The 72,089-nt window shown below is 37.5% G+C and overlaps 3 protein-coding genes across 5 annotated transcripts in view; 1 reads left to right on the forward strand and 2 right to left on the reverse strand.

Annotated features, from left to right (window-relative positions):
• The first annotated feature begins 23,326 nt into the window (after window positions 1-23,326).
• Window positions 23,327-45,076, forward strand: LOC107832138 (histone acetyltransferase HAC1). Of its 3 annotated transcripts, none has more exons than XM_075233433.1 (18): window positions 23,327-23,648; window positions 24,997-25,309; window positions 26,346-26,457; window positions 26,578-26,857; window positions 26,959-27,471; window positions 27,571-28,101; window positions 28,251-29,371; window positions 30,371-30,667; window positions 30,865-31,143; window positions 34,394-34,522; window positions 37,197-37,397; window positions 37,473-37,615; window positions 37,718-38,030; window positions 39,640-39,779; window positions 41,300-41,378; window positions 41,470-41,862; window positions 43,644-43,861; window positions 44,344-45,076. In XM_075233433.1, the coding sequence occupies exons 2-18, from the start codon at window positions 25,119-25,121 to the stop codon at window positions 44,456-44,458; spliced, it is 5,055 nt and encodes a 1,684-aa protein (XP_075089534.1). In that variant the 5' UTR covers window positions 23,327-23,648; window positions 24,997-25,118; the 3' UTR covers window positions 44,459-45,076. The 3 variants fall into 3 exon arrangements, with proteins under 3 accessions (XP_075089534.1, XP_075089535.1, XP_075089536.1); XM_075233434.1 differs by having other exon boundaries at window positions 23,342-23,644; XM_075233435.1 differs by having other exon boundaries at window positions 23,342-23,484.
• A 7,993-nt stretch (window positions 45,077-53,069) lies between these two features.
• Window positions 53,070-60,694, reverse strand: LOC107808347 (uncharacterized). The gene is made up of 3 exons (XM_075233436.1): window positions 60,506-60,694; window positions 59,103-59,163; window positions 53,070-58,506 (listed from the first exon to the last, which is right to left on the reverse strand). Exon 3 carries the CDS (start codon window positions 58,251-58,253, stop codon window positions 57,834-57,836), a length of 420 nt encoding a protein of 139 aa, XP_075089537.1. The 5' UTR covers window positions 58,254-58,506; window positions 59,103-59,163; window positions 60,506-60,694; the 3' UTR covers window positions 53,070-57,833.
• A 5,690-nt stretch (window positions 60,695-66,384) lies between these two features.
• LOC107808350 (tricalbin-1) overlaps window positions 66,385-72,089 on the reverse strand; it is a 7,639-nt gene continuing 1,934 nt past the window's right edge. Inside the window, exons 2-9 of the mRNA XM_016632861.2 lie at window positions 71,651-71,892; window positions 70,642-70,660; window positions 69,818-70,044; window positions 68,828-68,937; window positions 68,608-68,706; window positions 67,736-68,180; window positions 67,373-67,619; window positions 66,385-66,616 (exon numbers count right to left, since the gene is read on the reverse strand). Of these exons, the coding sequence (XP_016488347.1) occupies window positions 67,531-67,619; window positions 67,736-68,180; window positions 68,608-68,706; window positions 68,828-68,937; window positions 69,818-70,044; window positions 70,642-70,660; window positions 71,651-71,892 (1,231 nt within the window). The 3' untranslated portion in view covers window positions 66,385-66,616; window positions 67,373-67,530. The remainder of the gene's footprint in view (window positions 66,617-67,372; window positions 67,620-67,735; window positions 68,181-68,607; window positions 68,707-68,827; window positions 68,938-69,817; window positions 70,045-70,641; window positions 70,661-71,650; window positions 71,893-72,089) is intronic.

Genomic DNA, 72,089 nt, shown 5'->3' on the forward strand with positions numbered 1-72,089 from the left:
CTGTTATCTGGGCGTGCTCCCAACTTCAATGCTTGGAATAAAAAGATTTAAATGTATGCCTCTGTTATCTGGGCGGGCTCACAACTTCAACGCTTGAAATGAAAAGACTGAAATGTATTCCTCTGTTCTATGGGCGGGCTCCCAACTTCAACTCTTGAAATGTAAAGACTGAAATGTATGCCTCTGTTCTCCAGGCGGACTCCTGATTGTTAAATTTGAAATTGAATGTCTCTATTCTCCAGGCGGACTCCTGACTTTAAAATTTAAACTGTATGTCTCCGTTCTTCAGGCGGACTCCTGACGTCAAACTTGAAAAGTACGTCTCTGTTCTTCAGGCGGACTCCTGACTGCTAAATTTGAAATTGAATGTCTCTATTCTCCAAGCGTACTCCTGACTTTTAAAATTTAAGTTGTATGTCTCCGTTCTTCAGGCGGACTCCTGATGTCAAACTTGAAAAGTACGTCTCTGTTCTCCAGGCGGACTCTTGACAACTTGCATTTATCCTGATTAGTGCTTGTTTTTCCTTCCTGGAGAATTCCTCTTCAACAACTAACTTTTCTCCCCCTGCTCAATCAAAGAAAATTTCATCAGTTTAAAACGGTGGTTAGTTGATGGCATTCTTGCTGAAAAATCCTTCCACTGCCTTGTTTTGTGTTGACTAATTTCCACGCACTGACCCTGAACCGCTTGACTTTCTGACCAACTTTTAAATTTCCCAACCTCTGGCGACCTAAATGCTTTATCCCCTGCTGTTATTTCACTTTTCTGACCTTTTTGTTTGAGCTTTCGCTTTTCCCATGACATTCCCCAATCATATCACCGATGAAACTTCAGTTAATTCCCTGTATTCCACTGGACATCAAGTTGTTTTTGACATGCTCTGACCACGTTGTGCTTTACAATTCTAGAAGCTGGTAGTGAACTTTGAAGTCCTTTCTGCTTCCATTGAACAAAACTGGCACTGAAACATCTCAGCTAGATAAAACCCTAAAAATAAAATGAAATGCAATGATTCTTGAGTTAAGGATAAGAAGAATCCAAAACCAGATGACTGTTTGAAAAGAGAAGGAAAAGAAACTTATCTGAGCGAGACAACTAGTACCAATGGTCATGACATGCATTTTGGATTAATCAGCCCAATCTGTCCAACCAAACAAACTCTCAATTGTCGTACCTCATTGCCCAGAACTTCCATCACTTGTTTGATTTATCCAGACCTTAACCTTGTTTCCCTGCGGTACCGCGAAACGGTTTCTATCAACAGACCTTTCTCAGTTTTCCATTTCTTATCTCACCTTCGCCTTGAGGTGCCCATAAAGGTTTTCACCAACAAGACTCTCTCATTTATTTTTCTCTCAGCTCCCGTCGCCTTACGGTGCCCGTGAGGGTTTTCACCCATAAGACTCTCTCATTTATTTTTGTTCTTCTTGCTCGAACCAGAGTGTTGCCCCTGTCGTGGGTTATTCCTACCTGTTCATCTTGGCATTTCTCAAAACTGATCATAAGGTCTTTCTTTGGTCCGTAATGTAGGCTTTTGGATTGAGTTAGAAAGAAAGGTATAAAAGGCTCAAAACAATTCAAATGGGTTCAAATTACAACTTTCGGAATCCAACTTTCATAACAATCACCACTTCTGCCCCAATTTCTTGCTTGGGGATTTTTGGATTTCTATTTGGTATGACTGAACCTCGGAGTAAGGCTGCCTACGTACCCTTTCGGGATCAAGTCAAACGTAGTTCACTTCATAGAGACTACGTTGTTATGTTTCTCTTCTTTCCCTTTTTTTTTCTTCACTTTTCTTTCCTTTCTTTTTCTTCTTTTCTTTTTCTTTTTCTTTTCTTCTTTTTTTTTCTTTTCTTTATGTTCGGCACTTGTGTTCTCTGATAGTGCCGCTGATTCCGAAAGAGGTGTATGAAAAATAAGTAAGGCTCGAAGGGGATAACAAGGGATAGGAGTGTTTGAATAGCAGAACAAAATGCCTTCATCATTTCAATCTTTAAGATATGCCAAATACGAACAGATACATTCAGAAAATAAAGAAATCATACATAATATCTCTTGACCGCATCGGAATTGATGGTCATTTCTACACATTTTCCTTCCACATCTGTCAAATACAATGCTCCATTAGACAACACTCTGGTTACTACAAATGGTCCCTGCCAGTTTGGGGCAAATTTTCCTTTTGCCTCAACCCAATGAGGCAAGATCCGCCTTAGTACTAATTGCCCGACTTCAAATTTCCTTGGACGTACTTTTTTGTTGTATTCTCTTGCCATTCTTAGTTGGTACAGTTGGTCATGACACACTGATGCCAATCTTTTCTCATCGATCAAACTCAACTGCTCAAGACGGCTTTTCACCCATTCATCATCATCGATCTCAGCCTCTACAATGATTCGCAGAGATGGGATTTCCACTTTTGCGGGTATTACTGCCTCGGTACCGTATACCAATGAGTAAGGAGTCGCCCCTACCGAGGTACGCACGGTGGTGCGATATCCTAACAATGCAAAAGGCAATTTCTCATGCCATTGTCTAGATCCTTCAACCATCTTTCGGAGTATTTTCTTTATGTTCTTATTGGCCGCTTCAACCGCACCATTTGCCTTGGGACGGTACGGAGTAGAGTGCCTGTGAGCAATCTTAAACTGCTCACATGTCTCCTTCATCAAATGACTATTAAGATTAGCCCCATTATCTGTGATGATTACCTTTGGGATCCCAAACTGACAAATGATATTTGCATGCACGAAGTCAACTACAGCCTTCTTGGTCACAGACTTGAATGTCTTTGCTTCCACCCATTTGGTAAAATAATCTATAGCTACCAAGATAAACTTGTGCCCATTTGATGCTGCTGGATCAATTGGCCCAATAACATCCATGCCCCATGCAACAAAAGGCCATGGCGCGGATATCGTATGTAATTCTGATGGTGGAGCATGAATCAAATCTCCATGTACTTGGCATTGATGACACTTACGCACAAAACTGATACAATCTCGCTCCATCGTGAGCCAATAATAACCTGCTCGGAGAATCTTCTTTGCTAGAACATACCCACTCATATGCGGTCCGCAAACTCCGGAATGCACCTCAGTCATGATAGTTGTGGCCTGCTGTGCATCTATACATCTCAACAAACCGAGCTCTGGCGTTCTTTTGTACAGTACTCCTCCACTAAGGAAAAACCCACTTGCCAACCGTCGAATTGTTCTTTTCTGATCACCGGTGGCCTGCGTTAGATATACTCCCGCTTTGATGTACTCTTTGATATCATGGAACCACGGCTCTCCATCGATTTCCTCTTCTAACACGTTACAGTAAGCATGCTGATCACGGACTTGAATCTGCAATGGATCAACATAGGCCTTATCTGGATGGTGCAACATTGACGCCAAAGTAGTCAAAGCGTCAGCAACCTCATTATGAATCCTTGGAATGTGTCTGAATTCTATGGCCTGAAAACGCTGGCAAAGCTCATGCAGACACTGCCGATACGGTATAAGCTTCAAGTCCCGTGTTTCCCATTCCCCTTGAATCTGGTGTACCAGTAAGTCCGAGTCACCCATGACCAAGACTTCCCGTACACCCATATCCACAGCTAATCTCAATCCCAATATACACGCCTCATATTCTGCCATGTTGTTTGTACAGTAGAAACGAAGCCGAGCTGTAACGGGGTAATGCTGACCTGTTTCCGAAATAAGTACCGCACCTATTCCTACGCCTTTCATATTGGCGGCCCCATCAAAGAAAAGTTTCCATCCCGACTTCTCAGCTTGTTCTAATTCTTCAATATGCATTACCTCTTCATTAGGGAAATAAGTTTTCAAAGGCTCATAATCTTCATCAACGGGGTTCTCAGCCAAGTGATCGGCTAATGCCTGTGCATTCATGGCAGTCCGTGTCACATAGACAATGTCGAACTCTGTAAGTAAGATCTGCCACTTTGCAAGCCTTCCTGTGGGCATGGGTTTCTGAAAAATATACTTCAACGGGTCCAAGCGAGATATAAGGTAAGTGGTGTAAGATGACAAGTAATGTTTCAATTTCTGTGCCACCCAAGTTAGGGCACAACATGTCCTTTCCAGATGAGTATACTTGACCTCGTAAGATGTGAACTTCTTACTGAGATAGTAGATAGCCTGCTCCTTTCTGCCTGTAACATCATGCTGCCCCAGTACACAGTCGAATGAACTATTCACAACTGTCAGATATAGAATCAAAGGCCTCTCTGGTTCTGGTGGGACCAACACGGGTGGGTTTGACAAATACCCCTTTATCTTATCAAAAGCCTCCTGGCATTCATCAGTCCATTTGACCGCGGCATCTTTCTTTAACAATTTGAAAATTGGTTCACACGTTGCCGTGAGCTGAGCAATGAACCTGCTGATATAGTTCAGTCTTCCCAACAAACTCATCACCTCGGTTTTGTTTCTTGGAGGTGGCAACTCCTGAATAGCTTTGATCTTTGACGGGTCTAATTCAATACCCCTCCGGCTAACTATAAATCCCAACAACTTCCCAGATGGCACCCCGAAAGCACATTTCGCAGGATTGAGCTTAAGATTGTACATGCGAAGCCTTTGAAAGAATTTTCTCAAATCTCTAACATGGTCGGATTGCTGTCTAGACTTCACGATCACATCATCCACGTATACCTCGATTTCTTTATGTATCATATCATGGAAGATAGTTGTCATGGCCCTCATATAAGTTGCCCCAGTATTTTTCAAACCAAACGGCATGACCCGATAACAATACGTTCCCCACGGCGTGATGAATGCAGTCTTTTCTGCATCTTCCTTGTCCATTAGAATCTGATGATAACCCGCATAACAATCCACAAAAGAGCCAATATCATGTTTGGCACAATTGTCGATCAGTATATGGATGTTGGGCAGTGGAAAATTATCTTTTGGGCTTGCCTTGTTAAGGTCTCGATAATCGACGCACACCCTAGTCTTGCCATCTTTCTTTGGCACAGGCATGACATTGGCTAACCAAGTGGGGTACCGTGTAACCTGAATGACCCTTGCCTCAAACTGCTTGGTGATCTCTTCTTTGATCTTCACACTTATGTCTGTTTTGAACTTTCTCAACTTCTGCTTGACAGGGAGGAGTACTGGATCAGTGGGCAATTTATGAACCACCAAATCGGTGCTTATATCCGGCATATCATCATATGACCATGCAAAAATGTCTTTGTACTCATGCAATACTTTAATTATCTCCTCCTTGAGTTGTGACTCCAAATGAACACTTATTTTAGTTTCCCGTACATTGTCTTGGTCCCCTAGATTAACTGTTTCTGTGTCATTTAGGTTAGGTTTGGGTTTTTCTTCAAAGTGACTTAATTTTTTACTAATTTCCTCATAAGCTTCATCATTATTACAATCCACCCCATCATCACACTCGATCTCTTGTATTATTACTTCTGAACTAGATTGACTTTTAAAACTGGGCCGAAGATTCCTCATGCATGTCATGTCATTGATATCAGCATAAAAAGAACTGTACAAAGAAAAGAAAAGAAAATGGAAAGAGAATTAGGGACGAAGAAAATTGCATTTCATTAAACGTAAAGACAACAAGGTTTTAACTCATCCAAACGGACGGAACATAACAACTGGATTACAAACCCTGGAATAATCCAGGTGACAAAAAGGAAAACAAAACCCACTACCATGACTCCCTCCGAACTGGAAGAGGAGTAGCTTCCCAATTGTTGATGTTAGCACGTGGTCTGATGTACTGTATGTCTGCTCTGCTTAACCCTTCCCCGGCCTCAACCATGTTTACTTCAGTAAATACTTTCTCAAACACCTTATCCAAATTCCCATCCGCCTTAATTAACGAACCTGACATCTTTGCCAATGATTATTTCTTAATACTCGGTCTGACGAAGGACCTGGACAATCGAGGAATTGGTTTAGGGAGCACCCAAGCTTTCTTCTTCAATTTACGGGCCTTTCTGACATCTGCCGTTGTTGGTTTGAACCCTAACCCGAAGGTGTCCAGATTTTTGGGCAAAGACACAGGTTGAGTAATGCCCTGCAGTTCAACCCCCAAACCCTTCCCGGGCACGAACCCGTTATTCAGCATTTCTGACACTACCATGACGGTCGCAGCTGACATCCTGGGACATGGCATGCTTTTACCCTCAGGCACCCTGCTCACCGGAACCGTGTCGAGGATCTGATACACCCATGGCCCCTTATCATCTTCGGTCTCTATAAAGGGTACAATGGCATCATTCATGGCGCATGTGGGATCTTCCCCATGTAACACAATTTCTTGTCTGTCCCACTCGAATTTGATCATTTGGTGCAGTGTGGAGGGCACGGCTTTTGCCGCGTGAATCCACGGTCGACCCAACAAAAGATTATAGGATACTGCAGCATCCAACACCTGAAATTCCATCGTGAACTCGACTGGGCCAATAGTCAATTTGAGTACAATATCCCCTACTGTGTTTGTTCCCCCTCCATCGAACCCTCGAACACAAATGCTATTTTTGCGGATTCTATCCTCATCAATCTTTAACTTGTTCAATGTGGATAACGTGCAAATATTAGCGCTCGACCCGTTATCGATTAGTGCCCGAGTAACCATTGAACATTCACATTTGACCGTCAAATAGAGAGCCTTGTTGTGTTCTGTGCCTTCCATAGGCAATTCATCATCAGAAAATGCTACCCTGTTCACTTCAAAGATCTTGTTGGCAATTGTCTCTAAATGGTTTACTGAAATTTTGTCAGGCACATGAGCCTCATTCAATATCTTCATTAAAGCTCGGCAATGCTCATCAGAGTGAATTAATAATGACAACAACGAGATTTGGGCTGGTGTTTTTCTCAGTTGTTCAACAATGGAATAATCTTGTACCTTCATCCTTTTCAGAAACTCTTCTGCCTCTTCTTCCGTTACAGCTTTTTTAACTGGCACTGGATTGTCTTTTGCGCCCTGAGCCTTTCTCAACTCCTCGGGAGCGAAACAACGTCCCGACCGGGTTAGTACTTGTGCTTCACAACTCTCTTCCTCAATTTCCTTTCCTTTGTATGTCACCACTACCTTGTCATATTTCCAGGGTACGACTTTGCTATCAACCATGGGTAACTAGACTACTGGTTTTATGACAACCGATTCTACATAGACTCCCTTCACAACCACCACGGGCGCGGATACTGACCTTGGTCCCACTATCTTGACTGGCTCCTACTTTTTCTCGGCCGCAAACGGTCCCTTTCCCATTACTAGCACTGGCTTGTCTTTTATTGCTTTTAACTGAACCCCTGACCTTGCACTCAACGTCCTTTCTTTGGTTTCCGTAGAACGAATCACCATAACCACCTGCGAAGGTTTCTTAGGCTCTGCCCCCTTATGTATCAGTTCGATCATGTTGGCCTCATAATGCGCTGGTAACGGATTTTGATTGATGTTCGGGGCCTCGGGAGCCTGTACCTCAATACGGCGATTATCAATGAGCTCTTGGATTGCGTTTTTTAACTTCCAACATTTTTCAGTATCGTGCCCCGGCATCCCTGAGCAATACTCGCAGCTAACAGAGTGGTCCAGGTTTCTGGGAAGAGGATTTGGTGCTTTGGATTCAACTGGGGTCAGCATCCCCAACTGTTTCAATCTGTGGAATAGAGAAGTGTAAGATTCTCCCAGCGGAGTAAATATTTTTCTGTTTGGGGCCTTCTCATTTCTAAAAGCTTGGTTTGGGCGGAAGTTGGTTCCTGGTCTGTTAGCCCTGGGAGGTGGATAGGTGTTTTGTGGGTGTGGCTGTGTATTTTGGGGACTTGGTGTACGCCATTGCAAGTGCACTAGGGTTGAGTGTAGGTTTGGGCGTGATGAATAGAAAAGTGTGGTTCTGGTGGTGTGTAATAGTGTTGCGGTGGACCATATGGGGTATATTGATAGTTTGGTTGGTGGGGTCTGGGTTGGTTGTAGTAGAGTGGACGGTTATTGTGCATGGACCAAATATTAGCTTCAACTGTAGCAACTTCTTCTTTCTTCTTCTTCCCCAGCACACCACCAGTACCGCTTTGGATGGCCTGGGTGGTTGCTTTCAATGCCGAGTAGCTCAAGATCTTGTTAGATTTCAATCCTTCTTCAATCATGGCTCCCATCTTTACCACTTCATTAAACGACTTCCCGACAGATGTCACTAGATGACCAAAATAGGTAGGTTCCAATGTTTGCAAGAAGTAATCTACCATCTCACTCTCCCGCATGGGAGGATCAACCCTTGCAGCTTGTTCCCTCCAGCGGAAACCAAACTCTCTAAAACCTTCCCCAGGCTTCTTTTCTAGTTTCAACAATGACAGACGATTAGGGACTATCTCGAGGTTATATTGAAAATGGCCAATGAATGCCTGGGCCAAATCATCCCATGTATACCATCGGCCGGGGTCTTGCCTCGTGTACCATTCTAGCGCTGACCCGCTCTGGCTTTGCCCGAAATATGCTATCAACAACTCATCTTTTCCCCCGGCCCCTCTCATTTTGCTACAGAAACCACGCAGATGGGCTACTGGGTCACCGTGCCCCTCATATAAGTCAAACTTCGGCATTTTAAACCCCGCAGGCAACTGTACATCAGGAAAAGGGCACAAATCTTTGTATGCGACACTAACTTGGTTTCCTAAACCATGCATGTTCCTGAAGGATTGCTCCAGGCTTTTGACTTTACGAATCACCTCCTCTTGTTCTGCATTCTTAACCAGTTTCTCAACTTCTCCCGGGATTTCAAAATGGGGAGAGGAGGTATATGGCTCAGGCGCTTTGAAAGTGGGTTCGGGAGGGTAATATTGGGTGTCGTGAGCTTGGAATAGCGGTTCACTGGATAATCTATGTAGTGGAGCTGGGGGAGGTGCCACAAAGACGGGAACCATGGGTGGTGGAGGGTTTTGTTTGGAGGGTGGAGCTGGGGGAGCGTATGACGTGGTACCATAACCCTGGGCCTGATAAGGGAAAGCTGAAGATGCGTGGGGAGTGATAGGCTCCTGAGCTTGAGCCAAGGGTGGGATGTAAGATGGGTTGGCAGGATATAGTGGTGTTGGGTGTCCCTGCGACCATGCCTGATGCATTTCAGCCATTTGTGCTTTTAATTTCCTCATCTCTTCTTTCATAGCACCCACATCTGTTACCTCAACCTCATTCGAAGGGTCTACGATGCTAATTTCCGAATCCTGCCCTGCCATTTTTACTTGATCTTTCGACCGGGTGTTGTATGGATGAGTTGCCAGAATTGCCAATCAATTAACCACCTGTCTGGTATCACACATTTAGACAACCACTTTGTTAGCGATTAGGTCTTAACAGATTTAACAACCACACGTTGGCATGAATGCACTTATACAGTTATTCCTTTCTATTATGCGTTTGCCCGATTGCATGCGTCATCCCGGCATTTCATTCCTTGTTTCATTTTTCTTCTCCTCGCCTTATCCCTCTCTTGTGCTTTTTCTTTTCTCTCTCTTGTTTTTCCTCTCTTTTCTTTCTTTCTATTTTTCTTGGTTTTCCTTATATTTTCCTTTTCATTCTTTTTGTATTCTTTTCGGTTATGGTCGAATCTTATGGAGATTGCCTACGTATCGTGACCCCGCACGAATCAAACCAAGCGTAGTTCATAAAGATAAATGTAAAAATAAGGGTGGAAATAAAATGCTCAACTTTCATTAATAAACAGACTCTTACAAACTCGACATCTTTTGTTTTGGAAAGAAACTAACAAACGCAATCTGAAAGCAAACAAAAACTCTAAGCTTGCAAACATACTCAATCCAGAAAGATAACGGACGTACAAAAGACTGACTCAAAATGGTAGACACTCACAGACACGGACTATGCATATTCTAGTGCTTCAAACTTAGGTATCCGCGGGGCGTCGTTCGGCCTCGCCACGGGTCTGGGATCCAAATCCCTTTCAAGCTGCTCTAACTCATTCATGGTTCGCTTCACATAGATCATCACTGCTGAGATAAAAGTAGTACGGGTCATGTCTTCACAAACCCGGCATCTCCTGACAATAGCATGAGCAATGGCTCTAATCCTGTCTTTTGTTTGCTTCTTTTCTATGAGCAAGCGTCTTATCTGACCACTGCACGTCTTTAAAGCTCGGGAGTCTTGCAAGTGCTGGTCTTGCAGCTGTTGCACTTCTGCCTTCATTTGGGCTAACAAGTTGTAACAATGTCCGCTTTCAGTTTCGAAGTCTCTAGCCTGCCTAACCGCTCTACCTTCAAGGGCAACTACTTTTCTCTTTAAATTGGCAACAATTTTCTCATGGCCCCTTTTCAACTAATTCAAGTATTGGCGACGCTCTTCGGTTCTTGTCGCCCACTGTGTTTTAAGTTCTGCCATGACATTTTCAGCTTTTCCTAGCTCATCCCGCCATTCTCTGACTTCGCTTTCCAATCTTTTTACCAATTGTTCATCGGATCGGCTCCTCGGTTGCTTATCGATGGTTATCTTCAACTGTCGAACTTGGGCCTTAAGAGCGTCATTTTCTCTGGCTAGTCTATTCTTTTCACCTTGATCCTCGACAACCTGTACACTATTCTCGAATTTCAGACTCTCGACTTGTTGCTTTAATTTACCAATCTCAACTCGATAGCTTTCTTCCTTTGCTAACCAATCCCACTGCTCTTGGGACGACTTGGCGAAATCTTCGAGATGAGGTCTTTTAGCCGGTCTCCCATATGCCACGTCACCTCTGAACCATTCGTGATACCCTGGAGCAATTTCCCCTCTGACCCTATCGGACACACAAGTGTTTGCCATCAGATATTGACACTCACTCCAAATTTGACGAACCTTTTCCTCGGGGAATCGACCGTCAGGACTAATTTCGACCACTTGGGTACTCAAATCTTCATCTCTTGGTATTACTTGATATCTACCGAGTTGCCTCAGAACCCGATACGGTGCTTAAGGTTGTATGCTTTTGAGTCCCATTAACAAAAAATGCGGTCGGGCTGCTGGCATATATATGACTTCCTCGACAGACAACCATCCAAGCACCCACTGTATCTGGCTAGCCTCGAGGTTCCGAAATAATAATGCCCAAGCCGTGACTCCTTCAGGTAGACCAGCCCCTTTGATTCTCGTACAAAATTCCCCTATACAAGTTTTCTCAGCCGAGCCATAACTCAATAACTGAGAGCGCGGGCACAAATGCTCAATCATCCACATTTGTAACAATAAGTTACATCCCTCAAAAAATTTGCCCCCAGCTTTGCACGCAGTGAGAGCTCTGAAGATATCAGCCACAATCATAGGTGCTAAAGTGCTTTTCCCCATGGTTTGCAAAGTACTGACGACGCCTGCTACTTTCAAATCAATATTACCATCTTTCCTTGGAAATATTACGAGACCCAAAAAAGCTACCATAAATGCCACTCGCCTGTGTTCCTCCCATTTTTGTCGGCTATTTCTGCTGCAAAGCTTAAAGTCTGGATTATTGAACCCGCCCACATGGCCATATCTATCATACACGAAGCGGAAACTACAGAAACCCTTTGCAAAATCTGAGTGATGAACTGTCCGGGGTACTTTCAAGGAATCCAGGAATCGATGTATGGTAATGGCCCTAGGAGCAATCAAGTATTTGAATCTCAATGGAGCTTGGTCACTTCCAATGTACCCCGCTATTTCCTCTATTGTTGGGGTGAGTTCAAAGTCTGAAAAATGAAACACATTATGTGCCGAATCCCAATGGGCGACCAATGCCCTGATGATATCCCCCCGAGGCTGAATGTCTAATAAATCTGGAAGGTCTTTCAAGTATTTTCTCACTTCGTCTTGCCCTTCTTTGCCCAAATCATTCCACCACAATTGCAACTCAAAAGGGATTTTGGTCATTATTGAAAAAGGCTCATTTATTGTCGTGCTCATCTTGCACATTTATTAAAGCGTTTAAGCAAAAGAAAACTTTTATTTAACTCCAAAAACTACTATCTATATTATCGACTCAAAATTAACCCTATATTTCAAATGAAGAACTCAATTCTTAATTCTAATATTTTTAGATAAAAGACCCGATATTGCGACACGGCCTTCCTGCGCCTCAGGGGCGAAAATTTTAAGGCTGTGAGGGTCAAAAATCAAAATACGACCAAAGGTGGCTGTTTATGCAAAGTCAGCCCTCCGGTGCCCCGTTTGGGAATATTTGGCTACTTATGACATAACAACATCACCTGACTTATTTATGACTCTTTTTTTATTGTTTTTCAAATTAGGAAACTCAATATTGCAAACACGACCTTTCAACGTCTCGGGGACGAAGATTTTTAAGGCTGTGTGGGTCAACTGGACCAAATCTTAAATATGACCCAAAAGTGGCTGTTTATGCAAAGTCAGCCTTCCGGCGTCCCCTTCGGAAACATTCAGCTATGTCTTGATAAAACAACGTCACCCGACTTCTTTATGACAAAATTAAAATTTGACATATTTTTTTTGGCTATTTTTTAGCAAAAGGGGAGGCTGGACACCGTCCGACTTATTTATGACAAAATTAAAATTTTGACACGTTTTTTTATTTATTTATTGGTTTTTGGCTATTTTAGCAAAAATGGGGGTTGGATCCGATGAGGGTTGCCTACGTATCTCACATCCGGTGAGAATCAAACCCGCGTAGTTCGGGCAGATTAACCGAAATATTTTAAAACATGACTCTTTTCCATTTTTATTTTTTCCTGGCAAGACAATCTATTTTCCTTTTCTATTTTTGAAAAAGACAAAATAACGATTTTTTTTCCATTTTCAACAAACAATAAAACAATCTATTTTTCCAAAAAAAATAAAAGACTCTTTTTTTATATATTTTTTAGTAAAACAAAATAAAATATTTTCCTCTTTTTTTTTTTCAAAATTTCGGCAGAGTTTCGCCAGTAATTGGTCATTGATTTTTTTCTAAAATAATCAATTAACTCCCTAACTGATATATTCTTTTTCCCTTTTTTTCTTTTTTTTCTTCAATTTTCCAACATTCCCGAGATTCAGAAACCGGTCAACATGCAAGTTCGAAACAAATATATGTACAGAGCAAGTAGGATGCATCAGAATGGTCTTTTCATTTCAGGTTGCTAGTCCTAGACGGACTCAACCCCTGTGTTGAGTCCCCTAAGTCAAATGCAACGTGATGCAAATAAGCGTTCCTACTAGGGATCCGGCATGAAGTCACGTTATTCTATATTCAAAACCTGGGTCAGTGTACTAGACTGTGTACCCGAGCGGACAACTCGAGTCGAGGAGGGGGCAACTTACCGGGAACCAAAAGGTCATCCGGCTTCGTAACTTGTCTGACCTCTTTCTTATTTCAGGGTATAACACTAACAGAATAGGGAGTCTCAACCAGTAAGCACATCCCCGGAGGTGAAGAGAGAAGGGTTCGGCACAGTTTATATATACAGTCAAATAATATCAAGGCGGTAAAAGCAGCATTTAGCACATTAGGCTCAAACATGTAAAAATCAGATAAAGTCAAATATAACAATTTATCTAAGCTCGAATCTCTAACCCCGAACCAGTGGTTCTGGGTTACCATAAAAAAGTCCCCAGCAGAGTCGCCAGAGCTGTCACACCTCCTTTTTCCGCCCCGCGTGGGTACAAGGGAGTTTTTTCCAATTAAAGGACAGTCGAAACGGGATTTGTTTATTTATTTCAGAGTCGCCACTTGGGAGATTTAGGGTGTCCCAAGTCACCAGTTTAATCCCGAATCGAGGAAAAGAATGACTCTATATTACAGTCCGCGAACCAGAAATCCGGATAAGGAATTCTGTTAACCCGGGAGAAGGTGTTAGGCATTCCCGAGTTCCGTGGTTCTAGCACGGTCGCTCAACTGTTATATTTGGCTTGACTATCTGATATAATACATATTATAAACTTATGTGCAAATTTAACTTTTAAAAACCGCTTTTATCATTATTTATTTTATACAAAATTGCAACGTCGTGAAAACGCATCTCGAGCCACGCCACAACCAGTGCACACGTGATTTGTTGATGCATTTTGACTTCGTCAAGATCGTGATTTGGGTTACATAAATGTACACCCGTATTCAAGAAAATAACCTTATTAAATATGCGCCAAAATACTACGCGTTATGATATTATTATGTAAGACCGTGAATTTTACTAAATCGCCCATCTTGAAATCTAGGTATTTTCTTATATAAAAAAAAAATAAGATTGGAGGACTGCAATTTTTTGTATTATTTATATTTGTTTATTTGTTAGCGAGATCCTCCCTTATTTTATGAATACCCTTTAATGACTACATCTTTATTATCACTAAGTTTGTCCATAATTATAAAGTCAATCTCTACATACTTAAAAATAACATATTAATTACTAATTCAAAACAAATATTAATGGAAAATAATATTACTAAAATGATAATTACGAACAACATGGAATTGCCCAAAAAGTAAAAAAAAAAACTATCCCATAGTTGGATTAAAACATATTGTTAGTATGACTTAAGCTTATTGAAATTAATTATTTACAAATACTGAAAATTAAAAAAAAAACTTGATTACTAAACCATATTTCTAAAAGTTAAACAATTTAAATTTAACTAACTTTGTTTTAATTCACATCATGTCCTAATACTTGATTCGCAAACTAATTCATGTTTTAACTGAAATTAACTACATGATTCCAATTAACTTAATGTTGGCAAAAAAAACTTATGAATAAGGAATTAATCAATTTTTGCCAAACTGATTCAATAACGCCATTTTTTACGTTATTTCTTCTATTTTGATTATTAAACAGTTTTAATTTGTAATCCGTCTTGAATATATTTCCTAATAATCCGGTTAAGGCGTTATTTAATATATCGCTATAACATGTCTAATTATGTCAAATGACAGTGATTGACAGAATAATAATACATGAATAATCTAAATACAATACAAAAAAAGAATTAAAACTAAATTAAAAATTTAACATTCCGTTCTTCATTTCAGCTTACAAAATACCAAAATTACAGTTGTGTACCTGGTATTGCCAATATAAGAAGAAGAAAGTCAGCCACGCAGTAATAACAATACAGCACAACAACAAAAGTCCAATAGCAGTAACAACCCAGGAACAGAGTTTGCTAACCGGTGGAGTATTAATCTCAAAACAAAAGCTCCAAGCTTTGATGAAAAACAATTAATTCTGATTTCAAACAATGAAAGAAAGCAAAAGATTTTTTTTTTTAGTTTTTTTTTTGAAAGTTTAAATATTTTTTCGGAATTTTCTTTCTCTTAAATGTTCAGCCTTTTTTTTCTCTCTCTTATTTTCTTTCTGTTCAGATTCGTTCTTTCTCTTCTGTATTCTCTCGTATCTCTCCGTGTCTTGTGTTCAAGACTTCCTATATATAATCCCAACCCTTTAATCAATTAAAATCAATCCATTTTCTCTACCAAACCCATTATCTTCCCACTTATCCCCATTACATTAAATAAATATATCATACCACCCCATTATTTTTTGTCCCCCATGCCTAACATAAATAAATACAAGATTCCTCCCCACTAAATTTTGTCTTGTCCCCCCTTTATATTAAACAACTATATCACAACCCACCCCATTACATTTTGTCCCCCATGCTTCATATAAACAATTACAAAATATACAATTCCTAAACTACCCCTCCGACCTTACTGAAATTACCAAACTACCCCTGAACGTACTGCAAATTACCAAACTACCCCATCAGCTATAACAAATCAATTAATCACACTCAACCAAAATATAGCCAATATGACCAATTTCTACACAAATTTAAACAACAAATCACATGAACATGATTTCTTCAACACTTCAACAACAAATCACATGAACACAAATTGAACAACAAAGAACAACTAAAATTTGATTGAACAATATTTTTTAGCAACAAACAATCCTATTTTCAGATTCAACAACAACAATCAAACAAGTATATTTAGATTTCCAAATTCAATAATATTGAACTTAAAATCAACTCTAACAACATCATAACAAACAATTCCTATATTAAACTTAAACAAGATTATGAGACAAATTCAAGAAATAATCATAAGTGATAAACAAGAAATCAAACTATACAAATTTCGGATTCAAGATCAACCAAACAAAGTATGAACATGAATGAAAATATTTTAAACAACAAACATGATGGATTCAAACGATTAAATCAATATATTTTCCTTAACACAACTAAATTCTTTTAGACAAATAACAAGACCGACGAAGAAACAATTATGAACTTAAGCTTGAACTTAACAATATTAACAATTTCTAAAAATACATAAACACATGAAACAAATTGAAGAAACAATTAATTAAATTTCATTTTGAGTCTAACAAACATTAAACTAACAAATTTTTACCTAAACAATAAAACAAGCATGAAATAAACATGAAAAACCACTAATTAACTTTCCATTTGAAATCTGAAAATTAATTCAATCAAAACACATGAACAAACTAAAAATTAATTCAACGATGAACAACGAACAAAACAAGAATTGAATCATTTAACTATTTTGGATCCGGAAAATATCAAACAAAAATATGAACAAAAATAAAACTTAGAACAACTAACCGGAGATGAACAACGACGAACTCGAACCATGTATGGACTGTTTTGACAAATATCAACCAAAGATCGAACAAAAGCTTGAACTCGACTTTATTGAGTAACGTCGAAACAGTAGCAATAGTTTACGCGAAACAGAAGCAACGTTTGGTTGTTTGATCGGAGAAGATGAAGCAGCCACAGCATCGTGGCCATGGCGGAAACGTGAGCAGCATTAACGAGCAGCTCGACGTGAAGATGGAGGGGAAGAAGCAGCGTCGCGGCAGCATCGGCGGCGATAGGCAGCAACGGCGGCGCAGCAACGACAGCATCAGTAGCGGCTTGTTTGGACGACGCAGCAGTAGGGGAAGCCATGGACGACGCAACATCAAGGTGACGATGAAGCTCGTCCATGGCTGGACGTAACAGAAGGAGCAAAAGCTAGCTGAAATGCAGCGGGGAAGGCAGCAGCGCGCACAACGGAGGTTTGACGAAGAAGATGAAGCAACGGAGAAAACATGGACGACGTCGACGGAGAAGATGAAGATGTGAAGATGGGGGGGGGGGAAGCCATGGTTGGGTGTAAGGGGGCAGCCATGGCTGGAAGCTTATGTTATCTTTGGGGAAGATGAAGAAAAGAAGAAGAAGAATGATAGGGGGGCGGGTAGTTTAGTGTAATTTTAGGGTTTTCTTCTTCTTCTTTTTTTTTTTTGTTTTTTTTTTGTTTTGTAAAAAATAAAAGACAAAAGGGGGTTTGGGTCTTTTGGGTTATGGACTGAGTCGACCCAGTTCGAAATGGACTGGGTCGTTTGGGAAGATTGGGCCATTTTTTGGGCCCGTGGCTTGAAATCGAAGAAGAGGCCCAATTCCGACTTTCTTTATATTTTCGCTCTCTTTTCTTCTTTTATTTTTCTAAAACTAAATTATAAAAATACTTAAACTATTATTAAGAACTAAATTAAGTTATAAAAGCGCAAATTAACTCCCAATAACAATTAACGCATAATTAAGTAATAATTAAGCATAAAATTGTATATTTGGACATTAAATGCTAAAAATGCAAAAGATGCCTATTTTTGTAATTTTCATTTTTTGTAAACAAATTTAATTAGTAACAATTATAGAATTAAATCCTACATGCAAATGCGATATATTTTTGTATTTTTTATTAATTTAACAAATAAACATGCACAGACAAATACAAATAATTATTCAAAATATCACAAAATTGCACACCAAGAAAAATTACTTTATTTTTGAATTTTTTGGGAGTAATTCTCATATAGGGAAAAAATCACGTGCTTACAATCACTACGTCCGCTAACTAGTCATGATAATTTACCTTATGAACTGAACCTATATTTAATAACCAGGTTGCCTACTATTTAACAAACATGTTCCTAACCTTGGCTATCAGCCGCTTATTTTACTTGACCGGTGGAAAATTGGGGTCCAAACTTAACTTATGGACATCCACATCTAATGGGATACCTATCGTATTAGAATGAGACCACACAAAGAAATCAAAATTAGCTTTTAAAAACTCAATAATTTTAAGCCTGAGTTCGAGATTTAATCTTGTTCCCAAGTAAACCTTTTTATCCAGAAACTCCGCAAATAAAGCAATTTGTTCCAGTTCCTATGCGGTAGACTTTGTAGCATCTGCTTGCTCTAGTACCTAGAAAGTTCTTGGCACCTGATAAAAATATGATGACTCATCTTCCTCACCGCCTTCAACTGGAATAGAAGAGTACATCGGTTCCTGTAGTTACTATTTATTGCTCTTTCCGCCTTGCTGCTGGATAAAGTTACTACATTCATTTATCTTGTTGCAGGTTGATCACCTCTGATTTGCTTGATTCCCTCCAGTGTTGGGAACTTCAAAAATTGATGATAAGTTGATGATAGAGCCTTCATTTCATGAATCTAAGGCCTGCCAAAGATGACATTATATCACATATCACAATCTACCACCTCAAACAAAGTGGTATTTGTCACACCTTCGACATGTATGGGCAATAAGATCTCTCCTCGGGTTGTTACACTCGTTAGATTGAACCTGGCCATATGCTTTATTGCCGAAACTATGTTTCCGTTTAACTTTGCTTGTTCCAAAACACTTAAACTGAATGACATTGGCTGAACTGTCTGGATCAACCAACACACGTTTAACTTTAAAATCTAAAATATTATGTGAAATTACCATAGCATCGTTGTGTGGTAAAAGAAGGCCATCAAAATCTTTTTCGTGAAGGTAATTTCATCATCTTCTCATGCTTCTCGGATTCTCTTTCCATGGGTTACCGATATCATTATTTTTTTTTTGCTGCTGAAAATGTCATTCCATTTGCCTCAACACCACTAAAGATCATGTTTATCATTAGGTGAGGTGACTCTGCAGCCGGTTTAACTGGTTCCATAGCATCTCGATTCCTCCCATAATTACTTTTGTCCCGATCACTTAAAAATTCTCTAAAGTGACCATTCTTCAATAACGCTGCAACTAGGGCTGGGCATATATCGGGTAAAACCGATAGCCCGAACCAAAAAAAGCTTACTGGGTTATTGGTATCGAGTTATTGGATTAATGGCTTGGTAACTGTTTAGTGTTATTTTACAATTGGGTTATCGGTTTAGGTCTCGGTTTGCCCATTTTTTATTAACGGTTTAACCGGTAACCCAATAAACTTTATAAAAATATGAGTTTACCCTTATGTATATAAATTTTTCAGTTATCCCAATTCTCTATTTACTGTTGTAATCCTCCCAATTTTGTCATTCAATACATAGAGAAATAAATGTTGTACTCCCTCTATCCCAGTTTATGTGAACATATTTCTTTTTTAGTCCGTTCCAAAAAGAATGACCCCTTTCTAAATTTAGTAACAATTTAGCTTAAACTTACAATTCTACTCCTAATTAGAAGCTTTTATAACCATACAAATACTCTGGGTTCATTTTTAACTTGTTTAGGACCACAAATTTTAAAAATCTTCATTTTTTCTTAAACTCCGTACTTAGTCAAACAGGTTCACATAAATTGGAACGAAGGGAGTAAGGTTTATCATATTCTTTGAAAGGGTTACAACAGTCGAGAAAGTTTATCATATTCTTTATATAGTACACATTATCCTTCATTACTTCTTCCTTCTAGAATCTAGATTGAGTTATCTTATCGGGTAAACCGATAATCGAACGATAATAATCGATTACCAATTAACTGATAATCGATAACCGATATCTTATCGGTTTGGTTATCGGGTTAGCATATTTATAAATCAATAACAGATATGCCAAACCGATAACATTCACAACCGAACTGAACCGAACCGACCGATGCCCACCCCTAGCTACAACTTTTTGCAGAAGGTGTCGGCAGTCTCGAGTCATATGGCCACGTGTTCCATGAAATTCACACCATAAATTAGGATCTCTTTACTAGGATCCGATCGAATTGGTTTTGAAAATCGTGCCTCCTTAATGTTTCTCATAGCCAAAACTAGCTCTTCTAAGCTAAAATTAAAATTGTAATCAGATAATCGGGGGTATGCTGAATCTGGGGACCCCGATGGTTCCTTATCCTGTAAAGATTTGCTATTCCGACGATTATCCGTCCTTCTATCGAAAATAACCCTACAATGACTAAATCCTTTACTTCCACGCCATAAACTCTTTCATAAAGCTGAAAACGGCTCTTGAAAGATTTTCGGCCTGCATCGAAATTAGTTTTGAATTTTTCCTAAATCCTATCACGACTGTGCCCCTTGGATGAAACCGAAGAGTTCAGGTGATCATTTTCAATTCTGATTGTTTATTCATACCGACTGTGGATATCTGCCCATGTGGTTGCCTGTAATTCCAACAGGTTTTACTTCAATTTTCTAGAGGCATCAGAACTCAATAGATTGAGACCTTTAGTGAATGCTTCAGCTGTCAACTCATCTGGTACTGCCAGCAACAACATCCTTTTCTTTTGGAATCGGATTACGAACTCTCGTAACAGTTCAGACTCTCCTTGAACGATTCTAAATATGTTTGCTTTCCTAGTTTGGACTTTCCTTGCCCCAATATGAGCTTTAATGAAAAAGTCTGAAAATATTTCAAAAGAGTCAATTGAATGCTCAGGTAAAAGAGAATACCATGTTAAATCACCTTCGTTAGGGGTTCGCCAAATTTCTTTAATAAGACATATTCAATCTCGTGTGGTGCCAAGTCATTTTCCTTTACAACAGTAGTGCAAGTTGTGATACACTCTTGTAGATCTGAAGTCCTATCATACTTCGGAATATCGGGCATCTTGAATTTTTTCGGAATCAATTCCGCGGCCGCACTTGGTTTGAACGACAATTGTGTATACTTTTTTGAATCCAGTCCCTTCAACATCGGTGGTGCTCCCGAGATCTGATAGATCCGAGCATGGAATTCGTTATCATTTTGGTCCATTCATTAATTTCCCTTATGAATTGCATGAGCTCGGTTTTGAAAGGGTCATTAGTGTTGTTGTCATTCCCGAATCCGCTACCTGCACCACCTGTGTCATTTTCATTAAAACCAAACTCTTCCCTTGGAGCAATGTTATCAGTTTCTTGAACTGTTTGATTTGCAGGCACACTGGGAGGAGCTTGAACTCCTCCATTGGAGTTATTGGAAGCAACCAAAAGCGCATGCTTCAACTCTGTCATTACCTGATCTTGTCTTGAGAGATGATTCATAATTTTCCTTTGTTGCTCCCTCAAAATTTTGACCATTTCAACAACACGTCCATCGTCCATATCATCAGGATTTGGACTTCTCACATGCCGAGGATTTAGCTCTTCGTATCCCGGAGTTTTTTCATCTCCCTCATTGAGAGTTTCACTAGTTGAATCCTCACGGTGGAATACATCCTCACGCTCGTTGTTTATTCCAATATTATATTTATATCGTTAGCTGCCATATCTAATTTTTCTTTTTCTAATAAAAAGTGTCAAACTGTGTTAGTAACATATGAATTGATCAAAATAATAACACAATTGTCTATGCCCTACGGTGAGTGCCAAATTGTTTACCTGTAAAATGATGCAGATGAATTTGTAACGTGATTTATAGACACGTACATTAATTTGATCCAAGAATATAAAATAAACAAGAACAATAATAAGATAATGAAAATAAATTATAAGGAAACACAGGCCTAATTGTGGGCTAAACTTCTGTGAGAGCAACAACAAGAAAAATATGAAGAACAAAGTAAAGGAAATTATTTAGAATAAGAGCTTGTTTTTCCTTTTTTGTATACCAAATGTTTCGTGTCCAATAATGAAACAAATTCTCCTATTTATAACTCTATTCAGAGAGATAAGATCCCAAAATAAAGCTCTTATTTAATACGAATAAAACCTCTCTTGATGGTTGCATAATGATTGAACATTAATACATAGATTCTTTGTAACGACTGCACATTAAATGCTGTCTTTTCCAACTGATATCTTCCTTTCAAATCTTCGTTCTCGATTTCAATGCCTTTGGAACTTATTCTACACAACGTCACATGTTTGTATCCGGTACCAACTATATGTTGACTTATACCTTACATGTCCTTACTTTCATATGTCAACTCGTCGAGCATCCATCTGTCATTTATCAATTTTACCCCATAGAGAATAACTCTTCTAATAATGATCAAGCTATTGTTTGACGAATTTAAGTTGAGTTGTTTTTCAAATATAATTCCATCACAATTCAAGATATTAACAATAAAGAAAATACTCATCTATGCCTTAAGGAGCTGAGCCTCGCCAACTTGATAGTCTTGAGTATCCTCAAGGGCCAGCTTGGACTACTCAAATAATTGTTTGAGCTCCTCGTACAATTCATTGAATTCAATAATAATTCACTAGCCATTGGTATTGGATGCTCAAAGGTGTCAAATGCTTGACATAAGTGATGATTGTACTCTATATATTTGGGAAGGATAAAGACCTTTTTACCAATTGAATAATCGAGTTGCCTCTTCCGAGCTTTGTGTGTTAGACCTGTGAGCACACTGTGATTACTTACGCATACATATGCACGTAACATAAGCCAAGGAATTAGGAGTTGCTTTAATCGAGCAACACAATGTCGCATTTGCCATGTGTAGGCACACTGCAAGTGTTAAAATTTGAGATTTGGATTGTGCTCCCGCGAGTGATGCTCAGTGTCAGGTGAGAGACAAGCATGTAGACAACCTCGAGTATGCATCTACACGAGACACAACATATGACATGCACATCAGGAGTAAGATAGCTAATTAAGTTTTAAGCTCTAACATATAAGAGATGGCACAATTGAAATTCAAGCCTTCGTGTCACTGGGGAAAAGACCTAAACGAGATAAGTGTTACCATAGATACAGGTCATACCAAGAGACTTGGGATAAGAGAAGGCTTGTTTTCTATTGAGCAAGACCGAGAGAAGTTGACCTGTGACATTCATTACTCATGTTATAAAAAGTATAGTATAAAATTAGTAATTCTATAATGACATAAATACATTCTTTCATTTCTCATTTTATGGGTATTTGTCATCAATTTCTATACTACTTTTAGTTGAAAGAATTTTTTTTTATTGAATAAATTCTATAATAAAATTTATATTCTTACTAATTGAATCTAACATCCATAATTCAAGTGTATCCTATAAGAACCGGAAAAAACCTTGTATTAGTAAAAAAGTTAAAAACATGCATCTAAAATAATTCCAAAAAAGTTATTTACTAACAAATTAAATTACACACACAGGAGTCTTCCAAACAGAAACTTTTCCCGATTCCCGTACAAAATCCCTTCCCCTGTTTCTGTATATCGTTTCGCGAACTTTCAATTTCTCTTTCTCCCCAACCTCTCACCGCCGATCACCACCGTATATCTCCACTACCCACCCTATCGGTCTCACAAGGTTCGACGTTAACTCTTGCTTCAATCTCCCCCCAAAAAAAGAAAAACCTTTTATTTCACTTCGATTCTTCTTTGCCACCGGCAATTTCTGTAAATTCGGGGGATTCCAGTCATATTTTTTCAGAAATTTTGAAATTCAAAATGTAATTGGAATGTTTTATGTAGGTATTTGAATTCAGCTTTCTTCAATTTCTCCAATGAAAATGGTTTTTTCCTTCCTATGTTTTAAAAATTAGGGCTTTATATGCTCTCACTGAATTCGGTAGGAAAGCTATGGTTTTTGGTGTGTTTGTTAGTTTATGTATAAAGTTTTGTTATTTTTTTTTTCATTTTATATTTGGTTAACATAGTTGTGATTAGTTGAGCTTCTTTTTTCCCATTTCCCATTTTCTATTCTGGTTAAAATAGTTGGTGTCTGCTATATGAATCTTTGTATATCAATTTTGCTCTATTAAAGCCATGATCAGAGTATTGATCATAGACTATTATATCGGGTACCTGCAACCTCCTAGTAACACAGGTACCAGGTAACTCTGCTCAGGCTTGGATACATGAGAAGAAATCACACAGCGTTCTTTGCCTTTATTGCTGTTAACTTACTACAATGTTCCTTGTTTACCTGGGTTTGGGAACTGCTGTACAGTGCGAAGCTCTCATAGGTTGAGTCGGTGAAATTAGTTGAGCAGTTGATTTCAGCCTGAGTCTTGAGATATTGGGGCTTGATCATGCACCAATTTTTTTGGCTCTATTGAAGTTCAGCTTTAGAGAGCATTCCCTCAGAGTCTCTTGCTTGATTGTACACATGGCTGATATAAGTGATTATACCATCTCACGTCTTGGATATGGTGAACGTAAATGTTGATCAAATATGGTTAATGTAATGCTGTTTAAACATGATATCAGTGCCTTAGACTGTGATTTTAACAGCAAACTAACATATTCTGTTTTTTTGTAAGAGAAATTTCACTAACAAAACACAAAGTTGGTGTCGAAAATTATGTATATTTGTGTCTATGACTCACTCTTGTCCTACACATTCATCAGAATTTACTTTTGGTTATATGGCTTGGGTATCACTTTTTCTTGATTGTCATATGACTTGTGTATCTCCTTTGCCTCGAAATTGTCAACATGAGCAGTCACTGTTATTTATTCGGAGTCAAGTATTGTATTAGTTATTAGTCTTTCATTTTTTTTTCTGTTGTTGCTTATTTTATACAATGTTGTTGTTCTTTTGAATTTGAATCATGTGTAGAGTCTGTTGTTTAGCGAGGAAGTTAGTTGGAGTCCCCATCACTGGGAATGTATTGCTGTTCCTGTGCTTGTCCTGTTCATATACATGAGAATCGTTATTTGACTTTTTCTCTTTTTCTTTTTCAATGACATCATGTTGTAGCTACTGTTTTTGCTATTTCCCTCTTTCAAATTGCAATTTCTCTTGTATGCTTTTAGATTACGTGATAAATTAGACTCCCAACCCTTTATTTGTCTTTGGTTATTATTTCAACTGCAGGTTTCATGATATTCCCAAAATTGATTAAGCAGCTAATGAAGTATGGGATTCTCACCCATTTGATGGGGTGCTGATAGTCCACTTTATGAAGTATACCTTATTTAGAAGGATACAAGAAAGAGATGAATTTCCAGCATATGTCGGGGCAGATTTCTGGGCAGGTTCCAAATCAAAGTGGCACTTCTTTGCCTGGGCTAGCCCAGCAGAATGGAAATCCTTTTCCTATGCAGATGCAAAATCCAGGCGTCCATCGTACTATGCCCAACATGGAGTCTGAGTTCTTGAAAGCTCGCAAACATATTTCACGGAAGATGTAAGATATTATATTTCTTGTTTTTTTTTTAATTTGATTTAAAAATCAACAAAGGAAGATATTATATTTTTTTTTAAAATAAGAAGGAAGATACATTATACATCTTAGCATCCATTAATATTTTCCTATGGCAATTTCTTTCTTTCTTTCTTAGTCCTTATAGAGAAGGATGTGGAGTCGGATTGTGTAGACAGACTGAGGTGAACCGCTACTAATGACCAACTTATTAACATTAGTTAAACACATTTTCTTTGATAACTAAGTTTTTTTTCAATGCTGAAAGTTTTTTTTTGCTGCAGCACTTTGGTGGTCATATTTGATAACTAGAGGTTGGATACACATATTTTGTTCTTCTAGTTATTCCAGTACAAACTTATTTGAAAAGCTTTTTAAGGAGGCAAAACTTATTTGTTCTGGTCATCTGGTCAGACTCTTCTATTTGTTCATCTGCTGGGCTCCTTGCCATTCTTTTGCTCCTAAAGCACGGACTCTCTTGAAAGTTGTTTTAACAAGCTATTGTTCTGTTTTAGTGATGAATTTTTATAGAAGTATTATTGGTTAGGATTCTAGAAAGGACCTCAACTTCGAAATGCTAGAGTATCCAGTTGACATTTAAAGACAACAATAGAAGATGATGAAAGAGAGTATTTGAGGTGTTGTTTAGCTTCTACAAAAACTTGTGGAGGGGTTTGTTATCTGCCCTTCTGTACGAACTCTGATGCGTTGACTAATGACTTTTGGGAGGTAAACTCTATAAATACCCAGGGAAATGGTGTGTGAACATAAAGAGGTGCTTGAGTGCTTTTCAAGATTCTATTACATTGTTTAAAATGAGCCTAGTGTCTCATTATTCTAAAATTCTCCGTAATGTACTCTCTCTTCAAAAGGATGCTCTTGTTTTGCATTGTTCATGATTCTTCTTCCAAAATTTCCAGTTATTTGCTAAATCTTTTTTGTATGGAATTGATTCCTCTGCATTGCTGCTGAGTTATCTGATGATAGCTGATGCGAACTTGACAACCTTTTTATTCTCCAGCTATGAGTATCTCATGCGGCGGCAGCAGCAAACCCAGGAGATGCAACCACAGAGGGTTATAGATCTAGTTAAACGCCTGGAGGAGAGCTTGTTTAAGAATGCTTCGTCAAAGGTTTATTGTTGTTTCAGTTTTGTTTATTATAATATTGTTATGTTGTACAAGATGGTGCTATCATGAAAGGTCATTCTATTCATTTTGCAAATGAAGCTTCTTCTTTTTTCATATTTTTAGGAGGAGTATCTGGATCTATCTACTCTGGAAAACCGATTACTTGCCCTGATTAAACGCCTTCCTATGAATAATCATAACCAACAATTTTCCCAGATCAATTCGTCAACCTCCATTGGTACAATGATACCAACTCCAGGCATGCCTCGAAGTGTGAATTCGTCCCTTATTGGGACATCATCTGTCGACAGTTCTGTGACTGGTGGAAGTACTATTCCATCCTCTGCAGTTAACTCTGGAAGCTTCGTGCCGACAACCGATTTGCCCTCTGGCAGTATACATGGTGTTTCATTTATTTATGCTGATAGTAACTTTAAGCATTACTGTTTTCCAAATTCATAAGGTATTTACTTCACTCTGGTGTAACAGAACTCATCCTTGCAGGCCCCTTGGCAAATGGATATCAACAGTCTACATCCAATTTCTCGATCAATTCTAGTGGGAACAACCTGGTACCATCCATGGGTGGACAAAGAATAACAAGCCAAATGATTCCCACTCCTGGGTTTAGTAATAGTAATAATTCCAATAGTAATACCAGTGTACCGTCTTACATCAATTTGGAATCATCTAATAGTGGTGCTACCTTTTCTGGTGTTGATTCCACAACTGTGTCACAGCCACTACAACAAAAGCAGCATATTTCTGGTCAAAACAGCCGTATACTGCATACACTTGGCAGCCATATGGGTGGTGGAATCAGGTCAGGATTGCAGAATAGATCCTATGGACAGTCAACTGCGCCTCTGAATGGGGGACTCGGAATGATTGGGAATAATTTGCAGCATTTGAATGGTCCTGGAGCCTCTGAGGGCTATACATCAGCGACCATGTATGGAAATGCTCCAAAGTCGTTATCTCAACATTTTGATCAACATCAGCGACCAGTAATGCAAGGTAACTCCTCAGCACAACACATACCTTTAAGGTAATTCCGGCAATATACTACTTTCCATGTTTTGAGTATTGTGAGCTATTTCATTGTTTTGATAACAGGTGATAGATATGGTATTAGCAACAGTGAAACTTCAGTGTCGGGAAACTTGTATGCTCCTGTGTCTTCTGCAGGGACGGTCATTGGCAATCAGAGCTCGAGTGCTGTAGCCTTACAGTCCATGTCCAAAGCAAACTCAACTCTGATGAGCAATCAGTCGAACTTGACTGCCTCTCAGCAGATGCCAAATCTAAAGGTTCAACCTGTCGATCAATCGGAGAAGATGAACTTTCAGTCCCAGCATTATCTGGGAGATGACCATTTATCTTCTCGTCAGCATCAACAATTCCATCATCAACATCGATTTGCTCAACATTTAACCCAACAGAAGCTACAAAGTCAGCACCAACAACTTTTGTTAAGGAGCAATGCTTTTGGTCAAGCTCAGCTGCCATCTAATCCTGATACTCAAGTAAAATCTGAACCTGAAAATCATGATGATGCCCAGCGCTCACAGATCTCTGCTGAGCAATTTCAGTTTTCTGATATGCAAAATCAGTTTCAACAGAATACTGTTGGAGACCAATCTAAAGGTAATCAGTTGCTTCTCCTTTATTTAGTCAGCAGGATATCTGTTCATCACTTTCTCAATCTTCAGATCCAACACAACGACGTTGCATCCAAACCAGCTTATTGCTTCTTGGTTTAAGCTGTCGCTCTGATAGAGTTTATTCTGATGCAGCATTGCAGGGTCAATGGTATCCCAAGTCTCATGATGGGTCTCAGATACCAGGTAGCTTCTTTGAACCGAATGCACAAGAGGAATTGCGTCAGAGAACTTCCACACAAGAGGAAGCTCAGCCCAATAATTTATCTACAGAGGGGTCTTTGGCCAGTCAATCTGTTGCTAATAGAGCAGTTGAAACCAATAATTCAAGCAGTACGATATGCAGATCTGGTAACGTTCCTCGTGAACGACAGTATCTTAATCAGAAGAGGTGGCTGTTGTTTTTGATTCATGCACGTCGATGTTCTGCTCCTGAAGGAAAATGTCCTGAAAACAATTGCATACATGCACAAAAACTGTTGAGGCATATGGAAAGATGCATTAAATTTGATTGCCCATATCCTCGGTGCCCTGAAACAAAGGTTTTAATTAATCACCATAAGCATTGCAAGAATGAAAACTGTCCCGTTTGCATTCCTGTTAAGAAATTTCTACAGGCACATCAAAAAGTGTGTGCTCGTCCTGGCTATATGTCTGATATGGCAAATTCTCGCAATGGTACTTGTAGAACCTATGATGCTGTTGAAACTTCTTCTAAGTTCGCTGCCAAGACGAGTCCAGTGGCATTTGAAACTCCAGAAGATTTGCAGCCTTCTCTTAAACGCATGAAAATAGAGCCATCTTCTCAACCTCTTGTCTTGGAATCTGAAAATCTTGTGCCAGTTTCGGCCGGTGAGTCTAATGTTTTACAAAATGCTCAGCTTGTTGAACAGAATGATGCTGTGGCAATGAAGACTGCAGACACTGAAGTAAAGAGTGAAACTCTTGCAAATGCTGTGCAAGTTAACCCTGGTAGTACCGATATAGCAAAGGATAGTTTGGATGATACATACACTCAAAGGCCTGCTGGTGATTCTGTTGCATCAAGTACTCCAGCTTGTCTTGTGAAGCAGGAAAATGTTAATGCTGACAAGGACATAGATCAGCCTAAACAGGAAAATACATCAGCGCCTTCTGAAAGTACGAGTGGATCCAAATCTGGGAAGCCTAAAATAAAGGGTGTCTCAATGATGGAACTTTTCACCCCAGAGCAAGTCCGGGAACACATTAAAGGTCTGAGACAATGGATAGGCCAGGTCTGTCAAATATGGTTTTCCTAAATTGGGATTGTTTTGCTCACGCTTTGTTGCCCGACATACTTATTTACATTTGGAATTTTGCAGTTGATTGCTAAAGAACATGCCATTTAAATATGAGTTGATTTACTTTTTCTTTTCCTTTTCTAGATAAGAACTCGATAACCAGTTAGTTAAAAAAAACGGATGTTTGGTAACCTGAAGAAGTGGCCAGAGTTGCTTAAAGGATTAAATAGAGGGCATGTTTTGAGAAATTCCTTACTCTTTAGCAGTTCTACACCTTGACCAAGTATGCTAAAGTTTTAAGGGCATACTTTGAATTGAGTTTGTATTGCATTGGGCTGAAATGATTTTTCCAATGTCAAGAGCGTGCATTTTCTGTTGGTTGGGTCATATATATTTGTTGTCCTGGTCTCAATTGTGTCACCTGGGGTCATTGAAGCTGGAATGAACCATGTTTCAAATACTAGCAGAAGCAAAACGGTTCCTTTCCATATGTCTAAGGCTTTGGGAACAAAGTTATGTGGTACTTGTGCTGGTGGGAGATAGCAGGTACCCGGTGGATTAGTCTCGAGATGCAATTCAAGAACTTGTTGTATTCTAGCTGAAGTTGAAATCAAGAACAATGGGTAATTTGGGAAGTTATATTATGTATCTTTATTTTCCATCTAGTCAGTGAGTGGCTAATCAAATCTGTTAGACATAACTCGTTGTCAAGGAAGGTTTATCTGTGAGTTGTTGATGATAATGAAGTGCTATGCTATTTACAGGAATTGTGCTATTCTAACTTCTTTCATGTACTCCTTCTACCATGTTATGTAGACTTTATAAAACTGTTAATACTCGTCTTTTTCCTATTAGTCTTCAATGTGTGTGGTTCGACAAGTAGCTGATTTGTTCACCTCTACGGTCTTTATTCCAGTGACATGTTTGGTTTCATTTCTGATCTGCATGAGTAAACTCTTTCCATGATGAAATTCTGTTCTATTTGTTTGACAGAGTAAAGCGAAAGCAGAAAAAAATCAAGCAATGGAGCATTCTATGAGTGAAAATTCTTGTCAGTTATGTGCAGTTGAGAAGCTAACTTTTGAACCTCCACCCATATATTGTACTCCATGTGGTGCTCGTCTTAAACGTAATGCTATGTATTATACCATTGGAGCTGGTGATACACGACACTACTTCTGCATTCCATGCTATAATGAGGCCCGTGGAGACACCATTGTTGTTGATGGAACCACCATTCCAAAAGCGAGGATGGAGAAAAAGAGAAATGATGAGGAAACTGAAGAATGGGTATCTACTCTATGCATTTTATTTGACAAATATAGTATCTCTTTTGCTGTAGAAATGGGGCGTGGAAACTTGTATGGTCCATGCTTTCTGTCAATAACATGTGTTGTTTCTTCTAATTTTAAATTTTTTTGGTCTTAATTGCCAAAAACAATAAATTTTATTGGTCTGATCAAATCAGAGGTCACTGCTTTGTGCAGTGGGTGCAGTGTGACAAGTGTGAAGCTTGGCAACATCAGATTTGTGCTTTATTTAATGGTAGAAGGAATGATGGTGGGCAAGCTGAGTATACCTGTCCCAATTGCTACGTAGCAGAAGTTGAAAGAGGTGAGCGCACACCCTTACCACAAAGTGCTGTTCTTGGAGCAAAAGATCTGCCTCGAACAATTCTCAGTGATCATATTGAGCAACGATTAGCTAGCCGTTTGGAGTGGGAAAGGCAAGAAAGAGCAATGCGTGAAGGAAGAGGTTATGATGAGGTAATTTATCAGGCCAATTTAAATGATTAATGCATTGAGACTTGATTTCTCTGATCAGCAAAACAACAAGAACTACCATTTCGCCTCAGTCCTAAACAAAGTTATATGAATCCTCACTGACAATCTTTGTCTATTTAATTAATCTCAACCCAACATCATGCAAAATAAAAATAAAAAGTAATAGAATTTCTCTATATTTTATAATGGCATAAAATCTGTGATGGGGCTAAAAGACTTTTAGTTTTAGAAAGCATGCCCAAAAATTCAGTAAAATCTTATTACTTTATTAAAATTGAGTCTTAGAGAGCATAAGATCTAAAATAAACTCACTAACATCGCTAAAGCACATTTCCAACTAGTTGGTATCGCTTGTATTGATCTTTTCTTCCATTGTACTCTATCTTTCGCCAGTTTGATTGGATTCCAAGAGATGTTAGGTCTTTAGACGACTTTTCTGTGTGGTTTTAGGTCTAGTTCGTCCTCTTATACACCTTCACTCATCACGGTTCACACTTACAAATCAACACATTTGGAGGTTGATGCAGGACATGACCAAATCATCCTAAGCGACATTGTCTCAGTTCATCCTTTTTAAGTGCTTCTTGCACTTTCTGGCGGATGTGTCATGTTTAGTCTTATCTAATCTTGTATATACATCCATCTTAGTATTTGCATCTGGCCGGGAACACTGATACTGCGGATGTGTGGACTTGTAACACCCTTACATTCACTCCCGTATAAATTACTTGGCGTATAACTGTTTTATCGAATTTACCTTTCACTTTGATAGGCATCCTTACCATATAACACTCTGGTGGCACTTATTCATTTCAACCACTCGATTTTAATTCCATGTGTAACATCCTCGTCTATCCTTCCATTCTCCGGGAACTAAGAGCCTAAATATCTAAATTGTTTGCATTTAATTACCACAACCCTGTCTAATCTCACTTCAGTCTTCTTATGAAGGCTAAACTCGCAGTGCACATATTCAGTCTTACTTTTACTTTATCCTAAAACCATTACTCTCTTGAGTGCTTCTCCATAGTTCAAGCTTTTGGTTGACATCATCGCGGTTATTGTCAAGTAGCAGTATCATGAAATGGCATGCACGGTTACGGGTAACTCCTTTGTATTTGCTACTACTATGATATATTTGACTTGAAATTTCTTTCTCCTCCAACATCCACCGAAGTACCTTTTTTGGTACTCTATCACATGCTTTCTAGAGGTCAATGAACACCATGCTTAGATCTTTCTGCTCCTCACGGTAAATTTCCATCAATCTTCTTAGCAAGAATATAGCCTCTACTGAAGATCTAAAGGGAAAAAATCCAGATTGATTCTCCACCACTCTTGTAGTGTCCTAATAGATGAAGATTAGGTGTGTACACTATTCCATTGGAGAAAACGATACCTAACTGTTGAGTTCAGTTTAAATGGCTTGGCTTGTTGGTTTTTCTGTTTTTTCCTGTAATTTCGAAATTATTATTTGATAAACTGGTTTGCTTTTTGATATTTTGTACTGGAAATTGACCGAACTAAGTGACTCTTAAAAAATAAAAAAAGAATGTATATTTCATAAAAAGGGACGACTTTGATTAAAAAATAGAAGAGGAATATATATGTGTGTGAGTATATATGTACACATTTTTGTGTTCATTCCCCTTAGATCTCCCTCAAGTAGTAGTCCAGTGCCCACGTTATCAACCCTCGCTATTTAGCTTGTGTCTGTCTTCACTCCCTCACTCATCTTCCCAGCTCCCTTTACTCTCGCCCGTGCTTGACAACAAAGCTAAATGCAGCTTTAAGCACCCTCCTCCAACGGGCTCCTTAGTGATCTCCAGTTATGCTTCTCTCTCTTGTGTTCTACATGTTTCTAGATGTGCTTGGTTTTGAAATTTGTGACGGATCTTTACTTTACTATTGATATCTTTATAATATCTTTATGTTTCAAAACCCCATGGCAGTGATCCCACAAAAAAGAGAAGATTAAAATCCCTAGTAGACTATGACTTGCGCAGTGGAAAGGGCTTAAGGCCTTTGCTTTGGAGCTTAAGTCCTTTAATTTATCATTTGGTTTCTCTCTCTCTCTTCTCCTCCTCCTCTTTCTTTCCTTTTCCTTTTCCCCTGTTGAGTTGCAGAGTTGTCTGAACATGGGCTGTGTAAGGGCTTCCTAAGGGGTTTATAAAGGTTTTGGGCTACTCCATCCATTCCCTAAGATTTTGTAGTGGAAGCACATTCTTTCGCATGGTATTAGGCTGCCTTAGGTAAGCTCATTCTCGCTCTGGTAAGTCGCATTAAAATTCACATGTGAACCCAAAATTGGGTTACATGTTTTTTTAAAATGAAAAAAAAAGAACATGTAATATTTTGAATTTTGGATGCTCAGATTTTCTCATACTCCCCTTCAAGTTGCTGATCTTTCTTCTGATATGTTTTTTGCTTGCTTGTAATCTTGGCTGTCTTTCCTCGTCAATTTGTTTCATTTGTACTCCTTCATGGGTAGGAGGTCATTTCAGTCAATCGATTACTGGGAGAGAGGTGATATTCAAATCTTAAGAATTTCAGATTAAAAGCAAACATAAGATTGTGTTGGAAAATCTCAAGAAAGAAGAAAAGTTGAAATGGACAAGAAAAAGAGCGTAAGAAAAAAGAAATTGGCCCATTCAAATTGTCCCAACTGAAGTTGTAACTGAGCAGTAGTCGAATTCGGTTGGCCTCACTTTTTGAAATTATAAACCGAAGTTCAGACACTAAACCGAATAACATTTCAAAACTGATATAACTGAATGAACAGCCACTCTTGAGTCCAAAGTATATACAAGGAGGTCAGTTGGAACGTATAAGAACTAATAGGTCCAGACATCCAAAATCAAGGCCTGCTCTGTTCTGTGGATGCTGCATTTGTTTCTTTCAACCGATATTGTTGTTATCGTCCAGAATATTGATTAGATCCAGCCTTCTAGAGGAAAAGACTAGAAATTAAAGTTCTAGGATCCTGATCTACGGTTATAAGCGGTTGGAGATGTTTGGAAGTGAATTTGCATTTGTCTGTAGCTTATCGGTTTTAGCTAATTAGTGAACAGGTCACTGTCATCAGCCTTTTTCTGTCAATGCTCCTTTCTTCTTGGTAAAAATATCATCTTTAATTTTTGTAACTTCTGTCTCTGCATCTAGTGATTCGTAGTGGTGTTAGCAAGTTCACTTGTGCCTTCCTACCTTAGCTCCTGCTTATACTGGTTTCCAGGTTCCTGGAGCGGAAGGGCTTGTTGTAAGAATTGTGTCATCAGTGGACAAAAAGTTAGAAGTGAAACCACGGTTTCTTGAGATATTTCAGGAAGAGAACTATCCGCTGGAGTTTGCATATAAATCAAAGGTACCTTCATGCAGAATCATTTAACGTCAAATTTGGGTTTAATGATTTGAATGAATGTCATGTTGTTAGTTTCTTTTTTTTTCCATCTAAAAAAAGAAAACGTTTTTTTATGTTAGAACTAGATCTTTATCTGGCACTGTTTTACTGAGAATTAATTGCAGGAGGATCTGAATAACTTCTTTTTTTGTAAAGGTAAGATAATTTATAGATAAAAACAAGCACGAAGGATGTTGCAGGTGTTCACTATTTAAAGAAGCAAAAACAGCAAAGCGTGCCCGTTTTAGTCTAATCTCCTAGTCTTTTAGGGCCTCTAACATCTTAAAACTGTTTCAACATCATTTACACATTTTGATCTACACCATGAGAAACACAAAAGTATACATTTAGACTTTATGTTAACGGCAGATTCAGTGAAGTCGTCAAAACAGCTACTGTTTCTTTCCGTCCAAATAGTCCCACCAAATATATGCGGGTCCCCTGTTCCACCACCTATGCTTGTTCTTTCGTCGTCTAATTCTGTTTCAGCATCTTAGCAACTCAGTCGTTGAATAGGCATGACCCAATGCAGACCAATGCCTTAGAGCATAAGGGGTTTGCTAGAATGCTGGCAGGGGAAGGAAATTGAGAAAGACCTGAAACAGGTCTGGATCATTATCCCTCTGGGCATCCTTTGGACGCCATGGCTGGTGAGGAGTAAAGCTTGTTTTGAAGGACAAAAAGTCATATTTCTAGAATTAAGAATAAGTGTTTGCTTACTTTCTTTCTCGTGTAAGAGGAGACATATTGGAAGTATGGATCAGTATATGGATTTTTTAGAATTGTTACGAGGAAGGAAGTAGTTGCATATTTGTCGTAGTATAGTATCTTCTGGTCTTTGTCGCGTCCTGTACCTTTCTATGCCATGATACCTTCAAATAATACCTTTACCATTTCAAAAGATGACCAAATGCGGACCAGTAATACTCAGGAAAAGCTGCCACAGTTGGGCAGTAACTTGGCAGTGCAAAAACAAATGAGAATTGCTTTTTGTTTGTTTCCCATGTAGGAGGCATTTACTTCATAGAACCAGCCGTCTTTCTGTAGATTCTCTGAATATAAGCTTTAGTAGAGCTCCAAAATGTCCTCCTTGATCTCCTATGTTTCGTAGGGGTAAGGTCTGCGTACACACTACCCTCCCCAAAATGTCTTCTTGAGCCAAGAGTCTTTCGGAAACAGCCTCTCTACTCCCTCGGGAAAGGGGTAAGGTCTGCATACACACTACCCTCCGTAGATCCCACTAGTGAGATTTTACTGGGTCGCTGTTGTTGTTGTTGATCTCCTCTGTTTCGTCCTTCAAGACTCCATTGACTTCCAATCTCCCAATGTAATTGTATTTCTTATTAACATTGGTCACCTTGTGAAAGAACTTGGTATTCTATCCCTTGCGTCAACCACAAATTTCTCGATCTCTGTCTCCAAGCAATCTCTTCGTATTGGCAATTTCCTCTACTTCCATCTGTAAATTAGCCCGGACCAACAATTCTTACTCCTGAATTATCATTTTGCAGTGCACTATCCAACTGTGCAACTTGTGCAAGAAGTTCGTTTTTTATATTTTCCAGACTTCCATAGTTGCTTTTGTTCCATTTCCTCAGCCTTCCTTTCAGAAGTTGTAATTTTTTTGACGGTACATAATCTGGTGTTCCAGTTATCCCAAAGGAATTCCACCAAACATTATCCCTCAACGCCCAACAACCATTTTTCAAACTTGAAATAGGATCAGCTCCCAACAACCTTTCCCAGTCACTACATAGAATTCGTATAGGAGCATGATCCTCGTTCCATTGAGTAATAAAAAGAAAACAATTTTAGATATATAGAGATAAGGGCGGTTATTTTAAGTAGTTGAGCATATTTCTAACTCGTACCAGTGTGAGGCTAATAGGATTTTGTCTTAGACTGCTAGTGGTCAATGTTGTGTTCATACTACTCTTCCGTTTTCATAGTGTCGGGCCTTATTTACTGGTTATTGTTTGCCTTCCATCTATTTACTGGTTCTTGTGATGTTATTATTTTTATGGTTTTTGTTGATGGTACGGATATATTGTCTCTTTTCGTCTTCTTGAGCCGAGTGTCTATCAGAAACAGCCTCTCTACCCCGAGGGGTAGAGGTAAGGTCTGCGTACACACTACTCTCTCCAGACCCCACTTGTGGGACTTTACTGGGTCGTCGTTGTTGTAGAGATAAGGGCTGGTGTGCCATTAGAAAAAGCTTTTTACGCGCAAAAGGTGATGGCATCATGGTCCTGTCTATATCATATTAATTCGTTTCATCTTCCATGACCCGAAATATTGTCTCAAAAGTTTCCTTCGGATCTTGAATAGCCTTCAAATTTACTTTCTTTAATCTCCTCCGTTGTCCTCTGCAAAGAAGGTGTTCTACCTTCTTTGGAGGACGTTTGACATCCATAAAAGTTTTGATCATACTATTATTGTGGGAGGCCAAGTTTCAAAGGGTTGTTTCTGAAATACGATTGTTTACCGATTAATGAAATGCCAGATAATGTTCAGACATTGTTATGTCTCAATATGTTTAACTCTGGCATTATCCTCAGATAGGAGTCTGTCTTGTCCATTTCACTTGCAATTTGGCGATAATTGTTTGAGTTATGGACTGAAAAGTTGCATTCTCCAGGTGTTATTGTTATTTCAGAGAATTGAAGGTGTAGAAGTGTGCCTCTTTGGCATGTATGTTCAGGAATTTGGATCTGAATGCCTACAGCCAAATCATCGCCGTGTTTATCTCTCGTATCTAGATTCTGTTAAATATTTCAGGCCAGAGATCAGAGCAGTGACTGGAGAGGCTCTCCGCACATTTGTGTACCATGAAATTTTGGTGATCTTTCTTCACATCAATTCCAATGTTGATTCTATATATTTGTTGTATATTAATATATTTGATTTCACTCAGATTGGATATCTAGAATATTGCAAAAAGCGTGGTTTCACGAGTTGTTATATTTGGGCATGTCCTCCATTGAAAGGTGAAGATTATATATTATATTGCCACCCCGAAATTCAGAAGACCCCAAAATCTGACAAACTCAGAGAGTGGTGAGCTTAATAATTTTTTCCATATAGATTACATATTGCTGTAATATGAATTTTTTTCTCATTCTTGTTACATTGATTAAACTAGTGTTTCTCATATTTCAGGTATTTATCAATGCTAAGAAAAGCTAAGAAGGAAAATATAGTTGTTGATCTCACTAATTTATACGACCATTTCTTTATATCCACGGGAGAATGTAAGGCTAAAGTTACTGCAGCTCGTCTACCTTATTTTGATGGGGACTATTGGCCTGGTGCTGCAGAGGATATGATTTATCAACTTCAGCAAGAAGAGGATGGGAGAAAGCAGCATAAGAAGGGAACTATAAAGAAGACCATAACAAAAAGAGCTCTAAAAGCATCTGGTCAACCTGACTTGTCTGGGAATGTATCTAAGGATCTGCTTCTAATGCACAAAGTAATTTTAATTGCTAAACATCTTCGTTTACTCATTTGCCTTCTACTTTCTATATATTGGCTATTTGGTTGATTGATTTGCTGTTATTATGGGAGTTGTCGCTCTCTGTTTTAAAAGGCAGAATTGAGACTCGCCCGGGGCTCGCCCCGGGACTGAGCACTCGTAAAACGCCCCTGGGCTTATGTGTGGGGCTTAGTTCCGTGAGACTTATGCCTCGGCCATTGGGGCTTACACCACATCCCGGACACGCCCAACGCCCAGTGTACTGGCTAGCCTAATAGAACTTTATGCAATTGTATGTAACTAATCTTGTTAATCCTCAAATTTTCTTAATAAATCGTTGACTATCCAATACTTTTTTCCTAATTATAAATCATTAAGTTTAGAGTATTTTATGTCATAATTAAAGTAAAAATTATTGCACGTTATCCACTAAGACTGCTATGATAGTTAATTTTAAATAAAACTTTCATTTAAAAAGTATTTATTTATTAACTTTTGTATGTCTTTACTATATAATAGTCCATAATTTTTTTATAATTATTTTTGTAAATATTATTTTTTTCATGTTTATGAGATACAATACTTATTAATTTAATAGGTCAGTATTACCAACTATTTACAAATAATTAGTTATCGTGGTATTGTATGGTGAATTATGTGTCACTTTATGAACTCGTTGAAATTTAAAAATGAACGATGCTTGAGAATCACATTTAAATTATGAATTATGTTTTTATATAAATTCTCTTTCAAATACAAAGCATATTAAATAGAAGGAGTATTTAAGAAAAATATCAAATTATAATATCGAAATTCTTTCAGGATTCATTACTCCTTAAGAGATACATATAAGATTTCGTATCGAATACATTACTTTTGATGTTTGAGTTGTAACGACGTTGCAGCTAATTTGCATATTATGATATATGTCATACTTTTCGTATTATTCACAGTTGAATTATAATTTATAAATATTTTAAATAGATTATTTGTTATAATTTTGTGATTTTAATGTAATTTTTATAATTATTTTTTATTTTATACTATCTTAAAATTCTTGAAATTAGTAAAATTTAAAGATCCGTGGGACTTACACCCCATGTCTCAGGGCTTACGCCTCGCCTCGTCAGAGGTAAAACGCCTAACCTCACGCCCCCGCCTTTTAAAACATTGTTGTGGCTTGCAACTCCCGAGCAATTAAACTATGATTAAGTACTACGCTTTAGAGTGAATTTTGCACTCGTTTCTGCATCCAAAGGTGTGCCTAATGGTTAATGAAGTAGGCGAAATTCATGGGATAGCAGGATTCAGAACCCAGCAGGGATAGAAAGCTAGGTGACCTTTTCCTATCTGCCTCTAAGCTTTGATGGACAGGAGTTACGCGGTGCCTGTGATAGTGGGAGGTAGCAGGCACCTGGTGGAATAGTCGAGTGTGCACACATGGTGGTCTGGATACCCCCTTTATCAGGAAAAAAAACTGTTGCACTTGTTTATCATCTTAATGTGATGTTCTGTTTCTGTTTCGCTTTATTTTTATTCTTTGTTATGAAAGCTGATAGTACTGCATCTGCACTTTTAACTCTGTCCATTTTTTTACTTGCCACAGCTCGGCGAGACAATTTCTCCAATGAAGGAGGATTTTATTATGGTTCATTTACAGCACGCATGCACCCATTGCTGCGTACTAATGGTATCTGGAAATCTTTGGGAGTGCAAGCAATGCAGGAACTTTCAGCTCTGTGACAAGTATGGATCTCATCTCTATATGCTTAGAGTTGTAAAAGTTCTCTGGTTGTTTATGCTCGTTGCAACCTTGAATGTGGATTCGTAAAAAGTTTACTCAGTTGTAGATAATGTACTGTTTTGTTTTTTCTCCACGCACACGCCGAATGAATTTAAGTCTTAGTTTAATGCCAACTGCATCCTTGATTTGGTGAAAGGGATTTAAACCAGACACTGGTCTGCAATTACCAAGTGTTTCTTTATTAGTTTAAGTATTTTATGCAATCTCAGAGCCAACCAGAGAGCTCATGTGAAGAAAGGTATTACGTCTATACGAGGCTAGAAAAGACACTGTATAATGTTCAAAGCAGGAAACAAAACATAAAGGAAGGCAGAGGCCTTAAATTTTTTAAAGCAACTAGCTTTTTTGTCATTCCTCTGTTACTCCAGAAATGGAGTTGTGTGCTGCATGTTTTTCAGTTTTAAGTTTGAACCCCAAGCACAATTTTTCTGGAAATGTAGCTGTGCACTGCATTCCCAGATTCTATATGTTTTCTCATTTACGAGGCTTGAACTTCTACTGTCTGCAGTCAGTGGCGGACGCACGTGGTGGCAAGCGGGTTCAACTGAACCCGCTTCATCAAAAAATAATACTGTGTATATGTATAAATTAGGATTAAAGCTGCGTAAATTTTGTATAAATATTTTATTTGAACCCACTTGACAACTACTATTTTACGACTAAAGTTATGTACTTCTAAGATTGAACCCGCTTGCACAAAATCCTGGGTCCGCCACTGCCTATAAGTGCACCCATTGAATGACACACCTCCACTTTGTCATCACTGGTGTGTTTCACCAGTACAGGTGAGTTGGGAAATGTAGTGTCATTTGGTGGTGGTTGTGCCATTTTGCCTCTTTGTGAGCATGAATTAGATAGATCTCCTTCTCAACTATCCATCTTGCTGGCAGAGAAACAAAGAACCCCCTGGCGGGGTTGCTGTCTAGGTGGGAGATCTTTATGGAGCAATTTTTGGTTCCGGTGGGGAGACCTTATCTCTCCCCCTCCCCCCCAAAACCCCCTTTATTTTCCCTTTGTGGTGACTGGTGAAAACTAAATATCTTTAATATATTTATTGATTGAAGTGGATAAAAATTTTGATGCTGTGAAGGTCGAGATTATAGTATAAAGTCTGTTCAATAAGAGCATCTTTAAAGACCCAAATAATGAGAAAAGTATATCATGTGAAGCTCAGTTTTTAGCTGCACCCTTCCCTGGGTAGGTTTAGCTCAAATGGGTCCCTAGTTTTTTCATTAATTTTTTTTATAGCTGACAAAGAGATGACGTATTGATAAATAAATTAATCTTAGGAATTTCTAGGAACGTTAAAAAAAAAAAAAGAAAGGTTGCAGTTACATTTTGTTTTTCCAAGTTCTTTTTGGTGTATGAAAATTTTCACAAAAGAAACCATTTGAGGATATGATAGTTTCATATTCCTAATGTTTTCCTTTGTAACATTTGGTCTGTATTGGTACTGTTTCAGGTGCTATGAAACTGAGCAAAGACTTGAAGATAGAGAAAGACATCCTATTAATCAAAAGGACAAGCACACACTTTATCCAGTAAGTACTTCTCCAACACCCCCCCCCCCCCCCAAAACCCCGCAATAGGTATTGGGTTCCATGACTGAGAAATACGATGAAAATTTTCCAGTGTGAAATCAAGGAGGTACCTCATGACACCAAGGATGAAGATGAAATTCTTGAGAGTGAGTTTTTTGATACAAGGCAGGCATTTTTGAGCCTTTGTCAAGGAAATCATTACCAATATGATACCCTGAGGCGTGCTAAACATTCCTCAATGATGGTCCTTTACCACCTTCATAATCCCACTGCACCAGCATTTGTGACAACTTGCAACATTTGTCACCTTGATATAGAAACTGGTCTAGGTTGGCGGTGTGAAGTTTGCCCAGATTATGATGTTTGCAATGCCTGTTATAAAAAAGATGGTGGAATTGATCATCCTCATAAGTTGACTAATCATCCATCCCTGGCCGAACGTGATGCACAGAATAAAGAAGCTAGGCAACTACGAGTTTTGCAGGTGCATTCTTCTTGGCCCTTATTTAATTTGTTGTTTCGTGCTGCTTCCTATGTTTGGTCTATGAAGTCCTCTGTTACAACTCTTGGGTCAGTTCTAGATCCCTGTCACCTACCACAGCTTTGTTCTTTCGGAGCACTTTCATCCTCTTTGAATAACTTTATGTTAGTCCTAGTTCACTGCAGCTTCTCTGTAGTTCTCTCCTCATGTTTGATTCACTTTAGGTTACTCGACACTCTTCTTCTTCTTCCTTTTTTTTTTTTGAGATGGTAACATTGTGTATTAATATATAACAGTACATAGGTTGTACGGAAACCATATTTACAAGAGAACAAAAAGGGAAGAATAACTGATCTACGATCCTAGCAGTATTTCTTCTAGGATTGATACAGTATCTTCTGGACACTTCTGTTTACACCAAAAAAATAAGAAAGTAGAACGCAATTCAGTTTGATCTTCTGCACTGCGTTGCTACTGTCTTCAAAACACCTAGAGTTTCTCTCCTTCCAGATTGTCCACCATATACAGGGACAGTCCTCCATCTATCTCTGTCTCTAGCTGCAGTTCCAGCTTCATCCCAACTAGTAAACACTTCAGTAATCTTACAAGGCATTGTCCATGAGATACCTCTGAGATTAATGAAGATCTTCCATAGTTGATCTGTTATCTTGCTGTGTAAAAATAGATGGGTCTCAGCTGTTTCCCCGCATAGAAAGCACCTTGAGCACAGTGGAATTCCTCTCTTTATGAGATTATCCTGGGTCAGAACTGCCTCCTTCGCTAGTAACCAAGTGAAACAAGATACCTTGTAGGGTATCTTGACTTTCCAGATATGCTTCCATGGCCAATTAGTAATCTGGAGATTAGTGTGATTTAGAATCTTGTATGCAATATTCACCTTACAGATGCCTCTGTTGTGGCCCTTCCACCATAGTGAATCCATCCCATTTTCAAGTCCTTTGAAGACTTACCAGTTGCTTGTACAGCTCAGTTCCCAATCATTCAACATTCTTCTAAGTATCAGATCCCAACCTTGAGGAGTCCGCATTCTTCTAGGTTACCCGTTATTCTACTACCCACGTTCCTATGAAATAAGCTATTGTATAGCTAAATGTTAGTGTATCACACCTTAAGGCTGAAGTTTGTACTTGCTAAAAATTCCTGAAACAATTGTGTTTTTGGACAAATAAATATTCTTTCATTAATAACACGCCGAGATGGTGAAGTATGTACAATTTAGCGATGTTGCTCAATGACAATCACCAATCAAAATTATCCCAATTATCTCTTCTTTGAGTAGTAGTGATGATTGTTTCATTCATTTTCTTGAAAATACTGAATAGCGTGAATACAAGGTCTTATTTGTTATGTGAATTTGCAAATTTGCACAACAGGTCTGTTCTTTTGAAAAACCTTTTTACTTTGAAGATTAGAGCTATCCAAGACTGTTATCTTTTTGCAAAACCTTTTTCTTTTTCAATTTTTTTTTTTTTACAAATGTTATCCAAACAGCTCCTTGAGAACTTCTTGATTGAACATCTGGAAATTCATTTGAAAGAGAAAAGTATTAAATGCTTTAGCAGTTCTCCATCCTAATTGAAAAGATAAGAGGACAATGATTAAGCGATACCTTACGGTTTAAGTAGGCATTCTATGATATCGATGGCTCTGTTGCACATATAAATGAAATTATTTTAGCCAGATTATATTTTCTTCCATTTTATTGAAAATATATATACTAGACATTTGAGATCTGATATGATTTCTCCCTTTTAACTCTACAGCTTAAGAAGATGCTTGAACTTCTGGTGCATGCTTCTCAGTGCCGCTATCTACATTGTCAATATCCAAACTGTCGCAAAGTTAAGGGGCTTTTCCGCCACGGTATACAGTGCAAAATACGAGTTTCAGGAGGTTGTTTACTCTGTAAGAAGATGTGGTATCTCCTTCAACTGCATGCTCGTGCATGCAAAGAATTTGAATGTCGTGTTCCACGTTGCAGGTTTGTTGGTCCTTACATTTTTGTAACCAATCACTTGCCTTTGATAGTGTCATAATAATTAATTAAATGATGATTAGCCAATGCTATTGTTTCCTGCTATTAACAGCAGTAGCTACTACGAGTAGTAATCAATCAGAATCAAACAACTATGATTCAACCCAAAGTGATTGAGGTTGGCTACATGATCCTCTATACCCCATTTCGGTCTATGCTTCCGTGGATTAATCATAGTTATTGAATATTTTTTATGCTTGCAATCAACCTGCGGCAACCCTCTTTTATCTAACTGGGGATTGGTTATGCTTTGCATAGGTCATATAGGTGGATTTTAGTGATTGATAGATTAGCAAAAGATTTTCATAAAACACAATCACTTTATCAGTTTATCTCCCTTTCCGCCTCTCCTTTTTGGCAGTTCTCACTTTTGAATTTCAGCTTAAATTAACAACATAAAATTTGCTATATTTCTACCCTTTATACAGAGATTTGAAAGAACATCTGCGGAGGATGCAGCAGCAATCAGATTCTCGTCGGAGGGCTGCTGTCATGGAGATGATGAGACAGCGTGCTGCAGAGGTTGCAAGCGGTTCTGCGTGAAGATATTGTACATACTGCAATAGGCGTTGTGCTTTAGTCTTATTGGAGGTAGGAGTAAAGAAGTAAGGAGGCGTTGGACAAACCTGCTTCGAGCAAACAGGGTGTGTTCTTCCCTAGGAAGATGCTCTCCCATGGCAAAAGAAACTGGACGTGTCTGGTTGACTAATGATTCTTCCTTCTATGGCACATCTTTGGATTACCTCTATTATGTTGGTTATAGATCCAAGCTTCTTGACAACCGTTCCCTGGGGTATAGCATGCCAACGAGCTCATCCGCCCGTGGCTCATAGGTGATTCTTTGATTTCATTCTCTTTGCATTCTAGCAAAAGCAGCCATCATTTGATGGCAGATGTAACATAGCGTATTATTTAACTTGAGCTTGCACTGCAGAGGGGGCAAATCAGTTTTTCTTTGGTGAAATTGTTTTGTTCCGTTCCAGTTCAAGGGTTCTCAAACTTAGTCTTCCATTCTATGGATGTTTCCCTTATTTAAAGATGCAAGAGTTACAAGTAGCAACTTGCACTTGATTCAGTTTTGCTAGCCAAAATGTACACAGTATGAGTGTAATTATTTCCTCATGTTTTCCTTTTCAAGTGACAACCTTACTTCCCTCCTTAGCTTGACCGGCAATAAATTGGATTTTGATTAATGTTATATGACAGTTTCTAACATATAAAGATTTAGGACTCGTACTTTGTCAAATTATAGTTAAGTATTGTCCCACATAGATTGTATATTCTATCCACTTCGTTTCGCTCGTTCTCTTTCCTTCTGCCTGCAAATTTTATAGATTTATATTACCTTGACTTACTATTTGAGAGAATCAAATTGATAAAATCGGTGATAGTGTTATCAAAATTAGGTTTCTCGAAATAAGACGAACTACAAGAAAACATGTTAAATAAATAAATTGCGTAAAATTCTCAATATGAACTAAGTTATAATACTGACATTTTTCTCAAGAGATTTCTAAAGTGATATTTGTTTATTCCTAAAACAAATTTATTTTTACAAGGATTAATACAAAATATGTTAAGAAATAAAATAGATGAATATGACAATATTTATCACTCAAAAATCTGCCTTCCAACATATATAGGTAAATTTCTGATCAAGCAGCAATTGAAAATACGAATACTATTGTAATAACTTATCAAAGTTCATGCGGCAATTATCGAAAGAAACAAACTTTAACACATAGAGGGACATACTACCATATATAAGTAGTAGACTTAAATAGAGAATTACAGACAAGAAAATACGAATAGGACAATACTAATATTACAACTTTGGAATAGAAAAAGAGTTATCCAGAGATAAAGTTAATCGTCTAAAACTAAGAATTGCTCATTTCCTTGTCTGCCGACTCCCTCATAAGCAGCTGAAGATGGCTGTTTTTTTTAGCTTTTTTTCTTTGACAAATAAAGTGTACACTTGAATACTTTGTTTCTCAACGATACTTGCTTGAAGTGCATACTTTCCTTCTTTTTATTCATTTTTTTCATGTGCTCATTTCTATATGATGGGGTCCATATATGAATCTCCGATCTTTAATTTCATTCTAGTCCAAGTGTTGACAAGTAGTGATTTGTTGATTTTCTCCAAATTTTATTATTTCCTTCAATGCAAATAGAAGATTAGTACCATAATCTTTTTTATAGGCGGAATGACTTCCTGACCACTTAAACTTGCATCTATTTGTAAAGCCGATAGACGAACTTGCAACTTTCCCATTTAATCACTCCTACTTGATAAATTGGGAATTGTAAATGCCTCCACCAACGCGTGATCCTCAACTGCGCTGTCAAAGATGACACGTCACATTTTAAGCCTTTTATTGTTTGACACGTCTAATGAGTATGTCCCATTTTATAAGAATTAATTTATCAAAATTTAAAATTCTTTATCATTCTCTTCTTCTCCCATAAGCATCCTTTCATCATTATGGGAATACAAGCGGAATACCTTCAAATTTTGCCTACAAAATCTCTTATGCTATTGTCTTTTAAATGCCTCTCTGAAAATCCTCCTTCATTACTTCTTCCCTATAATCGTTCCTCGCTTAGACCACAATACAAAGATTGACAAAAAAAAATACCGGTGCTTCACTTTTTTGACACCGACAATAGACTAGATCAGAGAACATGAACGACATACCACCTGAAAAAAGTAGTCACCAGAAAAATTAAGTCGCTATCCTCTCTGATTATCCCTTTTTTTCTTCTCGAAACTCTCTCTCTTAAAACCATCCAAAGACCAAATCTAAAAAGAAAGATGCTATACGAAATGCTTTAGCCGATCGTCTTCTTCGATGGTACTATCGAAAAAGATCCAAATCTAAATTTACACAACAGAGAAATTACCAAAAAAGGCAAAATTGTTTTGAATTTTTTTCTTTTCAAATTCTTGATTTCAAGCCTTTTAACATAGACCCATGTCACTGAATTCAGCAACCCAAATCACTTTGTGAATTACAAAATTGAAAACTTTATTAATAAAAAAGAGAGAAGAAAGTGAAAAAAAAAAAGAATTCTACTAAACAAGAGTCTTTGAATCTAGATTTGATGAGTATCCATTGAATTATTCCTATTCTGATGCTGAAACAGAAGTTGGACGGAGGATGGGATGAAAGAGAGGAGAGAGTGAAAGAGGTGTAGCTGGATATAAGGGAATGGTGACAAAAGAAACAAGGGTTCTTTTGCTTTTTTTTTTTTCTTTCCTTTTTTTTTATTTATTGTCCTTTTTGTTCTTTTATAAAAACTAATCAAAAAAATTGCAAGTTACTTGCCTAATAGCAGTGATGTGCACGCATTATTGCCATGTCATCTACACCTCCTCCACTTAGGCATGGTCAATGGTCAACGGTCAAATGTGTTTATTAGTTAAGAGAATCATGAGTTTGAGTGTTCAAATAGGAAAGTTTAAAGTTCATATATCGGGTTTCAAATGCCCTACAAGTCTAAGTGGTCAAGAAGTCATTCCGCCTTTTTTATATAACAATTAACTTTATGCATAATATTTTTATTTTTTTATCTTTATCAAATACCCCTACACTTAGATATTTCTTTGTGCTCGAAGAAATTTATGAGTTGCTCCTTTAAAGAGAAAAGATCATTTCATCAGTAAATACAGGATTCCCTTGAAGTTTAAATTGGGAATATTCATCAATCGACCTTTGTTCAAGATAATCATAAAATTAGTGTTTGTCAAATGACAATAGGTTGCCCAATTTGTAGATCTCTACTAATATAAACTAACACTGATCATAGAATCTTGTAGGACTTTTATTAGATTATAACATAGGTTGAGTACTTTGGTCGGATATTAGAGATATATTTTTTATTTAAGTGACTGACGAACTTGGCGTTTATGAAGGATCTCAAATATATTTAATCTGCTGTCATCCTTTACTGCAGTCTTCCCATATATTTTGAGAAATGAGTACTAAATGAGTCTTTTCATTTTCTTCTTCATATAAAGTTTTTTTTTGAATTGTTCATCAACCATATATATATAACTTCTTTTTTTTCATTTCAAGTTTAGAGTTTCCATAATCTCTTCAACTTTTCTAGTGCAGTAACATGAACCTGAGAACTTATATTTATATACAAGCGTATGCAAGCGAAATTTTCCCTTGTGATTTTATACAATACAAGGTTGAAATGTGTTAGTGAAGTTCATGGTAGTTTATTGAAAGAACAAGCAATTTGTATAATGACTCAAATGGAGGACATTAGGGATTTATTTAATTAATGATTGTAGTGTTTGGCTAGACAGGATTGAAAGAAGTCCTACTTCATTTTCTAGATCGGTGATGGTTAGGATTTCGCCTCAATAAACAAGACGGGGCAAGTTCTAGTAAAAAAAAATTAACACTTCACTTAGATGATGAAATTGAACTAATTGAAATTAGAATGTCCAATACTTTACTGCTGAATTTATACAAAGTTAATAAAGCAAAATCCAAGATTACAGAAATCATTCCAAAAAAGATTTTAAAGCATGCACCAAGTGATATATACTTCAATTTTTAGCTTATTCTTAGTACGCCTGCATTCCTTTTGAACAAAAGAAAGAAAAATGATAGGTCTTATGACATAATTGCTTAAGTCGGCATTTCATATGACATAAGGGCTTATGTCAGCATTCTTATGACATAAGTGCTTACATCGGCAGATTAAATTCTTTTCTTATGACATAAGCGCTTACGTCAGTAGGGCATTCAAATGCCTACAAAAGGGGTCTGCATTTTCATTTGCAGATCATCCCTCAACTTCTTCTTTCTTTTCAATTAACAATGAGCTATTCTTTGTGTGACCGATGAGTAGGTAAAAATTATCGAACCACGCAAATCTTGTCTTGTCTTGTCTTATCTTGTGCAATTTATTATTTTTCTCCTTTTAAATATTTTTTTCCTTCTATTAGCCTTATACGCTTCCCAACATTTGGTATCAAAGCAGGGACACTGTAATTCTGGTAGAAAAGTACGGTATTGGTGCAAGCACTATTCACATAATTATTTTTTTTTATATAAAAAATGACATCGGAAGAATGGAAGTTTAAGATTGACAAGTTCAATGGCAAAGATTTTGGATCCTAGAAAATACAAATAGAGGATTATTTATACCAGAAAAAAATTACACTTACCTCTGACTGAGGTAAAATCAGAGAATATGGCCAAAGCGGATTGGGATAGATCGCCAAGCTCTTAGTGTGATTTGTTTGACGCTAGCACGAAATTTGGCGTTTAACATCATTAACGAGAAGACCATTACACGCATAGTGAAGGCATTATAAAATATGTACGAGAAGCCATCTACTTCAAATAAAGTCTATTTGATGCATCGATTGTTTAATTTAAAGATGAAAGAAGGTGGATCTATTACGGAAGATAACAATGAGTTTAACATAATATTAACTCAGTTGAGTTCTATTAATATAACATTTGATGACGAAGTCAGGGCATTAATTCTACTATCATCTCTACTGGAGAGTTAGTCTACAATGGTAACTGCAGTTAGCAGTTCATGGGGAAATACCAAACTCAAATTGAATGATATTAGAGACTTGGTTCTAAGCGAAGATATTCGCCGAAGAGAATCAAGTGATTCCCCAGGATCTGCTTTTAATACCGAAAGTAAGGGAATAAGCAACAAAGAGGACAATGTCATGGCCGTGGTAGATCAAAGTCAAGGAGAAGAGGGAAATCCAAAAATCGCAAGGACATTACTTGTTGGAATTGCGATAAAAAGGGTCACTACAGTAGTCAATGTAGAGAACCAAAGAAGAAGAAAGAAGAAAATTCAGCAAATGTAATTGCTGAACAAGTCGGTGATGCACAAATTTGTTGTGCAGACACACTAGTCGAATCTTGGATTCTGGACTCAGGTGCATCCTTTAACTCTATATCATGCAAAGAATTATTGCATAATTATATTGCTAAAAAATTCAGGAAAGTTTATCTAACAAACGGCGAACCTCTGGACATTGTCGGGAAAGGTGAAATTCATATAAAGACTTCACAAGGCATGCTATGGAAATTGCAAAAATATCCGACATATTTCTAGCCTCAAGAAAAATCTGATATCTATGGGTCAGATTGACAATGAAGAATATACAACAACATTCAGTAATGGATCGTGGAAGATAACCAAAGAAAATTTGGTTGTGGTGCGAGGCTTCAAGAAGTGAACACTGTATGCAACTGCAATACAGAGAGATACTATAGCAACAGTTGATCATGGTCGTGATACAAACATTGTGGCACTGGAGGCAGTTGTTGGCATCCAAAGAAAAGTTGTCAAACCTAAAACATGTTGAATTAGGCTTATGCAAAAATTGCATTTATGTGAAACAAAAGAGAATTAGTTTCTCAAAGGTGGGAAGGACACCAAAGAAAGAGAAGCTGGAACTAGTGCATACAGATGTGTGGGGACCAGCTTCTGTAACTTCTTTGGGAGGCTCACGCTATTATATCACCTTCATTGATGATTCCACAAGAAAGGTATGGATTTATTTTCTGAAAAATAAATGTGATGTGTTTGTTACCTTTAAAAGATGGAAAGCTGAAGTTAAAAATGAGACAAGTCTAAAGTTAAAATGTCTGAAGTCTGACAATGGATGAGAGTATGATAGTCAAGAGTTTAAAGCATTCTGCTCTGAGAATAGGATCAGAATGATCAAGACAGTTCATGGAACACCGGAACAAAATAGCATTGCTGAGAGTATAAACAAAACCTTAAAGAATGAGCCAGAAGTATGAAACTATATTCTGGATTGTCAAAGTATTTTTGGGCCGAGGCTGTTAACACGACATCTTACCTCATAAACAGGGGACCCTCTGTACCGCTGAATTTTAAAATTCCTGAGAAGGTATGGACAAAAAAGGAGGTAATTCTCTCACATTTGAAATTTTTTTGTCATGTTGCTTATGTGCAGGTAAATTCTACTGATAGAGATAAGATTTGTCATGATCCATTTTTTGAACAGGCCGGGACCGGCACTCGATCACTAAACACGGCCGAGCGAACCATCTATGCTTATCAAATCTATCATAACTCCAAACTTTATATGTAACAAGGCAATACTCTAATCAAATACTTTTGACTAATTTAAATATTTAAATAAATCATCTCCAAAACTTTATTCGTAGTAACTACTGAATTACTGCTAAGTTATTATTAAAAAAACATTCGAATCTTAACCCAACAACTATGTCTATGAAGCATCTACTGATAAACTGACGCACTGCTCGGGACATGAGATTTCCTGGTCAGTTCTCTAAGTAAACAAAGAAATAGCTAAATAAAAATGACTCTAAGGAATACTCCACGAACAAAAGCGGAGCTCACCAATAACACTCGAAGAGAAGGAAGCCCTAACTCGTAGCCTGCTCGCCTGTAAATCCAGTTCATACGTTGTACCGCAGACCAACGTAGGTTCCCAAAAGAGAACGTCAGTACCATCCATTGTACTCAGTGAGTCTCAACAATAGAGGACGAAATTTAAATAACATATACATTACGAGCAAAGATTCTAAATGCATATAAAACATAAAGCTTATAAGAACAATTCTAAAATAATTGCATAATAACAGTTTATCAATATTCTAAAAGAAATTCTTTTCTTTTTCAAAAAAAAAAATACTTCTCTTTATACTTTGGGAATTCCAACTATCCTGACTTAATTTTGTCTCAGTCACCATGTGATCGGCACGGGTTCGATCCCAACCTGATCGAATAGCCCAATCCACGAGGTGCCACTCGCTTCATGGTTCTCAGCGCTCATGCATCTTATCTTAGCATGGCTAAGTAAATTCTTAGCAACGAGACCCCCGGCTCGTGTTCTCCCTACTTTGGCACAAGTAGTTTCAGGAAGCCAATACTTTGGTCAGAACCCTCGGCCTGGACGATGACCACTTCTCAGAATAAAGGATATTCCCAAAAATCTTTTCTTTCTAAAACTTCTTCTTGTGACTTTTCAAGTCTAAATCTTATACACATGATTATACAGGTATCCTTAAATATAAAGCATGACATAAAAATGAAATAAACATTCAAAAGTATTTTTAAAGAATCTTGCTTCTTCATAAATTTCCCACATAAAAATAGCATATAAGAATAACATAAAAATCTAAAATTTTAAGCACATATGTCAGAATAAATCATCTGACTTTAACTAACATAATTCTATGCTAATAGAATGTCAATGCAGCTTTTTGGCCAAATTCCAAATAGAGAAAAAAAAAGAAAAAAGGAAAAAAAATCTAAACATATGAATTGGATTCCTCACAATATTTACTCTTACCGTGTTTCTAATACGATAGTACCAAACTAAAAATGCAGATTTTTGAACAAACCTAATGGTAGGAACTTTATTTTTTCTACATAAGGGAAACGATTTGAAATTGAATGTGAGGCACAAAACTTTTGAGTTGGAAAGTAAGATGAGCTACTCACTCTTCAATTAAGTACATATTCATTCTTTTAGCCAATTCAACAAACACCTTGTATGCATACTTTTGTGAGTAAAACTACTTTGGTAAAGGATTATATTAACTCACCTCAAAACTTCTCGAGCAAATACGTAGGCCCCAGTCCAATTTATACCCGTCAACCAATTGATTCTACAACAACCAGTGTATTTTAATAAATTTAAAATTTTACACCTAAACATGAAATTTATTGTTGATATAGAGGAATAAGGTAATTAACTATTCAATTCTTACCTATTACGGTAATTGACCATAGGGAATTTTACATACCTGAGTTCAAGAATTAGTGATTTGTAAAGAACCCTAGATTTTCCGTTGCATGTGTGATAAGAAGCCTCTGTTTCGTGAGTGAACTGTTCTGTCTTTCGTCTCAGCTTTTGCCTTCCGTCCTTTTTGATAAACGTTCTGCTTCTCTTTAAGGCTTGGAGCCTTTTGCTTCAAACAACCCTTTTATGGGCTTTTAGGCCTTTTTCCTTCTTCTTTTTTAACTTAACTAATAATTAATGATACCCACTTTTGAAAATTAAACTAATACTTAATGATATCCACTTTTAATAATTAACAATATTAAAATTACTAATATTCCTCTAATTGTATATATATATCACTTTAGGCAAGATAAAAATAATAAAAATAGTAATAATTTAGTTCTATAGTTAGCGTATCTCGAAACTTTTATAAATTTGAGGAGTGTTACAATCTTCCCTCCTTAAAAACATTCGTCCTCGAATGTTGCTAGGGCTTTATTCTTAAGCTAACAATCATCCCTTAGGTCCTTGAACCTCTTAAGTTTTCTTAGCACTACTCACTTTTCCAAGGGACTCAAAATTTTGACTAACTCCCTAAATTTTCAAAAATTTTGGCAAAGTTTCCCTTGTAAATTGGACTATCCAAAAATATCCCTGTCACAAATACCACAACTACACCAATAACAACCAAATATACCATAACAGGCCATTCATAGGCACCATACACAACTTATAAATTAATTACTCATACTCCGACAAGGAGGTACCACAATAACTAACAAGAATCTAAAGCACAACTACTTTAGCACAAGTAAATCACTTTATTAAATTAAATATACTACGGAATAAACTAAATTACTGCAACAACTAAGTATAATCTAGGAAGGACATAAACACTTGCCAACTTGTATTTAATAAATGAAATATAAATGTCAAACCAACTTAGGTTTACATATCTTTTTCCTCAAATAAATGTGGATATTTCTTTCTCATATCTTCCTCGACCTCCCACGTAGCCTCTTTTGAATCATGATTACTCCACAAAACTTTTACCGATGCTATATCTTTTGTTCTCAACTTTCTTACTTGCCTATCGAAAATTTCTATAGGTACCTCTTCATAAGTCAAGCCTTCTTTAATATCTATGGTATCGGCAGATACTATATGCGAATCGTCATGAATGTACTTTCTAAGCATAGACACATGAAAGACAGGATGAACAGAGGATAACTTAATGGGCAACGCTAGATCATAAGCTACGTTTCCCTTCTTTTCTATAATCTCATAAGGTCCAATAAATCTAGGACTAAGTTTCCCCTTCTTACCAAACCTCATAACTCCTTTCATTGGTGAAACTTTTAAAAACACCTTGTCACCAGCCATGAACTCTAACTCACGATGTCTCTTGTCAGAATAAGACTTTTGACGACTCTGGGACGCTTTCAGTCTTTCCCTGATTAGCTGAACTTTCTCTAAGGCCTCACAAACAAACTCTGGACCAATCAACGGCACCTCTGCTGGTTCAAACCAACCCACTGGAGACCTACATCTTCGCCCATACAACGCTTCATAAGGAGCCATACCGATGCTAACCTGATAGCTGTTATTGTAAGCAAATTCTATAAGTGGTAAGTGATCATCCAAATTACTTCCAAAATCTATAACACATGCCCGCAGCATATCTTCGAGTGTTTGAATAGTCCTTTCTGCCTAGCCATCGGTCCGTGGATGGAAAGTAGTGCTCAAATTGACCTTGGTACCTAATCTTTTCTGAAATGCCTACCAAAAATGCGTCGTAAACTGAGGGCCTCTATCAGATATGATTGAAACTGGAGTACCATGCAATCAGACTATTTCTTTGTTGTACAACTACGCATACTGCTCTGCAGAATCTGTCATCTTTACTGGTAGGAAATGCACGGACTTTGTCAATCGGTCTACAATAACTCAAATTGAATCATGTTTACGGTACGTGCAAGGTATACCTACTACGAAATCATATTAATCATCTCCCATTTCCACTATGGTATCTCTATATCTTGAGCTAGGCCACCAGGCCTCTGATGCTCGGCTTTGACTTGCTGGCAATTTAAACATTTAGCCACATGATCTGCTACTTGTTTCTTCATGTCTTTCCACCAATACAACTCTTTCAAATCTAGATACATTTTGGTAGCACCTGGGTAGATAGAGTACCTCGAGCTGTGAGCTTCCTCCATTATGGCTTTCCTAAGACTATCTACATCCGGCACACATAACCGATCATTCAACTTTAAAACTCCGTCACTTCCTAGAGTGAAAGCAGTGATTTCTTTGTTTCTGACTCCTTCTTTTAACTTTACTAAGTACGGATCTTCGTCTTGCTTAGCCTTAACATGCGCAACAAGGTTGGATTGCGCTAAGGCATAAGCAGTTATACCTCCTTCTTCGGTCTCATCCAATCTAATTCCATCAATTGCTAGCTTTTGAATTTCTCGACCCAAAGATCGCCTTTGTACTACAAGATGGGCCAAGACACCCATTGACTTCCTACTAAGTACATCTGCTACCACATTAGCTTTGCCCGGGTGATAAAGGATATTGATGTCATAATCTTTCAATAGCTTGAGCCACCTTATCTGTCTCAAATTTAATTCTTTTTGCTTGAAAATGTACTGGAGGCTTTTGTGATCTGTAAACACTTCAGAATGCTCTCCATAAAGGTAGTGTCGCCATATCTTTAATGCAAACACCACTGCTACAAGCTCCAAGTCGTGTGTAGGGTAGTTTTTTTTCATGATTCTTTAACTGCCTGGAAGCATAAGCAATAACTTTTCTAGTTTGCATAAGAACACAACCAAGGCTCACTATGGAGGCATCATAATACACTGTGAATCCACCCGAACCTGTCGGCAAAGTTAACACAGGTGCAGTGGTCAACCTCTTCTTTAACTCTTGAAAACTCTGCTCACAAACATCTGACCATTAGAACTTAATCGCTTTCTGAGTCAACTTAGTTAATGGAGCTGCAAGTGAGGAAAACCCATCCACAAACCTTCTATAGTAGCCAGCTAACCCCAAGAAACTCCTGATTTCGATTGGTGTTGTCGGCCTAGGCCAGTTCTTGACTACTTCTGTCTTCTGAGGGTCTACTTTTATTCCTTCACTAGATACCACGTGGCCTAATAATGCCACTGACTGCAACTAGAACTCACATTTTGAAAACTTGGCATAAAGCTCATTCTCCTTCAAGGTCTGCAAGGCTATTCTAAGGTGTTTTGCATGATCTTCCTTGCTCTTAGAGTACACCAAAATATCATCTATACACAATAATAAAGGTATCCAGGAATGGCTTGAAAACTCTGTTCATGAGGTCCATGAATGCAGCTGGAGCATTTGTCAACCCGAAGGACATCACTAGAAATTCATAGTGCCCATAGCGAGTTCTAAAGGCTGTTTTAAATATATCCTCTTCTCTGATTCTCAACTAATGGTACCCTGACCTCAAGTCTATTTTTGAAAAGTACTTTGCACCCTGAAGTTGATCAAATAAATCATCAATTCTTGGCAGTGGGTACTTGTTCTTAATGGTAACTTTATTCAACTACCGATAGTCGACGCACATTTTGAGAGACCCATCTTTCTTCTTGACAAACAGGACCGGGGAACCCCATGGTGAAACACTCAGCCTGATGAAGCCCTTGTTAAGAAGGTCTTTCAACTGTTCTCTCAACTCATTAAGTTCTGCTAGAGCCATCCTATAATGAGGTATAGATATGGACTGAGTACCTGGCATGAGATCAATGCCAAAGTCTATGATTCTTTCGGGAGGAAGTCTGGGAAGGTCATCTGGGAAAACTTCTGGAAATTCTCTAACAACTGGCACAGACTGACGAGCTGGTGGTTCTGATTCTGGATTAATGATGTGAGCCAAATAGGCGAGACACCCCTTACCGATCATTCGTTGTGCCTTAAGGTAAGAAATAAACTAACCTACAAGCGATGCTGAACTATCCTTCCACTCTAAGACTTCTTCATTTGGAAATTGGAACCTGACTATCTTGGCATGAAAATCTAACATGGCATAGCAGGAAGACAACCAATCCATACCCATGATCACATCGAAATCCACCATTTCTAATTCTGTGAGATCGGCCTTGGTGTTGCGACCTTGGACTGAAACTATACAACATCTATAGACTCTTGTGACTTTCACTGACTCGCCAACTGGAGTAGATACTAGGTATGGCTCACTAAGTTGTTCCGGTTCTAGTCCGAGGTTAATTGCAAAGTATGAAGTCACATATGAAAACATTGAACCTGGATCCATTATGGCATAAGCATTATGTGAGCAGACTAAAAGTATACCTGTAATAACTTCTGCAGATGCCTCTGCACTCTGACGATCAAGTGTAGCAAACAAACATGGTTGTCCCCCTCCCTGAGTAACTCAGTCTGCACCTCTGCCTGCTCTATGCCCGGTCTGATTATAAGAACCATGATCCTGAGGTGGTGCAACTGCAGTAGCTGAGGAACTAGAAGGACGAGTTGATCCACCACTGAAATTACGTCGCAACTTTGGGCAGTTGGCCTTTATATGACCAATGTCTCCACAATGGTAGCAACCATGAAACCCGAGATTACACTGACCTGAATGTTGCCGCTTACATGTTCCACAAAGACCTTGTTGGTGTGAATGTTGCGCAGCATGACTCTGGCTATGCGAGGATGATGTCCTAAAATTCTGATTCTAGCGAGACTGATTTCCATAACTCTGAGTACGTTTGAAGGAAGACCCACCACCTGACTGATGACCGGACTGAGCTGGTGCTAATGACTCCTTATTAAAGGAATCCCTTCCACCTCCGCTAGATGTACCATTAAACCTGCCCGTTGTCCGGGCTTTTTTGTTATGCTTTTTTTCTTCTTTACTTAGTTGTCTGTCTTTTTCTAAGTGCTTGGCAAATACCACAACAGAGGAGAAGACTGTCATCCCTACTACTGCAGCTGATGCCGTATCCTTAATGTGGTAAGCTAAACCGCCAACAAACCTGTGAATCTTTGCTTTTTCTGTCTTAACCATATGATGAGCATGCTTAGCTAACCTTATGAATTCCATGTAGTACTCTTGCACATTTTATTCCCTTGCTTGAACTATTTGAACTCTGTAGCCTTAGCTTCCCTATCCTCTTCTGGGATAAAGTTAGCCATGAAGGCCTCTTCAAATTCTTCCCATGTAGGCGGACCATCATCTTCATCTCTTTCCTTTTCCCACATCTCAAACCAAACGCCGGCCACATCTCTAAGCTGGTAAGCAGCTAGCTCCACAACTTCATCATCAAATGCTTTCATCACTTGGAGGGCTTTCTTGACACTCTCCAGCCACAACATCGGATCTTCATCAACTATAGAACCATGGAACACTGGAGGACTCAACTTCAAAAATTCATTCACTCTTGAGGACTCAGAATTGTTCTGTCTATTTGATTGAGGTGGAATCTCATCTCTTCTCTCGTTCTGGTTGGCCATAAAGGATTTAAACATCTCCATAGCACTGTTGACAGCATTAAACATCTGACCCACCTCGGGAGATATAGTTGCCTGAGTCGGAGCTGCTGTTGGGGGCGGTACTGGATCCTGAGGTACTAGATCATCATGCTCCACCCCTCCTTCTTGTTCAACCTGGGTACTTGGACTCCCTTTGTGGATTTTCCCTTCCTTTTCTGAGTCGAAGCCTTCTTAGTTCTGCCTTGAGCCATAATGGTAGCAATAATTTCTTGAGCATCATCCTGAGTGTCGGTGTCAGAGTTACGAGTACGATCCATCTCTGCGAGTTTTAAAGAAACGAATACATTAGATAGTTTCTAATAGGTAGGATCTACTGCACGATCTAAAGTATGAAAAAAATGAGACTTTTCCTAAATGCTTGTAGCCTCCTGTTTATAAGTATGGCGCGCAACAAACACATAAACAAGACTCTACTAACATGGCTTCATAGACCCCTAGGACTCCATAAACCTGAGGCTCTGATACCAAGTTTGTCACGACCCATTTTCTGAACAGGCTGGGACCGACACTCGATCACTAAACACGACCGAGCGAACTATCTCTGCTTATCAAATCTATTATAACTCCAAACTTTACATGCAACAAGGCAATACTCTAATCAAATACTTTTGACTAATTTAATATTTAAATAAATCAACTCCAAAACTTTATTCGTAGTAACTACTGCATTACTGCTAAGTTATTATAAAAAAACATTCGAATCTTAACTCAACAACTATGTCTATGAAGCCTCTACTGATAAACTGACGCACTACTCAGGACATGAGATTTTCTGGCCAGTTCTCTAAGTAAACAAAGAAATAGCTAAATAAAAATGACTCTAAGGAATACTCCACGAACAAAAGCGGAGCTCACCAATAGCACTGGAAGAGAAGGAATCCCTAACTTGTAGCCTGCTCGCCTGCAAATTCGGTTCCTATGTTGTACCGCAGACCAACGTAGGTTCCCAAAAGAGAACGTCAGTACCATCCATTGTACTCAGTGAGTCTCAACAACAAGGGACAAAATTTTAATAACATATACATTATGAGCAAAGATTCTAAATGCATGTAAAACATAAAGCTTATAAGAATAATTCTAAAATAATTGCATAATAGCAGTTTATGAATATTATAAAAGAAATTCTTTTCTTTTTCAAAAAAATACTTCTCTTTGTACTTTGGGATTTCCAACTATCCTGACTTAATTTTGTCTCATGATCGGCACGGGTTCGATCCCAACCTGATCGAATAGGCCCAATCCACGAGGTGCCACTCGCTTCATGGTTCTCAACGCTCATATATCATATCTTAGCATGGCTAAGTAAATTCTCAGCAACGAGACCCTCGGCTCTTGTGCTCCCTACTTTGGCAGAAGTTGTTTCAGGAAGTCAACGCCTTGGCCAGAACCCTCGGCCTGGACGATGACCCCTTATCAGAATAAAGGATACTCCCAAAAATCTTTTCTTTCTAAAACTTCTTCTTGTGACTTTTCAAGTCTAAATCTTATACACATGATCATACCGGTATCCTTAAATATAAAGCATGACATAAGAATGAAATTAACATTCAAAAGCATTTTTAAAGAATCTTGGTTCTCCATAAATTTTTCACATGAAAGTGGCATATAAGAATAACACAAAAATCTGAAAATTTAAGCACATATGTCAGAATAAATCATCTCACTTTAACTAACATAATTCTATGCTAATAGAATGTCAATGCAACTTCTTGGCCAAATTCCAAATAGAGAAACAAAAAAACAAAAAAGGAAAAAAAATCTAAACATATGAATTGGATTCCTCACAATATTTACTCTTACCGTGTTTCTAATACGATAGTACCAAACTAAAAATGTAGATTTTTGAACAAACCCAATGGTAGGAACTTTATTTCTGCTACATAAGGGAAACGATTTGAAATTGAATGTGAGGCAGAAAACTTTTGAGTTGGAAAAGTAAGATGAGCTACTCACTCTTCAATTAAGTACATATTCATTTTTTTAGCCAATTCATCAAACACCTCGTATGCATACTTTTGTGAGTAAAACTACTTTGGTAAAGGATTATATTAACTCACCTCAAAACTTCTCGAGCAAATACGTAGGCCCCAGTCCAATTTATACCCGTTAACCAATTGATTCTACTACAACCAGCATATTTTAATCAATTTTAAAGTTTTACACCTAATATGAAATTTATTATTGATATAGAGGAATAAGGGAATTAACTATTCAATTCTTACCTATTACGGTAATTGACCATAGGGAATTTTACATACCTGAGTTCAAGAATTAGTGATTTGTAAAGAACCCTAAATTTTCCGTTGCATGTGTGATAAGAAGCCTCTATTTCGTGAGCGAACTGTTCTGTTTTTTGTCTCAGCTTTTGCCTTCCGTCCTTTTTGATAAACGTTCTGCTTCTCTTTAAGGCTTGGAGCCTTTTGTTTCAAACAACCCTTTTATGGGCTTTTAGGCCTTTTTCCTTCTTTTTTTTAACTTAACTAATAATTAATGATACCCATTTTTGAAAATTAATAGTATTAAAACTATTAATATTTTCCTAATTGTATATCTAATTATATATATATATATATATATATATATATATATATATATATATATATATATATATATATTTCACTATAGGCAAGATAAAAATAATAAAAATAGTAATAATTTAGTTCTATAGTTAGCGTGTCTCGAAACTTTTATAAATTTGAGGAGTATTACCAGATTGTTCGTAAAACCAAGAAATATTTCTTTATTGGCTATGGTGATGATAATTTTGGTTATCGATTTTGGGATGATCAGAATAGAAAGATCCTAAGACACAGGAATATCATATTTAATAAAAATGTGATGTTCAAAGGCAAGCTTGAAGTAGAACCAACCAACACCAGTAAATAGACATCTGAAATAGTTGAGTTAGAAGAAATCTTAGAAAATGACGTGGTTAGAGGGATTACAATTGGTTCTGAAATTGAAGCTAAAGAACCAAAAGCCGAATCTGGATCAGAACCGGAACCAGAGATAGAATCAGATACAGAACCAAATCTGGAGTCAGGACTTAAATCAAATTCGGGATCGGTTACTCTTGAACCTACATTAAGGAGATTTACAAGAGTCACGAATTCTCCATATAGGTTAACTCTCTCTCTCTCTCTCCACTATTTACTTTTGACTGATGCTGGAGAACCGGAGCATTTTGTTGAAGCAACGCAGGTGTTAGACTCTGATAAGTAGAAGCTAGTCATGAAAGAAGAAATGAATTCTCTTCAAAAGAATAAAACATAGATATTTACAGAATTACCAAAAGGAATAAGGCATTGCAGAACAAGTGGGTGTACATAGTCAAGGAAGAACATGATGGTAAGAAGAGATATAAAGCACTATTAGTAGTAAAAGGCTTTCAGCAGAAGGAAGGAATTGATTACATCGAGATCTTCTCTTCTGTAGTCAAATTAACTACTATCAGGTTGGTGTTAAGTATCGTAGCTACAAAAAATTTACATTTGGAGCAGCTAGATGTTAAAATAGCTTTCTTGCATGGTGACCTTGAAGAAGACATCTACATGACGCAACCTGAAGGTTTTCAAGTTTCTCATAAAGAAAACCTTGTGTGTAAGTTGCAGAAGAGTTTGTATGGTTTGAAATAAGCTCCCGGATAATGGTATAAGAAATTTGTTGGATTCATGCATAACAATAGTATTACACGATGTGAGATAGACCATTGTTGTTATATCAAAAATCTTGATGAATCCTATATCATTTTACTGTTGTACGTTGATGATATGGTAATTGCAGGATCTAGCATAAATGAGATCAACAGGGTTAAGCAACAACTGGCGGAGGAGATTGAAATGAAAAACTTAGGATCAACTAAGCAAATTCTTGGGATGAGGTTTAGTAGAAACAGGTCTGAAAGAACCTTAAAATTGTCTCAAGAAAAGTACATACAGAAGGTACTAAGCAGGTTCAGTCTTCATGATGCAAAGACCAGAATCACTCCACTCGGAAGACATCTTAATCTGTCGAAGAACCAATCACCTAAGACAGATGAAGAAAGGAAGTACATGTCCAAAGTTCCATATGCTTCAACAGTAGGAAGTTTGATGTATACTATGGTTTGTACTAGTCCTCACATAGCCCATGCAATTGGAGTTGTCAGTAGATACATGTCATATCCAACAAAGTAGCATTGAGAAGGTGCAAAATGGATATTGCGATATCTCAAAGGAACCTCAGGCATGATACTTCGTTTTAAAAAGATCAATATTATCTTACAAGGTTTTACTAATGCAAATTTAGGCGGTGATTTGGATAGTCAAAAAAGTACCACATGCTACGAGTTTACCATGGGTGGTACTGCTGTTAACTGGATGTCCAGACTTTAGAAAAGTGTTGTTCTATCTACCATTGAAGCAGAGTACATGAAAATCTCAGAAGCTGGAAAAAAGATGATTTGGCTCAAGAATTTTCTTAAAGAGCTAGGTAAAGAGCAGGACAATTGTGCGCTTTTTAGCGATAGCCAGTAATTCATCTTTCCAAGAATCCAGTATTTCATGCAAGATCAAAGCACATCCAATTGAGGTATCATCATATCCGAGAGTTGATAAGTGAAGGAACTCTTACCCTGCAGAAGATACAAGGATCAAAGAACTTGTCGGGCATGTTGACCAAAGTTGTCGGTGTTGATAAACTGAGGTTGTGCACTGCCTCAATTAGCCTTCAAGACTGATAGCGTGAAGGCGCCACCAGAGAATAGAAAATCTTTTTTTTTAATTTCTTTCTTGATGTAACATAGGTTTGACGGAGAGATTGATAAGAGCAAACCTGTTGTTGAATGTGAAAGAAGAAAAAGTAGACAAAATAAAAGAAAGAAAAGTCAAAGAGAGAAGAAAAATGATAGGCGGAAGCCATCTTTGAAATCTTTTCCTATGACGTAAGTGCTTACGTCGGCATTTCTTATGGCGTAAGTGCTTACGTCAGCATTCTTATGACGTAAGTGTTTATGGCGGCAGGGCATTCAAATGTCTATAAAAGGGGTCTGCATTTTCATTTGCATACCATCCCTCAACTTCTTCTTTCTTTTCAATTAATAAAGAGCTATTCATTGTGTGAATGTGAAGTAGGCAAAAATTGCCGAACCACGTAAATCTTATCTTGTCTTGTCATTTCTTTATCTTTTTCTTACAGAGTTTTGAATTTTCATAAGCTTCCATTCTGAACTCGTCTAGTTCATTTACCTGTAATAATCTGTTCTTTCTCACTGGGCATAGTTCCATGTTCAATTTTTTTAAAGCCCAAAAAGCTTTATGTTCAAGTTCGATGGGCAAATGACATGCTTTGGTATAGACTAATTTGTAAGAGGTTGTATAAGTAGACATTTTAAATGTCGTTCGGTAGGCTCATAATGCATCATCAAGTTTTATTGCCATCTTTTCTTGATCTTCCAACCGTATTTTCGAGGATTCTCTTTATTTCATGATTAGAAACTTCCACTTGCCTTTGTGTTTGGGCATGATATGGTGTGTCCGTTTTATGAGTTACACTGTAGTTAACTAGTAGGCTAGAAAATTGTATGTTGATGAAATGAGTGCCTTGATCAGTAATAATGACTCGCGGTGCGCCAAATCTCGTGAAAATATATTTTCTAAGAAAATCACACACCGTCTACGCGTCATTTTTTTCTGTGGGTATGTTTTCAACCCATCGTGACACATAATCTACTGCCACATGGATGTACTCATAGGAATAGGACGAAAGAAAAAGGACCCATAAAATCTATCCCCCATATATCAAATATTTCACATACCTGAATAGACTGCATGAGCATTTCATCTCTTTTGGAGATGTTTCTTGTTCGTTGATATCTGTCACACTTTGCGACATAAATTCTCGCATCCTTGAAAATGGTAGGCCAAAAGAATCCTGCTTCCAACACTTTGGAGGCAGTCTTGTTAGCTGCATAATGGCCACCGGCCGCAGCATCATAATAATGGTGCAAAATATTATTCATTTCTATTTCAAGGACACGTCTTCTAATAAGACTATCTGCACAATATTGAACAAGGAACATACCAAAAATAATATTTAGCTTATGCTAAAAGCTTTTTCTTTGGTAGGAGAATCCTTGAGATATCCAGTTGCCGACCAAGTAATTGGCAATGTCGGTAAACCATGGGGGTTGATCAACTACTGTTGCAATTAAGCAGATTTGATCATCAAGGAGTTCTTCCCTGATATCAGTACATTCTAAAGGCGGATTTTCCAGTCTTGATAAGTGAACTATCACTTGATTTTCAGAACCTTTTCGATCTTTAATTTCAAGGTCAAATTCTTGTAAAAATAATATTCACGTTAGCAATCGAGGTTTAGCTTCTTTTTTTTTGCTAAGAGGTATTTTACTACCGCATGGTCAGTGTATACTGTGACCTTAGTTTCGATGAGGTAAGATCAAAATTTATCAAAGGCAAATATTACCGCCAATAGTTCTTTCTCAGTGGTAGCATAATTCAATTGAGCTTCATTGAGAGTTCCACTAGCGTAGTATATTAGTCTAAAAAACTTATCCCTCTTTTGTTCTAAAACGGCTCCCACCGCTATATCACTCGCGTCATACATTATTTCAAAAGGTTGACTCCAGTCAGGGGTGACTACAGTGGGCGTGTTAGCTAATTTCTCTTTGAGGATTTCGAAAGCTTTCTTGCACTCATCTGAAAAATCAAACCTGGCATCTTTCATGAGTAGGTTAGTTGGAGGTTTGAAATTTTTGAAAAATCTTTTATGAACCTTCTATAAAAATCAGCATGTCTTAAGATACTTCTAATACCTCTTACCTTTTGTGGGAGGGGGTAATCCTGATATGATGCTGATTTTTGCTTTATTAACTTCTATTCCCTTAGCACTGTTCAAGCACAATTCCCTCTTGTACCATAAAATAACATTTTTCCCAATTCAAAACCAAGTTAGTTTCCTTGCCTCTTTTGAGTACTAGGCTTAAGTGATAAATGCAATATTTAAATGATTTTTCGAAAAGAGTGAAATCATCCATAAAAATTCAAGAAAATTTTGAGAAAAGATAGCTGTCATGCAATGTTGAAATGTAGCAAGGGCAATGTTGAAAGTAGTTATGTCTTAGTCTTCTGGAGCAGTTGGTATCTGATTGTATCCTGAGTATCCATCAAGAAAACAATACAAACCATATCATGCTATTCTTTCTAGCATTTGATCAGTAAAGGGCAAAGGAAAATAATCTTTTCTTGTAGCATCATTAAGTCGTCTATAGTCAATACAAACTCTCCATCATGTCACTCTTTGTGTTGGTATTATCCTGTGATTCTTTCGAATGCAAGGATTAATAAAAAATATATTAAGAAATAAAATAGATAGATATGAAAATATTTATCACTCAAAATCTGACCTTCCAACATATATAGGTCAATTTCTGATCAAGCACCAATTGAAAATACGAATACCATTATAATAACTTATCAAAGTTCATGCGGCAATTGTCGAAAGAAACAAACTTTAACACATAGAGGGACATACTACGATATATAAGTAGTAGGCTTAAATAGAGAATCACAGATAAGAAAATAGGACAATACTAATATTACAACTTTAGAATAGAAAGAGAGTCATCCAGAAATAAAGTTAATCTTCTGAAACTAAGAATTGCTCATTTCCTTCTCTGCCAACTCCCCCATAAGCAGCTGAAAATCGATGTATTTAAAGCTTTTTTTCTAACAAATAAAGTGTACACTTGAATACTTTGTTTCTCAACTTGGCAAGTAGCCAACAATACTTGCTTGATCTTTAGTTTCGTTCTAGTCAAAATACTCTACCACATGCAACATTGACAGTATCGTCATATCATAATACGGTTGTCCTCTTACCACTTTAAGAATGAAGAGAAAGAAAGGTTAGGCTGAAGAGGACAGAATTATAACTATTTTCACTAGTTTCAATGGCATAGTAGACTCTTAGATTGAATCTCTTGTAAAGAGAAAACATCAGGCCACTAAAGTTGGGCAGTTCACGACACATGGTGAACCACGGCTAAAATAACTTAAATCACATTAAAGTCAAAGTTCAGTGGCTGAATCCAACTCTGCAACACACACACACACACAGAGACAGAGAGAGAGGAGAGAAATTTTACCAGATGAAACAAATACCTAGAAGAAGGGGATGGCCAAAATTTGCCGCTAACAAGAATATATACCTCATTGTAAAAAAAAATATATTTGAATGTTCTCTTTTATGTGTTTGGGGATCCTCTTCATTTGCTTTTGGAGGTTGTAGGGGGGAGAGGGTTTGAGTATTTGATCTTGTTAAAATGTTAGTGTACAACAGTAGACAGAAAATGGAGGAATCGGTTGCCCAGCCTGCCACAGCAAACAAAAGAATAAGCAAATTTAGTTCAGAGCTCAGGAATTAAAGAAACACAACTTAAGACAACAAAAGTAAACCAAGTTATGTTTTCATGAAAATAATTATCCTGAATGAATATATTTTTTCCAGTGTTAAAATCCCTATTTTCCTAGAAGAATTCCTCGTGGATATGAATCTGTCATATGCAAATCCATGTTTTGTGTTATCCACCAATTGTTAAGTCATACTATATTCTTCAAGGATATAAATAACTATCGAAGTGATAAAATTTTGAAACTGAAACACCAAGAAACAATGGTAAATCTGCTAATTTATACAAGGAAATAAGAAATATGTTGGTATTTTTCAATCTGAAATTAGATCAAATTGTACGCTCATATTGTCAATATTCAAGATTAACATTGTAGTTGTCATGCTAATTTTTTATGTTAAATGTTAGCACATTAAGTTCAAAGTTCATTCGGTAATTACTTGTTTAAGAGCCTCTAGGCTACCCAACAAACATACTCTTTCAGTGGCACCATGATATAAATTACACTACGTAAACCACCCGCTGGAATTTCAAATTCACCTTCTCCTATATTTGTCATTGGTTGCTAATTAGTTGCAGAGAAACTGGTAAAGAGCAGATACTAAAGTTCTTAGCCAAAAGGCCGACAACATATACTGCAAGAGGTAGAGAAATGAGTTTAAGTGACAAATGCATGTGGAATAGTGAGTTAAGGTATAGAATCAGAAGACCAACATACCTCGAATGGAAGAATGACAAAAGGCACGAACTATGATAAAGTTTCCGTTCGGGCAATCCCAGAGTGGGGACAACTGTGTGGTTTTGACAGAATCACCCAGCAGAAGCTCTATATTGTATTCTTTACTAGGTGGTATCAATTTTATTTTGTTTCATATATCAGGGATTGAAAATGCTAGAACCACTGACATTGAGAGCAATTAGAACTGAGATACTTGTGATAACCGCAAGCCAAAATAGGGCCAATTCTGCAAATAAGAGGTGTTAAATGAGACAAGCAAGAAATGAGAAGAACTCTTAAGCATTTCCTAGGAGAAAATAAAATTGAAATTTGAACTATCCAGAGCAATTCAATGCAATTTACCTCCGAAATTTTCAGGGGTATCAGAATTTTGTTGTACAGGTTTAGCAGGAGTACGTTGTCTTGATGCTGACACTCTAGTTTTAAAATCATCTACAGTTTTAATATTGCCTGTTTCAGATGCCACGATCCCTTGGAATTCCTCACTGACAATTAACGCTGCTAATAAATCCACAAATGATTCTTTATCTGTTCCACTAGACACAGTCTTTCCACGCTGCTCATATACAGCAGCATCTCGTTCATCAAAGTCGGATAATTCATCATCTGAAGCATCCAAATCCAAGGACCTTGCTTCAATCCTTTCATCTTCTTCATCTTCGACATAAGCTTTATATGTCAGTCGGAGTAAGACCTCTCCTACAGGCCTTGGTCCCAGTAGTCCCCAGCCTCTGATGACCACAATTATGTCTGTCGGTACAGTATCTTCAAGAGATCCCAGATCAACCTAGAAATAGCAGTCATCAGCAGGATACCTTTCTAAAAATTGTAAGTTACCCTCTTTTTTATTCTATAAATCACAAAAACCTCTACCACTAATTTTGACCCATTCTCACCTAATATTGCAGATTTCAAAGATAGCACTAAGCACAAAATTATTTCAAAGTCTAGCAGTATCCACAAAGTTTTAATAAGTTCCAAGCAGAAGTTTGTAACTTCGCTGATACTTGACTCATATCTGAACTTAGTAAAGAAAAACAAAACAGAGAACGCAATCCTCATACAATCTAGTAAAGAAGAATTACACCTTCTAAGCATATTTGTTTCATTGCAAGAATCATCTTTAGCTCTTCGCCCCAGAAAACAAGAAATTAGATGGATCACCTTTGAGCAACAAAGACAACAGATAATATTTGCATGTACAGGATGTTTACCTCTCCTGCCCCAATAGTAAAATCTGTAAATCCAAGGGAATCCTTTGCTTCTATATATAGCTTTTGTTTCCTGGGGTTTGTGACAAACATGTGAAAATCCTGCCAAAGAACAAAGAAAAAATGGGCAACAGATGTATGAGTTACAGCAAAAGATTAAGCAAGCCGACCGACAAATAAATCCTACCACTATATCAGGCCAACAGATCTAAATTTAAATCACCTGATTCCATATAGGCTCTCCAGGAGGTCCAATTACAGTAGTTTGACTGTTTCTTTTGCTGCGTATTACTTGATCTCCAAGTCTTAGAATAACATATGGATCAGTTTTGCCTGAATGACAGAGTCCAGGAGAATTTCACAAAGAGAGACATGGAAAAATAGAAGAGGAAATTACATTTACAGAAAACAAGTAGTATTCATGAAAGAAATGAGGCCTACAAAACCCTTATGTGATAACCTGATCTAAACATCTTATGTGCAAGGCTCTCCATGTGCTAACCTAGCATCTGGAAACAAAAGTTTTTGTTTTTATTTTTTTGATAAGTACCTAGCATCTGAATCCAGGCATGGACATCAATGAAGTCGCTGTTTCTTGGTGGTGGCCAATGTCATTGAATCACATAAAGAACATACTTTCTGATAAACTTGAGACAAAGGTTATATATGTGCACCCAAGCCGTGGTTGGCACTTAAAAGAAAAGACAAAAGGGAAGAGGTGGGGGCGACAGTAATTTAATGGAATCACTCATTTCTACCAAACTTTAGCTACGAAATTATTTTATATTTGTCGGTGAGCATAGTCAAAAGTCTTCACATTTCCTTCTTTACAATGTGATTCATTTGGTACTGTTTTCTTAATCAGTGATTTCATCCTGTAATTATTCTATTTGAAAGAAGAATGATAAATTATGCTTCCACTGGTTCACTATGATTACAGCACCAACTATGAGTCCCCAAATGGATGGCTTTTATATTCACTTAAAGTAGTTGTTCATGCAATGGAAGTCACATTATTTAGGATCTTCGACTGATTTTCAAACAAATACCCTTTTTTCTTTTTTCTTTCACCAGATTAGAATATGTACACAGCATTTTCTTACTATTAAAAGAATATGAAGAAACGAATTGACAAGTTTTTAGTGTTACAAAGAAGCAAAAATCAGAACTAGGAAAGATTGATGCCACTGATGATAGATGAACAAATTCATACCATAGATGATATAAGAAAGTTTCCTTGCATCAACAAGAGTCACTGATAGTTCTCCAGCAAAGTCCCTGTTTCCTTCTTGCATTTCTCCAGCCTTCACTTCATTTTGACCAGACTTAACATCATTTGGAACAGGGCCAACTGCCTTCCCTTTCTGAAAATCCAAAACAATTTTTTTCGGTCGGACGAAAAGACGAGGTAAATCCTCAGTAAGAAGTTTCTTCAAAAACCTGAAATATCCATAGAAGAAATAAGAACTCACACTCACTGCTGCAGTGGAAAATGAGATAGTTCCATAGAATATTGTAAATTGAAAACAAGACGGGCAAGAAATCAAGAATGAATATGATGCTAGAACTATCTAGGCCTAGAATTAAATATAAAGAAGATCCGTGCTAAAGCACCAAATGCAACCATTAGTCATTACCATAGACCATTTCAAATGACCAGAGATTTCCAAAAGAATCAGAGAGGATAAATGGGAAGCATGAGAGAAAGACAGAAAGATAGAGGCCGAGGGCTTCCTTGGAATAAAGATAATGTGGCAGATTCTCAAGAGAGTCATACATGATTGATGACAACTGAACATGACCTATAACTTGAAATGCAAATGGTTTTTTTAATTGTAAAACTGAAAGAAGCATATGTGACTGCATAAGGTCTTAGGGGTAAAAGCGGTCGTGGAAAGCATTCTTCAATGAGCTGACTTATCCCCACCAAAAAAAAAGGACTCTTCAATGAGCTGGCAATTGGGATAAACAAACTGAAACAGAATACGCATGTGTAATAAAAACACAACAGAAGATGATGGATAAAATACTACTTACATTGATAGAACAGGAATTGCTGGTGTTGCCCAAATACATGCAAGAAAAAAACATAAATATGTGAATATCCTCATACTGGCCACATCAATAAAGTCACTCGCCTAGTTTATAAAATTATTTTTGGTATCGTTATCCCATTTTAGATCCGTGAAAAGAAAAATAAACAATGGGCAATTAATGATGACAACTCGGCCTCAGTAAGTAATCAACATTTGGTAACTACATATTGGAGATCTCACTTCACAGCAACTCAACAAAAAAGAGCTGGTTTTCACTAATAAAAAAATCAGGTTTTATGGCAGAAGAATGCTAGTTAGGGAGATGAGTCCATAGAGATGATTATGCAGAGCAAGAAAGAAAACTAGAAAAGAAGAATGCAAATATGTTTCATAATCTTCAAAAGTATACCTAATCGGTGCTAAAGACTCGTATGAAGTTCCTAAAATTACATTACAGTACTCCATACGAATTAACTCTATGGAGTTCATCCATAAGTCTTAAAGAATATGTTCCAACAATAAAAATTTGAAACCCATGATTAAACTCACAATCTAAACACTTTTTCCACTCCATAAGTCACTGAATGGCTCACTCTTCTCTAAGAATTGAGCGCTAACAAAAAGAAAGTCAAAGAGGTTTCAAAAGAAACAAATTAAACACAAAAGAATGGTGAAACTTTTGTTACACTTTAAAAAAAAATAAAAAAAATGGTGAAACTTTTATAGGTAAAATCTTGAATATATCTGCTTTAAAACACTATTTAATATCTAAATCATTTGGGCATGCAATAACAACAACTATGACTCAATCCCAAGCAAGTTAGAGTTGATTATATTCACTGTCCATGTCAAACCATCTAAATTCATCTTAGTCCAATATTAAAAGAATAAAATTAATAGGAAAACACTAGAATATCTCTATATTTTCTTCTGGCATTAAACACCAAGATTCTTATCTGTCACATGATTCATCTCACAGATAATAGCCCTAACGATTGAATTTCACATACCCATTAGGTTGAACAAACGGAATGGTGACAAGTCAAGCTTTATCTTCGGAAGGGAAACAAAAGCCCAAGAAACCGCTCCAACCCAAGGCTCTGTTTGTATTAATCGTAACTTGACCCAGAGTTCACCATCAATGTCAAAGTTCCGAACACCGACTGGTACAACAATGGGGATAACTCCAAATTTTAGTGACAGCATTAAAAGCATACGAGCACCACCAGTGTATCGGAGACCTATCTGATACCTAGGCAGCATTAAACAATGCACAAATCAGTTGATACATTTAATGAACTTTCACATAACAAAAAAGGTAAGGAGTTGTATTTTTATCATGTCACTTTGATTGGAGCTAGAGAACTTTGTAGCACAGAGAAAAGTAGAGAAGGTCATAGCTATACACATGTTCTGATTTCAAATAATGAACCAAAATTTATGGAGTTG

Source organism: Nicotiana tabacum, chromosome 16, assembly GCF_000715075.1.
Source record: "Nicotiana tabacum cultivar K326 chromosome 16, ASM71507v2, whole genome shotgun sequence".
Lineage (NCBI taxonomy): Eukaryota > Viridiplantae > Streptophyta > Magnoliopsida > Solanales > Solanaceae > Nicotiana > Nicotiana tabacum.

Coding starts and splice junctions, on each gene's coding strand:
- LOC107808347 (XM_075233436.1), bottom strand. CDS start 58,253: ATGTTTAATGCTGTCAACAGTGCTATGGAGATGTTTAAATCCTTTATG.
- LOC107832138 (XM_075233433.1), top strand. CDS start 25,119: ATGAATTTCCAGCATATGTCGGGGCAGATTTCTGGGCAGGTTCCAAAT. Junction 37,398..37,472: donor TTGTGTACCATGAAATTTTG/GTGATCTTTCTT, acceptor GATTTCACTCAG/ATTGGATATCTAGAATATTG. Junction 39,780..41,299: donor AACTTTCAGCTCTGTGACAA/GTATGGATCTCA, acceptor GTACTGTTTCAG/GTGCTATGAAACTGAGCAAA.